General features: G+C 42.3%; 1 protein-coding gene across 1 annotated transcript; it reads right to left on the reverse strand.

Moving 5' to 3' along the window:
• Nucleotides 1-206: 206 nt before the first annotated feature.
• On the reverse strand, nucleotides 207-50,212 carry SMAP2 (small ArfGAP2). The gene is made up of 10 exons (XM_061412369.1): nucleotides 49,648-50,212; nucleotides 18,232-18,365; nucleotides 16,954-17,039; nucleotides 15,656-15,734; nucleotides 12,147-12,230; nucleotides 10,950-11,031; nucleotides 9,878-9,987; nucleotides 8,939-9,104; nucleotides 8,217-8,533; nucleotides 207-4,129 (listed from the first exon to the last, which is right to left on the reverse strand). Exons 1-10 carry the CDS (start codon nucleotides 49,748-49,750, stop codon nucleotides 4,004-4,006), a joined length of 1,287 nt encoding a protein of 428 aa, XP_061268353.1. The 5' UTR covers nucleotides 49,751-50,212; the 3' UTR covers nucleotides 207-4,003.
• Between the last annotated feature and the right edge of the window lie 9,505 nt (nucleotides 50,213-59,717).

Below are 59,717 nucleotides of genomic sequence, written 5' to 3' on the forward strand. Positions count from 1 at the left end.
CTGATAACACCAAATGCTGGCAAGGATGTAGAGCAATAGGAACTCACTCATCTCTGGTAGGAATGCAAATGGTTCAGCCACCTTGGAAGACACTTGACACTTTCTTACAAAACTAAATACACACTTATCATATGATTCAATAACCATGTTCCTTGGTAATTACTCAAAGGAATTAGAAATTATGTCTACACAGAAACCTGCACACAGATGTTTATAGCAACTTTATTTATAATTGCCGAAACTTGGAAGCAATCAAGATGTCCTTCAGTAAATGAATAGATTAAAATAAATTATGGTACATTCAGACACTGAAATATCCAGCACTAAAAAGAAAGGAGATATTAAGCCATGAAAAGACAAAAGTGCATATTACTAAGTGAAAGCAGTCAATCTGAAAAAGGCCACAAACTGTATGACTCTAGGTATATGACATTCTGGAAAAGCCCAAACTATGGAGACAGTGGGGAAAAAAAAAATCAGTGGCTTCCAGGAGTTACAGGGGAGCAAGGGATAGAGAGGCAGAGCACAGAGGGTTTTCAAGATGTGAAACTATTCTGTATGATACTATAATGACTACATGTCATTGTACCTTTGCTAAAACCCATAGATTACACAACACCAAAATGAACCTTAATGTAAATTATGGATTTTGGATGATCATGATCTATTGCTATGGTTCATTGTAACAAATGTACTCCTCTGGTGCAGAGTGTCAAAAGTGGAAGAGGCTAGGTGAGGGACAGAGATAACTCTATACCTTCTGATCAATTTCATTGTGAACCTAAAACTGCTTTAAAAATATATATATATTTTTTAAAGTCTTTACCATGGAAATTTCCAGAGCCATTTCTACTTGGATATTTACATTCTAGAAGTACAAGCGCTGATGTGACATGCGCTTTCCCAAGCTCATTGTAGCGTTTCTGTGCTGCATCTGTTAGCATCTCATGTGCCTCATGAGATACTCTTCTGAGCGGCTTCCTTTATCCCACCCCCTAGTAACTTGGCCCTTGTTCAGCTCTTGCCCTTCTCTGGTCCCCTAGATCTGATCTTGTTTCTCAAACACGTTGTCAGCAAGGCAAGGGTGAGCTGCCTGAATCTCACATCTGACCGTGTCACTCCACTGTTTACCACAGTTCAGGCTAAACTCACTCCTGGGCTGTAGGAAGCCCCCTGTGATCTGGTCCAACCCCAGCTAGGTCCCTCCTCTCACCACACCTTGACTAGTAACAGACCTTAGAAACACAGAACTGCCTGTGCCTCTTGGAGTGTTCTGTGCTCTTGCAGGTCTCTCTCTCTGATCACATGGTACAATCTGCCTGGGCTGTTCTCCCCACCTCCATACCACTCGCTGGTTAACTCCTAACTTGCCCCCAGGACTCAGCTCAAGTGCTCTGTCTTTAGGAAGGTTTCCCCAACCTTCCTAGCTCCCATAAAGCATGTCTAAGAGATTCGAAGTCTGTTGCCCCATGATTCTGTGAGCGTCTTAAGAGCAGGGACTATGATTCATTTTTTTCTCTTCAAAATGTTTTTCCTTATCTCTTCAAATTCTAAAAGCTGATGGACCTTAAGGCTCAGTCCTCTCCTCTTCATGCTTTCTCCTTAGATGACTTCACCTTGTCTCGTGGCTTTACACACCCTGATGATTCTCAAACCAATACCTCCACCAAACCATTTTCAATGCAGACGTCCACCTTTGCTCTCTTTTTACAGATCTCCACACAACTGGCTCCTTATTCAGGTCTCAGTTGAAATGTAACCTCCTTCTGACTGCTCCACCCAAATGGTCCCACACCCACCCTCTCCCCTAATCTTGCCTTACCTTGTATTAATACCACCTGAAATCAAATCATTCATTTACTTGTTTATTGTCCATCTCCCCTACCACACTATCCTATGAGAGTTTTGATTCACTGTTTTATTCCAGAGCCTAAGATAGTGCTGGGCACATTGAAAGCTTTCTTTAAACACTTGTTGAATGAATTGACATAGGCCTGGCATGTAGTATTTGCTAATATTTGAGGGCAAATACCCTGTGTGCTGAATGTACCACAGGAATTGCTTCATTTTACACAAGCCCCATTTTACACTGATACACAGGGGTTTAGTATCAGCTTTACACTGATACACAGGGCTTTAGTAGCCAGGTCACAGAGCAAGAAGGGATATGAACACTGGCAGCTTGGCTCAGAGCTTTCGGAGCCATTGTGCTATCCTCTCACACCCTGAAGTATTCAAAAGGTGTACTCGAAGGACGGGAAGGGGGAGGGGTCTCAGTTTTTCTATTGTGGGGGGTACTTCTGGTTCCGATGAGTTCCGATGGTCCGGGACTCCAGCCGGTACGGACATCCAGAGTCCACTCCCTCACAACTCTAGATGCTACTGGAAAAAGGCCACCTTTCTGACTGCCTGAGTCTTGACCTGCCCCTTGGGTATGCTCCCTATGCTGTTGTTGTTTTTTTTTTTAATTAAAATACAGTTGATTTACAATGTTGTGCCAATCTCTACTGTACAGAAAAGTGACTCAGTTATACACACACACACACATATATATATTTACATTTTTTTCTAAATATTCTTTTCCATCCTGGTTTATCCCAGGAGACTGGCTCTAGTTTCCTATGCTATAGTAGGACCTTGTTTATCCGTTCTAAATGTAATCATGTTTTACAATACAGAAAGTGAGGGAATTGCCCCTGGAAAGCAGAAAACCGGGGCGGAACTCACCCTCCTCCACGAGTGACACACGGCGAGAGCAAGTGAGCGCTGCTTCCCTGCAATGTTTATTAAGGAATTTACACATACACAGGAGAAAGGCAACCAGGAGCTGTGGTTCCCACAGATGAAATCTTGTAAGCAACGTCTTCTTGTTTTAATTTTCAAGTGGGGTGAACGATGACTGAGAGGAAGGCTGCCCAGGCGCCCTGCCTCATACACCTGGACAGATAGGGGCGCAGGGCAGCCTGGACACACCAATACAAAACAGCAACTGGCAGGTTGGAGAGGGGAAAGGAGGAAGGGAGCTACCGATGAGATTGTAAATTTTTTAACTAAAGAAAAACTGGCAACAGTTTTAGGCTGTTGATAAATTAACTCCTCTCTGTTGTAAACCTAAAACTAAAAAACAAAAACAAAAATACCCAGCGCAGACGGGGAAAGAGTCGGAGGTGGAATCCACACACACACACACACAAGCAGTACACACGTTAACTCTGCATTCCCACTGGAGGGGCTGGTCCTCCAGCCACAAAGCCAGATCCTACCAGATGAAGTCAGGGAACAGGGTGTGTGTCTTTGTGTGGGACCTTTGAAGAGTCTTTGGTGCTAAGAAAGGCTGACCGAAGCAGCAACTCCTGAAGTCTCAGATCCAGGAAACAATTCAGCGTGAAGTAGAGTCATATTTTGCTCATCCTCGCCCCAGGGCTGGGGGCAAACTGCTCTAAGACTCCAGGAGCATTTAATTCGATTTCAGTACTTCCTTAATTTCCATAAATCGGGGGAGCATGATGCCTCCTTTCTCATCCCCAAAATTTAAACCTATGGAAATACTGGGTTGGCCAAAAGGTTCTTTTGGTCAACCCAATAATTTATCAACACATACAGAAGGATCTCTAAACTCTCCCCTCTTTGCCTAAAACACAACCCCTACAGACCTTTCTGAGTGTGACAGGAAGTTTCACCTTGTGGGAAAGGTGCTCAAAGGTGTGCACATCTACCCTGCAGTCTAAGTGCCTTCTGGCAACAGTTCCTTAGGTGCGGCTGCCAGGAGATAACCCGGCTGAGGCTGGGGAGGGAATCAGGACAGCTGGGGGACAGGTATGACAGAAAGCCACAGAGAGGTCTGCAGGTTTGGGATGTGGTTGGGCTAGGCAGGATGCCAAGTCCTAAGTGACCCGGATTGAGCGACTTCTAAACCAGAGAGAAGTAGGAGAGGGGGATGGGGAAAGAGGAAACACAAGGAGAGGTTGGCGGGGAGAGTGGTAGTCATCCAGGTGCGCTGTTCCTATTTCCACATCTGAGGGCTGAGCGTCTGATTTGCTGCCTGTCCGTTCCCGCCGTTCATGGACTGTCCATAGCTCAGCATGCCGTTGGTGCCACAGAAGTTCATCCCGGCCATCTGCTGGGTCATCTGAAAAGGAGAGAGGACGCTTTCAGACAGGCTGTGGGCACGGGGCCAATTAGAGCAAAGGGCGGGAAGAAGTCCTTCCGCCTGTGGGGAGAGGAGAGTGAGACAAAGGGGAGCTCTGTCGTGAACAGAACTGCCCTGAACGATCATTCTGGGGACACCAGACCACAGCGATGGAGGCCTCTGCAGAAGGGAGATGCTGTCTGAGACTAATGCTCAGGGAGGGGAAGGGGAATCCTGGAGTGAGCTGACATAAAAGCGGCACAGGAGGTTATTCTATTTCCTTTCCACTCTGATTCTGAAAAGAAGGAGCCTATTGTGAACTGGCTGGAGCCAACCCTGAGAGTATAAAGAGAAGCCCCCAGCCAGCCAGCACTCCTGTCTTTTCTCCAGCAAAGTCATTATCCAGAGTGTCAGGGAAAGTGCTGTGCATGCTCGAGTAGAAAGAAGACAAAGAAAAGGAAACTGGACTTTTCAGAAAGAACAAAGGCAGGCAAAAAAAAAAAAAAAGACCAACATGTCTTCACTGTATGAGAAAGAAAGTTGCTGGGAGAAAAGGGTTGGTGGCATCAGGCCTGGGTGGGGTTGAAGCCCCTTTAGGAATCTGATTAAAAGACTGGCTCCTGGCAGTGAACAGACGAAACTATTTATCAAAGAAAAATGCCTTAAATTCCCCAAGTGTGGTACATTTTCTGTATAAGATCTTTTCCTTTAAGAGAAAGGCTAACTTTTTTTTCTTCCACCAACTTTTAAAGAAAATTTCAAGTTTACAGAAAGGTTGAAAGATTAGGATAATGAGACCCATACATCTTTCCTTAAATTCAACAACTGGTAACATTTTTGCTTTATCGTTGATATATACATATGTATCAGCTTTAAAAAATTTTTGATAGACACTGAAAGTTGCAGATACTGTGACGTTTCACCTCTTAATAAGTCAGGAGGCATCTCATAAGAAGCTTCCCAGGTGGTGCTAGTGGTAAAAAACCGGCCTGTCAATGCAGGAGACGAAGATCCCCTGGACAAGGAAATGGCAACCCACTCCAGTATCCTTGCCTAGGAAATCCCATGGACAGAGGAGCCTGGCGGGCTACAGTCCATGGGGTCGCACAAAGTCGGACTCTTAGGTCTCATATGAAAGAAGACTTTCCTAGTATCACAATACAATGATTATGTTCAAGATACTTCACATTAATACTATATTCTAATATACACTTCATTTTTCACCTCTTTAGCCTCCTTTAACCTAGAGGAGTTTCCCCGCCATTTTTTCCTAACACCATTTGAAGAGTCCAGGCCAGTTATTTTAGAGAAAATCCTTTAATTTAGATTTATCTCATGTTTTCTTATGATTGAATCCAAGTTAAATATTTTTGGCAAAAATTCTAATATATATATTTTTTGATGTGGACTACTTTTAAAGTCTATTGAATTTGTTACAATACTGCTTCTGTTTTATGTTTTGGTTTTTTGGCTGTGAGGCATGTGGAATCTTAGCTTCCCCGACTAGAGATCAAACCCACACCCCTTGCATTGGAAAGTGAAATTTTAACCACTGGACCACCAGGGAAGACCCCCAAAATTCTATGTAAGTGATATTATATCCTTCTTAGTATAAGATACCAAGAAATGCATAATACTAATGTGCCCCACTGTTGATAATTTTCGTTTGATCACTTATCTAAGATTGTATCCATCATATGTTCTTTCATTGTAATTAATAAGTAATCTGAAGAGTATTTCTTTGCAAATATGTGAATACCCTGTTCTTTCTATAATTATTAGTTGTCATTCTTCTGCAAAGAAGGCTTTCTCTCCCTCTATCCCACACCCATTAAAAAAAAAAAAATGGACTCATGGATTTTTTTTCTTACCATACAAAGCCTAAAAGTTTACTGGGATATGATCGAGGTGACCATTCTGAGTCAGTTCTTCCAGATACACACAGTAGTTTCTTTCAACATGTTATTCAAGTCCTTTGTTTCTAGGAAACGTTCTTATGTTAAGTTTTAAACATATTAATCCTGCTCTACTATTTTATATTTCTTCTTTGTGTGGGTGCTCAGTCTCTTCAGTCGTGTCCGACTGTGACTCTCTGGACTGTAGTCCTCCACGCTCCTCTGTCCATGGGATTCTCCAGGCAAGAACACTGGAGTGGGCTGCCGTGCCCTCCTCCAGGGGACCTTCCCAGGCGTAAGAGAACCTGCATGGCAGGCAGGCTCTTTAGCATTAGTGCCACCTTTGGGGGTCGCCATACAAGCATATTTATGTTAGATCTTCTTTGCCTAAGTTCTTCCTTTCCTTCTTTCTTTTTAGTGCTCTCTATATTTAGTTTCCTTTCTCTGAGCTATTTCATGCCTTTCCTCTATGCCAAATATATTTCCAGTTGAATCTATTCTCCTCTGACTAACTTGTAATTCAGTCTATTTTTAAGATAATTGTGTTGTTTCTCAATTTGTTTCCTGAGTTTAGGAAACTTTCATTTCACAACTTTCAGTTATTTGTCCGTTTTGCTTCTAAGTTTTTCACTTTTTGATTCAAGCTGTTTTGTCTTGCCTGCAAGTGTTTCTTAGAGGACATTTAATTCAGGATTGTGTAACAGTTTTCTTCCACTTCGTGACTGGTTTTGGAGAAAGAATTTTCATTCCTCAAAATGTTTAGATTTCATTTTTTTAGTTTCTTCTCATAATAGTTTTACATAAATGTCACTTGATACTTCATTTTGTGTGTGTATGCGTGTTCAATCGTGTCTGGCTCTTTGTGACCCCATGAACTGCAGCCCCTCAGACTTCCCTGTCCATAGAATTTTCCAGGCAAGAATACTGGAGTAGGTTGCCATTTCCTCCTCCAGGGGATCTTCTCCACCCAGGGATAAACCCCTCATCTCTTGCATCTCCTGCACTGGCAGGCGGATTCTTTGTAGTACCTTATTTTCCTGAATCAGCAATAACACACACAGGTGAAAGGATCTGGGGAGACTTACTGAATTTTTTAGTTCAAGAGCGCCCTCTTCCGTTAGTAAAGTGAAATGACTATTTGGTGGAGAGGAGGATAGTAGATCTGGTTTTGTCGTTCTCAATTTTTACTTCTTCACCACAAGGTCTCCAAAGAGCACCCCCTCATTCTAAGTCATCCTCATCTCTCCTAGAAACAATGCTTTGCCAAAGCTACCCATATGGTCCTATCTATTTCGAGTCCTTTGCTTTTGATTCTCCAAGTAACCAGAGTTATACTGCACCAGGTCTCAGAACACTTAATCAGGGCAGGGCTTTCTCTTTCTTGGGAGTGTTTTATCTATGCTGTCACCTCTAGCCCCCTACTCCTTCTCCTCTTTTCACACGGTCTCTCTGTGGTGCTGGCTCTGCTTGATTTCGGTGTTTTTAAAAACTTATTTATTTTTGGCTGTGCTGGGTCTTCGGTGCTGTGGGGGCTTTGCTCTAGTTGTGAGCAGGTGCTACTCTCTGGCTGCAGCGTGCAGGCTTCCCACTGCTGTGGCTTCTCTTGCTGCAGAGCACAGACTCTAGAGTGCACAGGCCTCGGTACTTGTGGCACTTGGGCTCAGTAGTTGCGGTTCCTGGGCTTCAGAGCTCAGGCTCAACAGTTGTGGCACATGGGCTCAGCTGCTCCTCGGGATGTGGGATCTTCCTGGACCAGGGATTGAACCTGTGTCTCTTGCCTTGGCAGGCGAATTCTTGACCATTGAGCCACCAGGGAAGCCCTGGATTTCAGTGTTATAACCGTGTAATTTGAGGTTTGTGGTGCTCTATTAGATCCAATAGTCATTGCTTATGGGTGCTTTTATTGGCATCTCTTGTTTATCTGGACAGGTTATTTTGTTTTGATGAATGTGTGGAGAGTTTTAGAATCAGGCAATTTACCCTTATTCTACAGGAACCCAAAATACCTCAGAAAGTCTGAGGTTAGACAGACCTTCTGTTAAAATAAATAAATAAATGAAGCAAACCCAAGAATGTCTCTGGCGAGATCTCATTTACATTATAAGGATTCAAAGGATAAGGGGCAAACACTAAGTGAGACAGCCTTGAGGGAGGCTCAGAACTCTTGTCCTGAGTGAAATGGAGCAGCTTACCTGAGTTAGGTTCCACTGCAGCTGCTGAGCTGGCTGAACCCCATACATAGTCTGGGGCATAGCTGCCATGCCTGCCATGTAGCTGGCCTGCTGGGTGGTCATCATTCCGTTTGGCACACCCATCATGGAGGCCTGCATGCCTCCCATATAGCCTGCAGGCATGGCCATTGGGGCAACCATCCCAGAAGCTCCTGGCTGAGCTACCATGCCTACAGGTGGGGGCATCATGCTCCCCATTAGGCTGTTAGGAGGTGTAACCCCAGGGAAGCTGGGGTAGGCAGTGGGGTACGCCATCTGAGCAGGAGCCATGAACATTGCTGCCAAGAGAACAGACATACAGATTTGTGAAGGAGGAATGCACACGAGGTCAATACAAATGCTCACTGGCTGCTCCTGCCAGCTAGAATTCTGCAGACAGGTTCTCTACAAGACTTGCTCTGGCTTCCAGTGGGCTGCAGAGCCAGGCACTCCCCCTTTAGGGTCCAGATCCAGACCCCGAGTCAGGCTTCACAGGGGCCAGACCCCACAGAAGCATGGCTCTGAGTTACATTAATATCTATCTCCTGATACTCAGTGGTTTCACAAGAAATGTCATGCTTAGGCTTGTTTGGAATATGATGTCAGGGCTCCCAGAGCAACTGCCCCTGGCACAACAAATAATTCCTGCATGGAAGGCCTCCCGTTTCCACCTGGCACACAGCCATGACCCCTGTGAACTCTACCTTGGGTGGGCATCTGAGGCGTCTGGGATCCATACAGCGACAGGATGGAGTCTTTAGACAGCTGCTTCTTGCTTGTTTCTTCTGATTTGCTCCCTGGCTCTGGAAACAGGTTCAGGTTTTCCGGAACTGAGCCAGCACTCCCTGGGGTTGGCATGGAACCTACAACCTTAGGACAAACGGCAGGGAGGAATTGGAATGGTCCTCCTGGGGTTCTCTGTAAGGACCTCCCTCATCTCTCTACTGTTTCTACTATTTGCCATGAGAGAACGTGGCTCGAGTTAGTAGCCTCCTGACACTTTTGCCATACAAACATCAGGAAACACCTGATAGTTACACTCTGGTACAATTCTTGGCTCTTTAGCAAAAAAATGTGATTTGGTGAAGAACTAACAAATTAAAATGACCTACAAATGATGCAGCCAGAGAGAACTAAGATCCCAGTACCACTGTTTACTGGTTGTGTAATGAGAGGCTAGTCATGTGACTTTTCTGAACTCTTTCCTCATCTAGAAGACCCATTTTGCAGGATTGTGGTGAATATTTTAAATCCTAAGGGAAATACACAAAATGATACACAAAATCACCTAGCACTGCGCCTGGTGTACACAGCAGGGATTCCACAAATGGGAGTCACCGACGGTCTCAAGCCTTTCCTGTTTACAAACTCTCTGGCAATAACTCAGGCTGAGGAGCTGACTTATAGGATTAGCCTTTACAATCTGACAATCTTCAACAGAAGTTCACATAAAGGGCCTACTCTTTTTGAGCAAGAGACAAAATGGAATGAATAGGCTGTAACAGAGATGACAGGGTTAAGGGAAGAATCAAGAAAACCAAAGTCAAATTTCACCAAGAACGCATGACTTGACTCCAGGATTAAGTTATCAAAAGCACCCTTTACAGAATGCTCTTTCCTCCTGAGTCACCCACAAGACTCACCTTTCTGGAAACCGAAGAAGAGGGAGACGAAACGGAGGCCAGAAGATCTAAATCCTTCTCTAGGGTATTACTGGTCTTACCATTTGCAATGGAGCAGGATACAGGAGCATCTGGAAAGAGAGGCCAAAGTTAAAATGTAGCCCTGCTTATTAAGCCCATTCCTTTCTTCTCTTCCAGACACAAAACAGAGAAGGCCCACATGCTCCAATCACAGACCCTGAAATCTAGGCTCTGGAACCATACAGCTTGGATGAGGCATCTCACAAGATTCCCGAGAACACACTGGAAAAGCCTGTAGCTCAGCAGAGGACAGGAGGAACTTGGGCTTGAAGGCTACATTAGCACCATTGCAAGGGAGCTGGCTGGCTCCCTTCTGGCTATTTGAGGGGCAAAGCTGTGTAGGATTTATTCTCAGAGAGAAATGAAAAGGACAGACATGAGAAGCTGAAGTAGCCAATACTCAGTCCACTCAGCAGGAATGGACTGAGACAAAGTACAGCCATCAGTACTATGAAAAGTAAGAATAGGCTCTGTTTCTGAAAGGGGCAGAACCACTAGCTCAGGGTTTCAAAAGTCTGGAGGAAAATGACCACAAGGTAAGGGGCCGTCTCAGAAACAGGATGCACCTGGAGAACGAGCGGGCTGGGGCAGGGCTCACAGGTGCTGGTCTAGTGAAGCTTGCAAACACTTACTGAATGCTCAGTGTGTGGGGCAAGGAGCTAAGAGCTTATTTATCTCATTTAGTCCTTCCCACAACATCTCTGATGTAGACTCATCATCCTCACTACAGGAGGAAAGTAATGTTGAGAGGCTGAGCAAGCCCCCCAAGAAGTGAGTGGCAGAGCTGGGACTCTGGACTTGACCACTTCTCTATTACTGTACTGTCTCCCTAAAGAATATCAGCACTTTTTAGAACAACTGCTCAGATGAAAAACACCAGCAAGAACAGGCGGGAACAACCTTAGTGATGAAGCCACCAACCGAACAACCCCATCTCTACCTATCTCCCCAGGATCACAGAGAATTCATCAACATTGGTGAGATTAGAGGAGTGGAAAAGTCTGGCTCTTACCAAGGCCCAAGAGATCCACCACAGGAGCTTTGGATTTCGGGGAGGTTTTCCGAGGTAGCTGTGGATCTTCTTTTTTCTGTGGCTAGGGTTAAAATACGTTACAGAAAGAAATAAGCAGGTGTTTTTGAAGCCTCTGTTCCCCTCTCCAACCGTAAAGCCACAGGAATTCTTGTGGCATGGATGTTGTTATTCAAAGAGAGTTACCAAAGGGACAGAACTTAGGAACTGTTGTGTGAAAAAAAACCAAATCAGAAGGCATAGTGCAGAAATCAAACCTAAAGTGAAAAACAAAGCTGTCATCTGCACTTGTCTGGCTTTCTAAAGAGACAGATCTTTCCGAAACCAAGACAACCACAGACCAGGGTATTCAACAGAAGCAGTGGTTTTTGGTCCCAGGAAAAGCAAAGAATAAAGGCAGGTGTCTGATGGTACAAAAGGTAATGGCCAACACTTCTCCCAGTGATTAGAAAACCTTTAATACCAAAAGGGACTGTGTTCTGCAGACAATACGATTCAGAATGATGCTAAAAGACTCTCGAAGGAAAACAGTAAAGTCTTCTTTCCCAAGATTCCAAACATGTTAAGGGTTGTGACCCAGGGATCGAACCCATGTCTCTTACACCTCCTACAATGGCACGAAGGTTCTTTACCACTAGCGCCACCCGGGAAGCCCCATCTTAGAGTATCTACTACCACGGCCATCAGGTGTCCAGTGGGAAAAGAAAGGTGTCTACTTTGAGAATACAAGAAGGGATGGTTTAAAATGAATTACTGTGGCCTGGCTTCTGGACTGTTCTTAACAGCAACAGGAAAACAAGGTACAGAAGGCCTAAGGAGAGAAGGACTAACGTAGCATCTGCTCAGAAGGTGTCACAGAGCCTTGGCCTTCTGCCATGAAACGTGCCTCTTGCTCAGACGGGACAGGTGCCATTCCCAAGCTCCCATCTGGACCTCAGAGGCGGTGTGACAGAGCAGATCAGGCAGCAGCAAGGCGATGGGAAAGCAGCAGAAATGGCAGTGGGTGGTCTAATCTGAATGTGGCCCCCTTTAGTCCCAGGTGCAATGGTGCAGTGTGCTCGCAACTAGCCCGCCCCCTCCCCACCCCTCCCCTCCCGTCTCCTCTCTTCCACTGCCCTCCCCTCCACACGTCAACAAACCCTAAGCCATCCACACAGCACACATACTGCCCCCACTTACCATTTTCACTTTCTCAAAAACAACAGGTTCCATTTTTTTCTCTGGAGCTGGTTCGCTCCCTCTTTTCCACTTATCTTTTTCTTTCTATGATGATTTTAAAAAAAAACAAGACAAAGAACAGACCCCATGGTGACTAACAGTTCAACAAATTATAATTCTAAATGTCTCAAAAGGACACACAAATCCCTACTGAATCTGATGCAGGAGCCTGACGGACTGTGGGAGGGTCTTGTGTGGGGCATGAGTGCTGGCTTCTTCCACCCTGGCCTCAAGGCTGTAGAGAGGCATCTTTCAAATTTCTTAAATATCTCCCTCCTTGTTCTGTCTAATCCACGTATGCCTGTTAGCGTGCAGACCGGGTTATCTATAGAGGTTAAAACGTTTCCCCAGTTCGCTGTCCCTTTTGGACCCAAGTTTAACTCGCTCATCTTGGTACGGTAGTGAAAAATGTTCATCTTACTTGACACGCAGCCTTCAATCAAAGGTTCTCTCCCTTACAAATACGAGCCAAGTGTCAAGTGTTTCCTTATATATAAAACGTGAGTAAGAAGAGCTGTGAACTAACCCCACAGGGCTAGCACCTGGATCAAAAGAATAACAGAACATAAATGTAATTTGCTATATATTAAAGGATACTGTAAAAATACAATGAATAAAGTTTGAAGTCCCCCATCTGCCTCTTCTAGCCAGGGGGTTTCGTTGTTTAGTCAGTCAGTCGTGTCTGACTCTGTGACCCCACAGACTGCAGCATGCCAGGCTACCCTGTCCTTCACTATCTCCCACAGTTTGCTCAAACTCATGCCGATTGAGTCAATGATGCCATCCAACCATCTCATCCTCTGTCATCCCCTTCTCCTGCCCTCACTAATCTTATTTGTAAAATGCAGGACAACTGGAGCTGAAGCTCCCAATACTTTGGCCACCTGACACGAACAGCCGACTCCCTGGAAAAGATCCTGATGCTGGGAAAGACTGAAGCCAAAAGGAGAAGTGGGTGGCAGAGGATGAGATGGCTGGATGGCATCACCAATTCAATGGACATGAACCTGGGTGAACTCCGGGAGACGGTGAAGGACAGGGAGGCCTGGCGTGCTGCAGTCCATGGGGTCACAAAGAGTTAGACACCACTTAGCAACTGAACAACAAATACACGTGAAAAATGGTCGGCCCTGATAATGATCAAAAAGTGAAATTTAAAATGCACTTTTGGGCGGAATTCCCTGGCAGTCCAGTGGTTAGGACTCTGAACATTCAATGCTGAGAGTACAGGTTTGCCCTCTGGTTGGAGAAATAAGATTTCAAGCCATGAGGCATGGCCAAAAAAAAAAAAAAACATTTTGGGGAGGAGAAAAAAATCTTAATAGTACTATCTAATATTGGTAGGGATGGAGTAAAACTACTCATCCAATGCTGAGAAGACAGTATACAACAGTACAACTTCTAAAAAATATATTGGCAAAAGTACAAAGAGACAAATACTGAAACCCTTTGACTAAGACAATATTGTATCTTGTTAAGAAAAATAATCCAAAACATGGAGAAAGTTACATATGCCAAGCAGTTCATTCCAGAATAACATATCTTAAGAAGAACTTAGCCTTTATGCCGCAGAGGGGAATAGTAACATAAACTGTGATCCAGCTACTCACTGAACAAGAGGCAATGATTACAAGTTGTGAAAAGCAACAAGCTAACAGGTGACAAGTAAGAACATGATGTGCTAAGTTAAAGGAAAGCAGGAGACGTTCTATCCAACTATGTCACGATTATGCCTCCAAAACGTAACTACACAGGGAAGAATGGGGGAAACACATGGATGACAGTCATTATGAAGGGAAGAGCAGGCATGGATTTTCCACTTTAACTTTCATATTATCTGTAAAGGATATTATAATCATGAAGAACACATGCAGCTATGCTTGTTGCATACATAGTGTAATACTTTAATACAGAACACTTTATTTCTCGAAATTAAAAACATCTTAACTGTCCATTTAAAAAGAATACTCTTCAACAAAGCCAGTTTCTTTTAGATTTGATATTAAATGCCTTCACTTAGCAAATATTAATTCTTGGCATATACATCTTCACGAAGACATTTTTTAAAAGTCTAAATACATCAAATAAAAAGTTTTGAAATAGCTCTTTGGCACACAGGAAACATTTCCTTTCTAAGTGAAAGCATTTAGTGAGTAAAACAGGCTGCTTTCATGGGTATGGTACAGCAGCAACATAATTATGAATGAATACCATCTATTTCCATACAGCAACTCTTTCCTCTTCTCCTACCTTCTGAATTACCTCAGATAACCTTTTGTTTGACCTTGTCTGATTTCATATGTTCTTGTACAATGAACAGAGCTAAGCAGACAGACTACAGTTTTCTACAAAGGAAAGGAAAGGTCTGTTTCTTTTGGTTTCAAACTCTTCTTGATGATGCCGTCCAAACCGTAAATGTACGCTGGGTTAAGTCTTTCTTGGAAGAGTTATGACACATCCCTTTTCTGGATGAGTGTGATGTAAGAGTCCTTCATACAAAGCTGAGAAGGAATTATCATTACCTAACTGCATGTATTGCCCTGCACTTACTTGCCCACATTGAAATCAACTACTGGTTAGTGCCCCTTTTCACACAAGATCAAAAAATCAGTCTTGAGCTAATTCCAATTAGTTTGACTTTATCTGCAAGGGCTTAGAGCCCTGTGTACATGTAATGATTTCACTGGCTAGTACATCTTCCAACAAAATAAATAACAGACAGAGGACAGATGACAGGTAGATAGGTCTTTTGCTAAAACTGGAGAATCCCATATTCTCCATACTTCCTTAGCTAGAGAAACAGTCGATTATTTCAAAAATTTATTAGTCTTGTCAAAGGCTTTTTGAAGGTTTAAGTTAGTCATATTTATAGGTTCCCCGCTAGCTGTCATTAGTCAGGCGTATTTTCTTCTTCCAGAAACCATGTTGTATTTCCTCTTGTACACTGTATTTTAGATTATAGCCACATGCCTAGGATGCAAAGTGTATTTGGAAACTGGGCATCTCCTAAAACTCCTCTCAAGAACAAGCGTTCCATTGGCAGTCAGTTCACTGACACAATGGAAATATATGCTGGTCAAATTTAAGGAAACTCTGGTGATATAATTACACCAATTTAGGTGACTTCATTTACAGAAAAAGAGATGCACACACGTATGTATGCACACACATACTATTCTGTTTGATCTAGTATGCCCAACATATCCATATAAAGAAGTAATTTGGAACTGGGAATCACTGACATCTAAACTCAGATCACGGTAAAGAATTAACTGATGGCTGGTCCATCCCCGAGGCAAAGGTTTGCTCCATGACATCTCATGGTCTTCATTCAATAGCTGGCTTTATTCTACTTTTTTTGTTTTTATGTTCTTAAGAGTATTTTGGCAGCTGTTCTTCAAATTCTCCTCAGGCCTGATTAATAAGCAAATTATTTATTATGAACAAAACTTGAAAGATTTACAACCAACCCTAAAGGCATTGATGTCCAGACTTCGGTCCATGTATTTCTTCTTCTCATATTTATCTCGAATAAATCCCTCGACCGCACTGCAAGAAGCTTATTAAGGATAAAGCAAACAAATCTTTCTCACAGAATGACTATAAAAGGTCAATTTGTATCCCATGAGCATTGTCTCTTCTGGCCTATCCCTAACCAAAACCTTAAAAGGCCTTCTTCATGGCTACTGCAGGGAATCACCATTTCCAACAATCTTCCTTCAGAGTAATGAGAGCAGAAACGGGGTCACTCCCCATTTTGACATCAGTGGAGCCTGTGGCTGTTCTACTGATTGAGTACAGGTAAAGCAGTCAGTTATCTATTTTAAAGTCCTTAAGTCATATGTGAAACAAATTGCCAGTCCAGGTTCGATGCATGATACAGGATGCTCGGGGCTGGTGCATTGGGATGACCCAGAGGGATGGTATGGGAAGGGAGGTGGTGGGGGGGTTCAGGATGGGGAACACATGTACACCCGTGGTGGATTCATGTTGATGTATGGCAAAACCAATACAATATTGTAAAGTAATTAGCCTCCAATTAAAATAAATAAATTCATATTTTAAAAAAATTAAGTCCTTAAGTCAACAGGACTGAAACAGACATCTGAGTGCCCCTTAAAAAAAATATACAGGACTCCTGTGCCCCACTGCCAGATTCTGATCTGGGGTCCTCTGCAGGGCTCCAAATCTACATTTAGTAGGTTCTCCCTATACCCACCAAAATCAAACTCTAACAAGATGGTCTACAAGCCATATTTTGAGAAGCACTGCCTTCAGGGAGTTTGGTTTTATGAGCTGGGTGCTATCTCCATTTGAGGGGCTGGGGGAAGAAAGTTATGGATTAACTGGTCAACAAGTTAATTCTTTCAGGTAGAGCACAAAAAGGCATTAAAAATTAGTGGCAGTTTTGCTGAATCAACATAGCACAATAAACTATTCTTTTTATCAAACAATAGTTTCAGAGATCAGAAGACTATTGGAGATGTTACTCTATGGAAGAATTCACAGTGAACCACAGCAGTCTTAATTTCTGAATGAGTCGCCCCTGTGTGACACCACCATTGTGACATTGGAGAGTATACGTGGGCTTTCTATATGTCTTGGTTGCAGGGGAGAGGAAAAGCCAGACTTCAACTCATCCATATATAAAGATGGCCCAGTCAGATCGTGGGTCCTGAGTCTTCTGTAACTCTCCCAAGACACTACCACCACCACCACCACCACCAATAAAACCATCCAGCCTTCGAAGTTGCTCCAAAAAAGATACTGGTCTATTTGAGGTCGCCGAAAGGTCTCAGGCAGGTAGGCTTCATAAAGTCGGTTTGCCTTTCCATTCCCCATCTCTTGCATGCACTGCAGTCAAAGAGATGTGGAAACAAGGAATGTCACATTAGGAAAGAACCGAAAAACTTCTTATCCAACTGCATCATTTTACAATGGAACAACCAACCTAGGGAGTGGCAGAACCAAGATTTAAACCTGAGTATTCTGATTTACAATCCATGATTCTCTCGGCTCTGCTCCCAACCATTTCCTTCCACAGCTGTCTTTCCTGCCACTCTATCTCCTTTTATTGAAAGATTTGTCTAACAAGATATATTTGATTCAATAGTAATTTAAGATCCCATTTGAAAGTCCAAGACATAGAGCTGCCAATCCAAATGTCTACTTGGCAGGCAATAATCAGTGCCTAATCAGGCAGGCAGTAATTAGGAATAACTACAATTCTGAGTTTATAGTAGTAATTAACCTATCCACTGTATTACCAACAACCATGTTTCTCATTAGGCTTTTGAAAGACTCCTTAACATTTGTGAGAGATAAATTCCAAGATTTTTAAACAGCTTCAAATATAACTGAAAAATATAACTAATCTTTTAGTCCTTCAGTGAATCTATAAAGATAACCTAAAGTAACTTCTAAAGCCATTTTCTATCAAGAATAACCTCTTACTTACACCATCAACTTTAGCAACTGGTTTTCTTTGGAGCCAGGAGATTTCCCCAAAGCAAAATATGTATGTATTTGTAAATTACTTTAAGAAGTTTCAATGCAGGAAGAGAACAGAAAACAGGGAAGCCACATCAAGCTGCAGCTCTCCGGCCAGGCTGGACTCACTAACTTAAGTGTCTCACACTCAGCCCACCAACCTAACGGCAAGCAGGATTCATATATGCATTTCTGCAATAAAAAACATTAAAAGTATATGTGTTGGACTTTTTTAAGTGAGTATCTAAAATTACAAACATTAGATCTGAAAATGCCAAGGGCCTTAGAAAACAATACAAAGATTCTCCTTCATGTCTTCATGGATCCAGGGGGGGTCCTAGTCCACAGAGTATTTGTGTTTTGAAGGAGGTAAAATATAAGTGGAATAACTTGTGTCTTAAATATAAAGATAAAAATTTTTTAATGTGGCGTTAGTGTTGAATACCTAAACTTCCCTCCACCTTCACCTTTGTGCCCAGTTTGACTGAAATTCATCTGGAACTACTTTCACATGAAGTATGGGAGCGGTTGACTCACTCTTGGGTTGTGTAAGTACCTGGATCTGTTCTTGAGTCCACTGGTCAAGGTTAACCGATTTTACCCTGGATATGTGCACCCCGAGATTCCTGTGGATTCCAGCACATCGAATGCAGATGAACACACCAATGTTCCAGGAGGCCCATCGTGGCCCTGTGGAGGTCAGGAGCAGGGCAATAAAGTAAAAATTAAAACAACATTCACGACCCAAACCAGAATTATTTAAGTTATCAGATAACATTTCAGCTAGAACATAAATGAGAGAATTGTTACCACGATCACCTTTGAGATTTTTAAAAATTTTGTTTTTAGTCTTTGGGCTGCGCTGTGAGGCTTGCAGGATTTTAGTTCCCTGAACAGGGACTGCACCCCAGGCCTAGCAGGGAAAACTCTGAGTCCTAATCACTGGACTGCCAGGGAATTCCACAATCACCTTTTTTTGGTCATTGTTTTGTTCATTTTTCCAAAAATGAGCTTTTTAAAAAAAAACTTTAAAGATTTAAGTGTACAATATGGTGGTCTTTAGTATATTCACACAGTTATGCATCATGGCCACTATCTAATTCCAGAATATCTTCCTCCTCCCCAAGAATTCTCAAACCCAGTAGCAGGCACTCCTCATTTCCTCCAAACATCCCCTGACCCCAGCCCCTGACAACCACAAATCTACATTTTCTTTCTATAGATTTGCCAATTCTGGACATTTCATAGAAATAGAATTATATAACATGTGAGCATGTGTATGGAACAATAGCTTTTTTAGAGTTTCATGAAGGTTGAACTACAAATATTATAATATTGTTACTTATGTTTTTAAAAATCCCAGGAGAACAGTGGCAGGTCATGTCACATTCTATTTAATGTATTTCATGAACAGCCCTCCCTCAAGAAACTTTTTAATGGTGGTGAGACCTGGATTCAGTTTTCCTACTAGGAAAAAAGATACAGACATGCCATGCCAGCTCGCAGCTAAGCCTGAAATTTAAAACTCTGTTTATCCTCCCCTCCCCACCAGGACTATAAAATATGCATCCAGATTCACTTAAAAGGATCCCTTCCCCTAGGGCTAATGTCTCTACTTTACCCAACTACAGCATTATCTATATTCAAAATTGCCATATAATAAAGATGCTTATAGCAAAAAAAAAAAAAAAAATCTCAGACATGTATTTTAATATAAGTCTGTTACATAATCTCCCATCCCCTGCCAACTTTGCTCACCCTAATAATCACTTTGGAAAAATTTCAAACTCCTCTTCATAATTTTTATACAGGGTAAAAGCGACTTACTTTTATATGACATCTGCCAAAGATTTACTGAAAAATCACTAATATTTCTTTTGCCACTACTCCAGTAGGCAGAAATTCACCAAATAAAAGAAGCATGATGTCAAGAGCTAGAGGTTGTGAAAAAGAAGTGAAAAGACACTAACTGGTTTTCTACAGAGATAAACAGGGCCTGCATTTGGAACAAAAAAGGACATAGGGTTTTGGTTCTGCTGGACACAGACAATAGTGTGTTTAGTCTGAGGGTTTTGACGGAAGTTTGTTTTTTTTTTAATTTATTTTTTTACTGACGGATAATTGCTTTACAGAATTTTGTTGTTTTCTGTCAAACCTCAACATGAATTAGCCATAGGTCTACATATATTCCCTCCCTTTTGAACCTCCCTACCATCTCCCTACCATCCCACCCCTCTAAATTGATACAGAGCCCCTGTTTGAGTTTCCTAAGCCATACAGCAAATTCCCGTTGGCTATCTATTTTACATATGGGGATGTAAGTTTCCATGTTACTCTCTGCATACATTTCAGCCTCTCCTCCCCTCTCCCCATGTCCATAAGTCTATTCTCTATGTGCTTCTCCACTGCTGCCCTGTAAATAAATTCTTCAGTACCATTTTTCTAGATTCCTTGACATAAGTTTTAATGAAGGAATGCTAGAGTTATATGGAAGAAAATTATTCTTAGAGATTTGAATCTGCAGCTATTATATATAAGAAGGTCATTTCTAGATAAAGATATCACTCAGATACTACGGTTAAAAACTGCAAATACAGAAGGCTCAAGTTCTCCTTATAACCACCAGATGGCGTTCTCTGCCTGAAATTTTATCCCAACACCCTCTTACTGCTATAATCTTGATACACTCAGGTTTATCTTCTAAAAAGATTTTCCGTCTCTTCAAATCCCCAGATTTGCACAGTAGATCTGCCATGTAACTAACAAGCACACAAATGATCCAACACTTCTTTCAGTGGCAGTGAGCTACACAAATACAAAATGGAAAACCTAAATAGACGGAAATGAGATTCCTTAGGGTGCTGTGGGTCTATTTCGGGTTACAATTTTTATAAAGGAACTCAAGATAAATCGAAATTATACAGGATTAAAAGTGGGACCAAAAGTTACTATTTCATGTCTCTTTACCATTTTCCCTCTGCTCTAGATTCTAGAACTCATAAGATAGTTAAATTGTACTTGTTTGCTAACAAAATCAGAAGCCAAAAACACGAATTAAAAGTTAGCTGTGGAGTGTTACACTATTTGCTTCCTGACCTTAAATTTGGAGAAGGTGATTCCCAAACATCAAAGCCACTGTCACAACTGGGGAATTTCTCCAGATCCCATTCCAAAGTATAAAGTCTCTGAGGAATACAGGACTAAATCCTGATATTCTGAAGCTGCTAACAAGGCCTCAGTATAGAAATACAGGCAATAATATTTTCATGAAAAGTCAAAGGAAAGCCTCCTCTGCCCCACTCCCACATCCCTCCTACGACCTTTTCCCAGTGAAATACGGGCCATTCCATCTCAGACACTCAGCTTCCTTTAGTTTTACGCTGCTGGATTTATTAAGCTGTAACTTTATGCTCCATACAGGATTCCGAAATTAGAGAAAAGGAAAACACAGGAGAGACAGTTACTTATATGGCTGAAAATGTGGGGAAATGGTGTTGTTATTGCAAGCATAATCTTTGCAGCCAGGAAAAAACTGAAGTTTGAAGGTCAGCTTCAATAACAATTAGCTGCGTGACCTTCAGAGAGACACTGAAACCTCCTAGGCCTCGGTTTCCTCATCTTCAAAATGTGTACAGTAATATTCACCTTACAGTGCTGAGACTATGGAGGGATAATAAAAGAGAGCTACGCGTAAGAACATGGTATAGAGTGAGATTTCTGGAACCCACTTCCCGTTCATCTACTTCCGTCGATAGCGGCATGTTAACACATTCATATGTATATACCAACACTATGCAAGACCACAGAATGCTCTTGTTAGACAGGAATGCGAGTTCCAGTCCTAAAGCGTCAGAACCAGAATCAACTGACTGAACAGCAGAGAGAAGAAATTTACCCTCGATATAATTTCAAAGTCTTCTAGAAAACATGAAATTTTAGGCAGTTTTCTAAATCTCCCCCCAAATACTCCTTGAAATGTATTCCCTAAACCCCTACCTGCTCCCCTCTTCTGTTATACATTCCCACTCTGCCTTTGGGTCCACACATGCCTCCACTACACACACAGAGGGAGACAGAAGCTGACAACTACGAGGTCCGCATTACACAGCACCCTGCATTGCTGCTGCAAGGCCAGCCTACTGGAACATGGCCTTATAGGCAGATAATCCAATTGTTCCATACACACTGGTCATGGCAACCAAGGAGAAAATATACAAAAGATGCCATTTTGAAGTTGAAAATAGAGACTCTGAGAGGCAATATTCCAAACTGTTTTGAAAGCAAAGAGGAAAGATAGTGACATAAACTGGGTAGTGATTAGCAAAACATAAGAACAAAGTCATAGGTAAGTGAACATATTCAACAGGGGCCTATGAGCAGGCTCAGGAAGCATTAAGCAACATTAAAATTAACAAGTAATCACTCTGCAATAAGGGATCAATAAAAATAAAGAAAGTATTTGGATCTGGCTAATCTGTCAAGAAATCGGCTCTAATAAGTACCAGCCCAGTATCAGGGAAATCTGGGCTTACCCTAACTATTTTCACACCTTCTAACAAGTATCTCGAGTGTTTATTTCTCCATTTGTAAAATGGAAAGCATATAAGTAAATCCAATTTACATTCAACTACTGGATGGCTTCTACATAACTGAGTTAACTACTGATAGTTGGCTGCAAATTTTTCTTGCTGCTAAAATTTCCCTCATCACAAGAGCTGCTGGGCCTAGAAGTGTTGTCTGGGCTTGAGAAATCAGCAGAGAGAACAGAACTAGACTTACAGATAGCTTGAAGTCACTATTATAATAATTATAACTCATGAATCTCTAACTTGTAGAGTTCCAAAAAATAAATGTTGAGGTGAAAAAAAAAAAAATTGCAAAATAGATGGTTACCCATAATCAGACCTGCCAGCATCTTGGAGCTGTTGAAAAGCTCTTCAACAGGAAGGGTCCAGGAAGGGAGAGAAACTCTCTTCCATCTTCCATCCAAGCCCTGTTGAATCTACCTTGGAAACTTTCCCAGAAACTATGCATTTCTACCTAGACCTTCTCCTATCTCACCCATAAGCATTCATTCTCTCTTTTTTAATGGGCATAAGATTTTTTCCTTGTTGGAGCTTTTAAAAAGTTTTTACTGAAAAATAATTGATTTACAATGTTGTGTTAGGAATTCATTCTTTTAATATTATTTATTGAGTAGATGGTAAAGAATCCGCCTGCAATGCGGGAAACCTGGCTTTGATTCTTGGGTTGAGAAGATCCCCTGGAGAAGGGAATTGCTACTCACTCCAGTATTCTTGCCTGGAGAATTCCATGGGCAGAAGAGCCTGGCAGGCTACAGTCCATGGGGTTACAAAGAGTTGGACATGACTAAGCGACTTTCATTTTTCACTGAGTACCTTTTATGTGCCAAATACTCTGCCTGCTAGGTACCAGGAATACAAAGGCAGAGACAGTGAAGATGAGATTCCCTAATTCAAAGAGCTCAAGGACTAACAACTAATTGGTCTCCAGGCTCCCACTAGAATAATCTCTCTAAACATAAAACTATACAAATCAGGCCCCAAATATAAACTTTTCACATAGTCGTAAACATAGAGGTGAAAATGTAAATTGGTGCAAGTTTTCTGAATAGTATATTCCAAACTGAACTCTCAATCTCTTGCCACAAAACCTTCTGTCTCCATTCTTCTCCATCTTGATCCATTCACCTCCATCTCACCTCCATTCAATCAAATGCAGCAGTCAAAAATTCATACCTCATTTATACCTCTCTCCTTCAACCACCATCTCTATAGCATCACCAAGACCAAATCTCTATCAAATCGGTGTGTCTCCTCTCCATGTGCAACACTATTTCTCTAATTCAAACCCACCAGATCTCTTGGATTAGTTGTGTTAGTTTCAGTTCAGTTCAGTTTAGTCACTCAGTCATGTCTGACCCTTTGCGACCCCATGAACCGCAGCACACCAGGCCTCCCTGTCCATCACCAACTCCCAGAGTCCACCCAAACCCATGTCTATTGAGTCGGTGATGCCATCCAACCATCTCATCCTCTGTAGTCCCCTTCTCCTCCTGCCCTCAATCTTTCCCAGCATTAGGGTCTTTTCAAATGAGTCAGCTCTTCCCATCAGGTGGCCAAAGTATTGGAGTTTCAGCTTTAACATCAGTCCTTCCAATGAACACCCAGGACTGATCTCCTTTAGGATGGACTGGTTGGATCTCCTTGCAGTCCAAGGGACTCTCAAGAGTCTTCTCCAACACCACAGTTCAGGTATAGAGTAAAATGAATCTGTTATATATATACATATATGTACTATTTTTTAGATTCTTTTCCCATATGCCAGATTGAGCTCTTAAAGAAGCAAATGTGACCCTGTCACTCAGTTGCTTAAAACCTTTCTAGGGTTTGGATTAAAGTACAAAATCCTTAACATGTCTCCAAGGACTTACATGATCTGGCCCAGCTTTTCAGCTCCAGTCACACCAGCCTTCTTTCATTTCCTCAAAACACCAACATGTTCCTTACTTAGGGCTTTTGGCCTTTGTACAAGTCACTCCCACTGCCTAAAAAGCTCTTTCCCAAAGCACCATCCATTCCTCATAGCCTGGTCAACGCCCATATATCATTAAGGTCTCAGCTGAAAAGTTTCCTCCTCAAAAGAGCTTTTCCTCAGTCCCTCAAGTTAAAGCAGATTATATTCTCATTTCCATCTTCTCTTCTGGCTTTTACATTTCATTATGGAGAATTTCAAACAAGCTGAGTGTAATTAACCAGCAGCTTCAGCAATTATCAACCCCTGGCCAATCTTATTTTAGCTATACTTCCACATACTCAAGTCCCAACCCTGGAATATTTTGAAGCAAACCCCAAATATCATACCATTCTATCTATCTATACTTTGGTATATATCTCTAGAAATAAGGACTTTTTAAAGGTTAGAAACTTTCACTTACCCTTATTTTTTTCTAAGTCGTACCATACTTTATGATATATTTATTTGTGTGATTGCTAAACATGTCTTTTCCACTAAATTATAAGCGCCACAAGAGCAGACAGATCTGTGCTGTTCACCGTCACGTTCCCAGCACACAGCACAGTTGCTATAGCACATGGCAGGGAGGCAAAATTTGTTTAAAAATTAATCAGAAGTAAGCAAATCCTTTGAACCCTCCTTCCCTCCTTTTCCCCCCTTGTAAGAATTCATCAGGGAAACAACAGGTCAAATACAGAAAGAAATACATTAAGAATGTTCTCAAAAGATTTGTGTTCTAACAAAAAATATCAACAGGTTACATAAAAGAACTATAATATCACTATAAAATTAGGGGGGAAATTTGTAGTTCTTTATTTAATACAGGACATGTACAAGTTATATTAATTATATAAAATCCGATTTTCTTTTTCCTTTAGCCACGGACTTTATTGTTTGAATATTTGCAGCTATTATTCTATACACAAATTTTAATTTCTTACCAAACTCTATATTTCATATTGCTAGGTCACTTCACTTTCCATTTTATGCCATATTTCCATTAAGAACTATTTCCTCAAATCACAATCTGCCTGACTGTGTGTTGCTGTTCAGTTGCTAAGTTGTGTCTGACTTTTCGTGATGCCATGGACTATAGCCTGCCAGGCTACTCTGTCCATGAGATTTCCCAGGCAAGAACAGAACATTGGAGTGATACAATCTGATTTTAAACAGTATACACAGAACAAATCAAACCATTTTTAAGGATGTGAATAAATGCATATGTATGTACAGAAGAAAATGCCTACACGAATGCATGTAGAATACTAGAAGCTACTTAATGCTTCTGGGTAGTGGGATTGTGAAATGTTTGTTTTCCTATTGTTTTATATATTCTCTGACTTATTTGCAAGGAACTTGTATTACTTGTGCAATGAGAAAAAACAGTAGAGGTATTTTAAAAACAAAATAACACAGCCATCCATGACTCCTTGGTGGCTGCAGGGTACGTTGAAACACCTTGCATGGCAGTAAAGCCCTTTACCAGCCTGTGCTTCACGCAGGATGCGCAAGTCATCATTCTGAAATATGTCATGACTCATGCATGCCTCTCTTTGACTACACCTTGTTCCTACCTGGAATGGCTTTCTCCCCTATTCCCCGCTGGACAAACTCCAAAGTCTAGTCCAATGGCACCTCTTTCTGTGAAGCCATCAAAGGAATAAATCTTGACCTTCGTCATGGCTGCATGCTTTGCTCTTCCCAAACTGAATATCTTATTACAGTTAGTTGCTTACAAGACTCTCTTGCCCTAAATAGACTATCAGCTCTGGAAGGCGACGACCTCATCTCTTCATCATTTACCCCAAACATCCAGCACAGTGGTTGCAGGCAGTACATGCAAAACGTACTTCCTCTGGTAAATGAAGTCACCAATTAGCAAGATAGAAAGCATACCATTTTTTCCTGTTTTGCAAAATAAAGGGAGAAGTTTTCAAACACCTGCAAGGCCAAGATATTACACAGGAAAGGGATTAGGTTACTTTGATGGGGCTCCAAAGGCAGCACCAGTACCAATGAGTAGAAGTTGATTTGGGCACACTCTGGGGAAGAATTTCCTAACTCATAATTAAGGTTGTGTGAAAGCAAATGCAGCGTATCTGGAAATAGTGGGATACCACTAAGAGTAAGTGTTCAAGAAGAGGCTGGATGATCAACTCTCGGGGAGGTAGAGAAATGATTCCTGCGCAGTGGGTAGGGTAAACCGTGAACTACAAATGTCCTCCTGCTACTATAGTTCTACTGGCTGATCCTTTCCTGTTGGAAATTCAGTGGTTCTGAAAGTGTAACGTGAGCTAACATACAAAGATGTCTTGATGAATCTAAAAACATGAGATCAAATTCAGTTCAGAAACCTATGACTGACACTGAAATGTGAGACACATAAGGAAGAAGCTCCATCAACATGTTCTGGTCTGAAAAATACAGCTCAATTTCTCTTGGACTTGGCCTGTCATTAACTGCAACATGAAATTAGAGTCAAAGCAAAGCAGAGGCCAATTTGTCTTAAGAACAATTCCAATCCCAAAGAAAGGCAATGCCAAAGAATGCTCAAAATACCCCACAATTGCACTCATTTCTACGCTAGTGAAGTAATGCTTAAAATTCTCCAAGCCAGGCTTCAGCAATATGTGAACCATGAACTTCCAGATGTTCAAGCTGGTTTTAAAAAAGGCAGAGGAACCAGAGATCAAATTGCCAACATCCACTGGATCATGGAAGAAGCAAGAAAGTTCCAGAAAAACATCTATTTCTGCTTTATTGACTATGCCAAAGCCTTTGACTGTGTGGATCACAATAAACTGTGGAAAATTCTGAAAGAGATGGGAATACCAGACCACCTGACCTGCCTCTTGAGAAACCTATATGCAGGTCAGGAAGCAACAGTTAGAACTGGACATGGAACAACAGACTGATTCCAAATAGGAAAAGGAGTACGTCAAGGCTGTATACTGTCACCCTGTTTATTTAACTTCTATGCAGAGTACATCATGAGAAACGCTGGGCTGGAAGAAACACAAGCTGGAATCAAGACTGCCGGGAGAAATATCAATCACCTCAGATATGTAGATGATACCACCCTTATGGCAGAAAGTGAAGAACTAAAGAGCCTCTTGATGAAAGTGAAAGAAGAGAATGAAAAGGTTGGTTTAAAGCTCAACATTCAGAAAACGAAGATCATGGCATCTGGTCCCATCACTTCATGGGAAATAGATGGGGAAACAGTGGAAACAGTGGCTGACTTTATTTTTCTGGGCTCTAAAATCACTGCAGATGGTGACTGCAGCCATGAAATTAAAAGACGCTTACTCCTTGGAAGGAAAGTTATGACCAACCTAGACAGCATATTGAAAAGCAGAGACATTACTTTGTCAACACAGGTCCGTCTAGTCATGGTTTTTCCATTGGTCATGTATGGATGTGAGAATTGGACTATAAAGAAAGCTGAGCGCTGAAGAATCGATGCTTTTGAACTGTGGTGTTGGAGAAGACTCTTGAGAGTCCCTTGGACTGCAAGGAGATCCAACCAGTCAATTCTAAAGGAGATCAGCCCTAGGTGTTCACTGGAAGGACTGATGTTGAAGCTGAAACTCCAATACTTTGGCCACCTGATGGGAAGAGCTGACTCATTTGAAAAGACCCTGATGCTGGGAAAGATTGAGGGCAGGAGGAGAAGGGGATGACACAGGATGAGATGGTTGGATGGCATCACCGACTCGATGGACATGGGTTTGGGTGGACTCCGGGAGTTGGTGATGGACAGGTAGGCCTGGTGTACTGTGGTTCATGGGGTTGCAAAGAGTCGGACACGACTGAGCGACTGAACTGAACTGAATGCTAGTTATCTCAGTTCCATTCATTATATCCCTTCAACCCCTGATTTACTACAAAAAAAGAATACACATAAACACCAGTGGCATCTTGGAGAAATTACATAGGGCTACTAGGAGGTATGTTTACCAGCCTATTTCCATCTACCCCAAAGAGAATTCACCTAGTTCCTTATTCCAAAATAACAATAAACAGTTACTTTGAACTTCTATAAACACAAACATTTTAAGGAACCATGAGGCCAAAACAAGAGCTTACTCAATCAACCTCTGCTCTCAGATTGCTCTGCAAGAGAAGTCAGTCCCTTTCCACCTGGTCCATCTTGCAAAAATGTCGTTTCCTTCTGTCAAAAAGAGACACTGTCCACATTCACATTTTTGAAAAAAGAAGTTATGCTTTTTAAATGTTTGAGACAAAAAACAAATTGAAAGATTTCTGAGACTGATTAGAGAATAAAGGAAAATACTATACCAAGGAATTGAAAAATGGGAAAATCAGAGGTGGAAAGAACATTAGAAGTCATTGAGTCTAGGGACTTCCTTGGTGATCCAGTGGCTAAGACTCTGTGCTCCCAACTGGGGTGGGGGTGGGTGCGGGGTTTGATTTCTGGTTAGGGAACTAGATCTCACATGCCGCAAGTATGACCCAGAACAGCCAAATAAATAAATAAATAATTTATTTTTTAAAAAAGGGAAGGAAAAGTCACTGAGTCTAAACTTCTCATTAGTTACTGAGACCCTTCTATCTGGTTCCTCCCAGAATGGAAGGCCATTTTACTGCTGGATGGCACTGAATATTAGTGATGTCTTCTTTATACTGAGTCCCATTAAACTGCCTTCTTACCATTTTTAACCTCCTGGTGCTGCTTTTATACTCCTCCCAAATTTATATAAAATAATAAATGTAAGATAAAGATAGTGGTTTGGAGATTCTAGAGAGAGCAGCTATTCTACACTCAACCAAAATACAAGCCAGTTGAACCAACTTAATCCAGGAGGTCAACGATAGGACAGACAACGCAAACAAACTGCTATGCCATCCGTGGAAAGGAAGCAAAGCAACACTATCCTCCTACCAGGCAACCAGGAAAAGGTGGTGAGTGAAGCAGAGCACTGCTGGGCAATCACTGATGAAATAAGCAGTCAATCTACATCTCAACTCATTTCAGTAGTTAACTTAAAATGGTCTTTCTCTAAAGACATTAAAGCTTGCAACACTAGGAAGTCAACAGGGAAGCAGACTGGGGACTAGTGGGAAAAAAGAAGGAGACATTCTTCATCTTTCTCTTGTTGTTAAGCAGAGCTTGCTTAGAGACAAAACAACAGCCTTGACTTTGCTCTGGAGGCGGGGTGGTGATACAGAAAGTTAAATATAACTGAAAAAGAGCCTACAGAAAGGAATAAGTCTAAAACAATAAAACAGTCAAAGGGCCAGAGCTAAAACAAGGCACCTATCTACAGATGGGTGCAGCAACTTTCTCAGCTTCTTTACACACTGGCTATCTATCTTCTTTAAAGCCCAGGAAAACCAGTCCTTGATGAGAACTAGTCCAGTAACATGCTTGTACATGTCTCATGTTATTTAGCTAGCCACAAAGCTATGGCCTAAAAGGTAGTAACTGTATCTCTAAAATTCATTAAACTACTCTGAAAAGCTCAAAGGAAGGGAAGTTAACTTTCAGAAAATTTAGCTTATTTGCCTTATTTTATTATTAGACAGCAGGGATTTGCTGTGGCTTAGGCTCTAACTCTTCCTTTCTGGCTATCCCATCAGTGGATGGTAACGTACACTCAGGTGATATTTCTAGTACTAAAGAACTTCCAAACTCCCAAATCAACCAACCTGTACCATTATTACTCAACTCTACTTCCCAGAATACTTCAGAAGGGAAAGCACCAGATCCAAGTTTGAACTTGGTTGTTTGTTTGGCTTTGAAAAGGACATTCTGCAAAGGTACGTTCTAATGATGTCACCGCCCCATTCAAAGACATGTAATTTACAGCCCCACTGTTAACTGAACTCCAAACTTCTAAATGTGGCTTAACTTCTTCCATGATTTGGGCCTTTTGTAGAATCAACTTTTATTACTCCTTTTCTCTCTTCTATACACCAACAAAGACATCACTTCCCCTAAAACTGTGTGCAGCTGCCAGTTGCCAGATTCCAGCACACAGAAAAATTTGAGAGGGTAACTCCCACCACAGACACTTTTCTGATTTGAGGCAGACTGTGGGACTCCTTCCTGGACAAGGTAAGTCCCTGATTCTGCCCAGAAGGTCTTGCACCACCACAGAGGTCTCTTTCCAGCCAGTCCTGGAGCAGCAGCTGTGCAGTACTGCTAGTGGTGCTCTCTGAAAGCTTGAGACAAAGCCCAAGTCTCCTGGGCTTTCCCTGGGAGCTTATGGTATGTGATGCTATGGTTGTTTTCATAGGAGAGAGCTGAAACATTCTAAGGAGAGGGAAAGAGCTGGCCAAAACATCTTCTGCCGGGATGAAGACTCTCACATAAGCTGATGCTTCCCTCCACTGGAGCCCAGTCCTCTGCTATTACAAACAGAGTATGGCAAAACGTAATAAAAATCTAAACAGGTCCACCTCTTTACTTGAGGACACAGGAGATTTTCTCTAAAAAGAACTAAACGTGAGCCCCCTAAACTTTCATTACACGGAGTAATGGTGGCTTGCTTTCAAGGACATACATGGCCACTCAAAGATACATCAAAATCTCTCCAAACCCTAGTGACTGGTGCCAAAACACCCTAAAAGCATCTCAGAAGAATGCATAACTTCAGAGGGAAAGAATGGATGGTATGGTTGAATACACTCATTCTAGAAAAACCTAGGATTGCTTTCCCAACAAACTGCATGATGGAGGCAAAGAGTGTGGGAACAGAAGGGAAAAAATGCTTGAGAACTCAAATACATGGATGAAGTAGATTGTAAATGATAAAAAAGAGCCAGCTAAAAATCTGTGACAAATAGGACAAACTTCCCTGCTCTCTTTAGAGATTTTATGGATGACAGTAATTTGGAATTACATAAAAAGAATGGATCCTCTATTTAAAATGGATAACCAACAAGGACCTACTTACAGCACATGGAACTCTGCTCAATGTCATGTGGCAGCCTGAAAGGGAGGGAAGTTTGGGAGAGAATGGATTCACGTATATGAATGACTGAGTCCCTTCACTGTTCACCTGAAACTATCCCAACATTGTTAATTGGCTATACCCCAGGATAAAATAAAAAGTTTAAAAAAAAAAAGAAAAGAAATGGATCAGAAAATGGAGACCACCTAGACTATGAGTCAGAAGTCAATTCAAAGAAACTCATTATGCTGTTACTTAAATATTTCCTTAAAAAGGTTTGAAGGAGAAAAGCAAGGAACATTTTTGAAATTGTGTGAAGACAATCAAATGAAAAAGAGCTTACAAGTCAAATGAAGAAATTTCCAAACTGAACAAGCCTCTCTGCAATTTGAATATTCATAACTTGAAAGTGAAATTCAAAAGCTTCTGCTGAAACTTGAAATACTGACTGAACCACATCAAGAATATATAATGAAACTTTGCTCAAAGGTAATCAGGCAGGGAATTTACTGCTTAGAAATAAAGAAGAAACTGGACTTCCCTGGTGGTCCAGCGGTTAAGAATCAGCCTGCCAATGCCAGCAGGGGACACGGGTTCGATCCCTGGTCTGTGAAGATCCCACATGCCAGGGAGCCAACTAACCCTGTGTACCACAACTTCTGAGGCCAGTACTCTAGAGCCGAAATAAGAGAAGCCACCGCAGTGAGAAGCCCATGCACCACAACTAAAGAGTAGCCCCTGCTTGCTGCAGCTAGCCCACACGCAGCAACGAAGACCCAGCACAGCCAAAAATAAACAAACAAATTTTCAAAAAAATTTTTTAAAAACCACAAAAACTTAAAAAGAAGAAACTTCCTAAAGTGTACAAAAACATCAGCAGTGTACACCAGAAGTGCAACTCCTACAGAAAGCCGGCCAAAGACCTCGAGAGAGAATTGGAAAGAAACACTTCCTTCTATCAAAGATGGATCATGTCCCGTGAGAAAAAATCCTCAACAAAGTTGGCTGGCATCTCCATTGACTGAGAGAAAGCTCAATGAGCTAAGAAAAGAAGTGGAGACACAAATTGGCCAAAGCAGAATTTAAACCCTAGCTTCCCCCCAACCCCCACCCCCAACCCCGATCCAGGACTCCTCTGCCTTGCTAATCAGCAAGCAGAGGCCAGAGAGGTCAGGGCAGCCCTCTCTTTCATCAGGTTCCCAGGGAAGGAGGAGTTAAAGCCCAGGGCTGAGGGACCCAGGGTCACGTCTGGCTTTAATCCCACAGCAGCCACGTCCTCAATACTCAAAACCAAAGCAGGACATCTGTCTACGCTTCCTCTCTTCAAAAATCACCTTGTTTTCTCTCTTTTTACTTAATGGCTGTTATTCAATTGATGCTACATTTGCCCTTATTATAATTTCTAAGATAGGATTTAATATAATGCCTGTTGTTAGCTGCTAAGTCGTGTGTGGCTCTTTGTGACCCTATGGACTATACTCTGCCAGGCTCCTCTGTCCACAGGATTTCCCAGGCAAGAATACTGGAATGGGTTGCTATTTCCTTCTCCAAAGGATCATCTCCACCCAGGGATCAAATCAGCGTCCCCTGCACTGGCAAGCAGATTCTTAACGACTAAGCCACTTGGGAAGCCCAATATAATGCTTAAGAACATAGTAGTCCTACTTTATTAGACTCTCTAGAATTAGATAGTATAACTGTTGTACTTTGGCTACAATAAAAGACCCTCTATCACTTAATTCATTAATTGAAGCTTGATATGACAGGGTGGAGGCATTTGAAACAATACAAGAAGTACAATAAGCTGTTATTAAAGACCTATAAAAGTGACAATATTTATCCCCCCAAATTGATTGGTTTTTAAAAGAATGTAAAAACAAAACAACATCCCCAGCTAAAAACAATACTATTTTTATTGGTTTAGCCATAAATGCATAGATTAGGAGAACTCATTTTGCAACTTTTTTTTGTTTCTTGATTTTTAAATTTCTCTTTAACCTCTGTTATTTTGTTTAGCATATGTTTTGCTGTTTAAATGTTTTAAAATTTTATGCCAACAATAAAAGTTTTACTTTCTTAAAAAAACAAAAACAGTATGTTCATAGTTCATTTTAAATAAATGCTCCCACGAGAAGCCAGTAGGAAAGTTGTGGGTACACAGTGCTGGGCCTCCAAGTGGGAAGACCCTCTCTTTCTGGGAGAATCTTGAGATCCGACTGGAGGATCAGGTCTCTGACTATGCCTTAGGAAGAGGCCTGGATTTCTCTATCCGCCAAGAAATGAGTAAAAGAGCCTTAAGTGAGCAGCAGCAGCACAAGAAGGCTAGTTTGGCTTTATCCTCTGGGTCAAGCTCTCCAGAGAGAAAATTCCTGGTGGTAGGTCCTTAAATAGCACCTTTCCCATGGAGGTGGGCCTGATGTTGAGGGGAAAAAATCAAGCAAGGTAATTAAGAATCTACACTGGTTTATAAACTAAGGCAAGCAACTTAAGGATTATGAAGCTGAACATGGACTGGGAACAAGTTGAGGCAGGATCAGCAATTAAACTTTCAAACAGTGACTGCTTTTCAGTTTCATATATTTTGTGGTAAGTTCTCTTTTCGCTCCCTCTTTGTACTCAGAGTTCTGAATGGTGCTAACAGGGCTAAGAGCAAAGAATCAAAGGAAATGATCTGTGTCTATGTACGAACCAGAGCTTTAGAGCAGAGGCAGCAGTGTGTTGAGAGCATTAATAATCCAGGAGAAGTATACGACAACAGAAAGAGAAGCAGGACACGCTGGGGTCACCTGGACACCTTTCCATCTCTACCTGTGGATTCTCTTTCCTGGATTTACGTTTTGGAGGTTCTCAGTTTTGACAAGTAAGGAAAACTGGATTACTTACACTTTCTAGATGAACTTAATATAGCTCACAAACAACTCTACGTGAGCTGTTACTTGCAAAACATCATTTTGTGAAAACCTTGCTCCATCCACTTTCTCCAGCAAGTCTTTTTTCCTTCCTATTCTGACTCTCTCAGTACTCCTATGGCGCTCATCTACAGTTTTTCTGTTGCTGGGTTTTATGTTTTTATTTTGTCATCTCCTTTAGGTAACAACTGCCTAAGTCGGCATACTTTTTAAAAACCTAGTATGAGTATTTCTCCTATGTGGACCTGAGGTTTGAATTCCTTATTATTGAACCACACAAAGGTGATTTAAATATCCTACACAGAAAATTAGGAAGAAGGGTGTCCTTAATGTTCCTTGTATCCCAGTTAGCCGGGATATTTTGGCTCTAGCTAATTTCCTCTACACAAAGACCCTGCTTAAAGCATTTATGAATAAGCTAGAAGAGTGGTAGCTGAGGCGAGGCTTCTCTGAAAAGGGGAGGGAGGAGATAAAAAAGAGCTGCTTTCATTGGGGGCAGGAAGGAGATTATTTCATTAGGAGCTAAACAGTGAGACTATCTGAGTACAAACAATTGTTTGGCTTGAAGGCTCCGTGTGGCCAATTACTCCCACAGAGGCTCAGCTGGAATGGAACAGAGAGCCTGCCAGGACTGAGGGACAGAGACTGACACAGGCTCAAGTGTCATGGATCTGGGATCCCAGAACATCCCAGCAAGGATGCTCACAGAGCACACTCTACCCCAACCAGCAAACAGCATCATTCTGCACCCAACCTAGTCAAGAGTGTGGACTGAAAAGAGATGAGAAAAAGATGACACTGGGGACAAAGATAAAGTGCATGCTCAGCTGCTCAGTTGTGTCTGACTCTTCCGTGACCCCATGGACAGTAGCCCGCCAGGCTCCTCTGTCCAGGGGATTTCCTAGGCAAGAACACTGTAGTGGGTTGCCATTTCCTTCTCCAGGGGATCTTCGTGACACAAGGATTGAACCTGCATCTCCTGCTTAACAGGCAAATTCTTTATCACTGAGCCACCTGGAAAGCCCCAGGATTAACAAATACACACTACTATACGTAAGATAAACAACAAGAACCTACTGTATAGCACAAGGAACCTATTCAGTATCTTTAATGATCTATAATGGAAAAGAATCACACACACACACACACACACACACACACACATATATATACACAAGTATAACTGAATCACTTTGCTGTAGATCTAAAACTACACAATGTTGTAAACTATACCTCAAAAAAATGGTTAAAAAATTTAAAATATTTTAAAAGGATAAAACAAAACCAACATTTTGTAGCAAAAGTAATAAGGATAAAGCCCAGATCTTGTAAGAAAGCTAGGACATTTCAGTCACTAGCTCAATGGCTTTCATCAGGCTGGGGGGAGGAGGCATATAGAGATGGATCACTGAGCTGACAGCTGGGCAATTATTTCAAGGCCAGGTGGACCTGATATTTCAAAACTTGACATTATAATTAAACTAATTTCCTATCGCTCATGACCTCACTTCAGGAAACGGACGTTAACTTGATTCACCAGAAGTTATTGTCTTCACCCTCTGGGGACATTTAGTTCTTTAGGTTACTTCCGGCTAAAGCTTTAACTTCCTCTTTGCAACAACCAGTATCTATTCATATCCTGAAAAAAATACTGAAGATGCAAAGTGAGCCTGCCCATTTGGGGGAGGCATACCTTTAGAATAAGCTACCAAAGAGGGGCGATAGAGCTCTTGACCAATGAGACAGCTCTTAATCCTCCATTCCCACTCTTCTTCCTCTACAGCAGTACTTCTCAAATGAAGTAACTTCCCCCCAAGTGGCAATGTCAGTGTCTGGAGACATTTTTAGTTGTCACAACTGGCAGGAAGTGGGACTGGAATCTAACAGGTGAGGCCAGGGGTTCTGCCTAAGCTCCTACACAGGACAACCTCTCAACAACGTATCCAAACACGAATAGTGCTCAGGTTAGGAAGTCCTGCCCGAGAGAAGCCATCTTTATTTTAAGCCATTTAGTTTGGAGCATGTGAGATATAAGAATATACCAATCCTGTGGAAAAGCTGCCTCTCTTGTTCCATAACAAGGAGATAAACACTGAGATACAGAATTCCAAAGCTGGAAAGAACTTTAAGGATTATCTAGTCCAAGCACAGCTGGAGAATCTAAGACCCAGAGAGGTCAAGTCATTTACCCAAGTTCATGGAAGAAATCACCAGCTGGACTGGAATTAGAATCATCTTTCTCCACCTGAAATGTGTTATACACAGAAGACGCTCAATAATAGTCTCTGTATCGATGTCCTGATCTTCAAGTGCTCTTTTCTCTTACCACATACTTTTTACTCTCTGCTCCTGGAAAGCCCAATGCCTGAGCTTGTGTGTGAAGGTTCATCTCCCACCCCTTCTCACTCACAGTCCTCCTCCTCAGAGGAAGCCCAGAGGTGGAGGACAGTGAAGAACAAGCGGCCAGGCAGAACTCATTTTTCAGTTGTTTGAAGGGAAGCTCATGCTTTTCACACAGGCAGAGAGAGGCTTTACACAAAACCTTCCGAGTCAGCAGATGAGCTCGTACACGAGACCACAGACATGTGAACTTCTCCCTTCCACACCGGTGTGCAGCTTTCCCAGCAGATGGAAAACCAGTGCCAGTTTAATCGCATCACAACCGCATGCAAAAGCTAGAGAACTTCCATTCCTAAACAAACAGCAGAACAGAAATGAATCCAATATCAAAGTACAGCCAGTTAGTTCAGTGACGCACAGAATGTTAGTCATTGAAACAGCCCTGGCTTAAGGGAGCGGAGCAAAGGTGGAGATCTGCCCTTCCAGAGGAAGACATTCACTACAAGCTTTCACAAGCCAGGTGTTTCAGAATTGGGTATAATGAGGTACAGGTCAGAAGGGGGTGGGGCAAGATGCCAGCTGTGTGGATAGAAAGCTCCTGCAAAGGGAACTTTATGCAGGGGAACCCAGGGCAGGTCTCAAGGAAAAGCACAGCTTCAAAAGAGCCAAAGCAAGGTTCTTGGAATTAGACAAACCTGTTCCAGTGGGACAGAGAGAGCTTCTAAAAGCGCTGCAAGGTTCTGATGAATTTCTACAGCACCTGAGAACAGTGTCTAAATATTTACTCCCATCCCACAAAAAAGGCTAAAGGGCTACTGTTTCAGCTTTCTGTTTCACACCCGTGGCTACATCCCCCCACCCAGTGATGTGTCACACTAAAACCTCCTATGCGAAGGACAGGGTACTAGCTTTGTGACTGGCTCCAGCTTTCAACGTGGCACAGATGCCAGGAGCACACAGAAGAAACGGCACACAAAAGCAATGGTCACAAAGCCACCAGGAAATTCACCTGCTGGGCTTCCTGCAATGTCACAGAGCTTCAAATATCTGAGTTGAGAGGATAAAGGTGACTTTCAAAAAATAAAACAGGAGAAAGAGTATGACCTGAACATGCATGACTAGGAGAGTGTTCACGATGCCCACAGAACACACTCTACCCCATTCAGCAAACATCATTCTGCACCCAACCCAGTCGAGAGTGCGGACTGGAAAGAGGAGAAAAAGATGATACTGGGGACAAATGTAAAGTAATTCAACCTAAAACCAAAATTTTTGTGGGTAGGAAGATAAATTAGGAGTCTGGAATTAAGATATACACACTACTATAGATGAGATAGTAAACAAGGACCTGCTGTATAGCACAGGGAACTATATTTAATATCTTTTAATAACCTATAATGGAAAAGAATGAAAAAGAATGTGTATACACACACACGTGTGTGTGAGTGTCCTCAATCATTTTGCGGTAGATGTGAAACTAACACAATGTTGCAGATTATACTCCAAAAAAAATGGTTACAGAAGCACAGACGCTATGCAGCAGATGCTGAGCATCAGGTATCAGGGAAACATGGAACAAGGTGCCTGTCCTTATGGAACCCACAGTCTAAAGAAAGCCTTGTAAAACAAAAGCAAAAACCAGTGGCTGTTATCCCCTTTCCACCATAGTAGGGCTTCTAATCCTTCTTCCCAGGGGACTGAGTTTAAGTGAAGGAGGCCTGTATGAACAGCATAAGATGCTGATCAGTGGCCTGACAGAACAGTTCCACATATCAAGTACATAATGTGCAACGTGCACGTCAGATATAAAAATATATCTTGGCCCATCTTGCTATGATCATATCCTGTAAATCTGTTCCTTATGGTTAAGCCTGGATTCTCCCCAGCTCTCTGCTCCCGTCTCAAATGTCCACTACAATAAGACAGTTCAAAGCGACAGCCCCCACAGCAAGGCCGTCTCTACAGGGGCTCAACCGGAGAACCCCCTGACCACTCCTTAAAATTAGAAGGCACACATCACTACTCCACTCTGAACGCATAAATAACCCATCAGTCTAACAGCAACACCAAAATTCACATTGTCTCGTTATAAAAAATTTTATAACCCTGAAAATTTAAGACCCAAATGCCCAACAACTGGGCAAGAATTGAGTAATGATATATTCAAACAATGGAGTACAATAAAGGCATTTAAACATTTTTAATGTCAGGAAAAATGCTTATGATAAATATTAAGCAAAACAACAATGATATAAAACTATATTACAGTAGTATAAGCTTAAGTAAAAATGGGTGATAACGATTATATGAAATATCTTCTACATTACTATACTTTTTCATACTTTCCAATGATTTCCGTCACAAATATGAATAACTTTCATAATGAGAAAAAGATAGTTTTTCTTTTTTAGAGAAATAGCATTTAATGATGTTTAGCTAATAAGCACAACTGTCCTGGGAATCTGTTCCTATCGATCCTTAATTTGAGTCACTTGTGTCAGATGCCTATTCACAGACAAGGCTCAAAACCAAGTCAGAAGGCTCAAGGGAGCTGAGCTGGAATCTTCCTGATTCCAATGCTGTATTTAATGATGCTTCCTTTCTCTCACAGGAGAGCTAGGAATGTTCACACAACACTCACACTACCAGAAAGACCTCAAAATTCCCCTCAGTCTGAAACAGTTCCTCTAACTCATCTCCTGACATCTACCTTGGGAGAGACCAAGTTCCCAGTCCCTTACAGCTATTCTCACAATAAAAACGCTTTCGATACAGCAGAAGAGGCTGAGTCTTTTCATTCTTTCTTTTTCAAATCGGCTGTCACACTTCAAATGGTCTCCATTAAGTCCATTGTTTCCAGCTATTTTGAACACAAGCATCATGATAAGAATAGGGAGTTTCCTTCCTCTTTCTCATCAGAGGCCTTGGGTCAGTTATAACCCAAGTGGTAAAGTGTCAACATGAAAAGACACCAATGTCCCCTCCATCAACAGCACAGGATGGAAAATTCTGTAGGTGATTATTTTTTGAAGGCACTAGAACAAAAACCATCTAAATAATATTAGGACAATTTTTAACTCAAGACTTGAAACACTAGAGAACTCATTTCTAAATTTACACACACAAACACACACACACACAGAGGGGACTTCCATTAAGATAAGAAAAGAGGAAGAAGTTAAAATTCACTGTGTGTGCATTCAGGAAATAACACTGTAGGATTAACATGTAAACCCACATCTCAAGATGTAAGCTCTGTGACAGAGGCGCGGGGATATTTACGGACTTCCCACCACCAGCAACCGCCATGAAAGACAGGGTGGCTGTTTGCAATAAAGGGAAAGAAAAGGTGCTCATTTCCGCACATCTCTATGCGGGGACAGGCTTATCAGCTGCAGCTGAGACTAGGTCTCTCCTCCTCCTGTATTTCTCTATTATTTTCACTACATCATAAAATGGAAAAGGTTACACGTTTGTTCCTTGGGTGAGGAGAAAGGACATGAAGCCTGAGGGATCTGGTTCTCGTTGTTTCTGATTAAGACAGTTCTTTTTGTAAGTTTTGACTTGAAATTAAGTAAGGATAAACAAAGCATTTTCCAAGTGGACTTATGAAATCCAGTACTTTCTAAATAAACCATATCCAACAGCTATTTAAAAAGCAAACCAGAATACCCATAGGAAATATACAAATGGGGAAAAGAGGGCTATGGTCAACAAAAATGGTTAAAAAGCTACTTAACATTGGTTGAAAACGAGCAGCAACAACAAAATCCCAGCAACAGGCTGCAGAGGTGGGAACCCGGGACAAGTTCCAGCCACACAAGAGGGAGCATGGGGGTTTCAGGGGCGTGATGCACAAACTGAAGACGACCACCAGGGTGACCTTACGCTGATGGGTGGCCACAGCTGAAGGCAGATTTGGCTCATCTCTGGGGTTTTCCACTGGGAAGAAACCTGCAGTTCAGCCATCAATGGACCAGCATCCACACAGCCTGTGGGGGAAATACAGGATCCAGAAGAGTGGGGTAGGAAAGGAGAAAGTTTGGAAAATGGAAGAGTCAAATACAGTAGTGAAATATTGCAATTATTAAACACGAGGCTTCAAAACCACATAAGTGTACCTCTTAAGGTGAAAGGGGCTGGCTGGGAAGAACTGGTACTCTGGGAAGAGATATGCTTTTTACACTACCAAATTACACTTCAATCACATGCGTGAATTATAGTAGTACCTGCTATGAGGAAACTAATTTTTGGAAAAGAAGAGAAAAACAATGAAACCTATGCAATTTTTACCACTGGTAACTTTACTCAACGAGAGGTCCTTATCCATAGCTTCTGCAGGAAAAGAACCACCTAAAAGCAAACATACTCACACTCCACTGAAAAACCCTTGCTGGCCTAGTTCCACCAATTCCAATAATGTGGCAGGCGCCCAAAGGCAGGTGACCCGATTGACAAAAAAAGCACTTCTACAAAGCGCTCAACTCGTATCACATAACTCATTAAACAGCTCATCATCAAGAAAACTGGCAGCAATAACCTGAGAAGCCTTGCCTTTACAAGGAACAGCAGCAACCTTCTGAATAAGACAAAATATTTTTCAGGTCTAGTATAGAAGACAGCGAACTTCGGCAAACTTCGGGAGACGGTGAGGAACAGAGAGGCCTGGCAGACTTCAGTCCATGGGGTTGCAGAGACGGACGCGACGAGGGGACTGGGCAACAACAACAGAGAAGACTGTGTGTCCAGTGATCTCCTCTCTCACCCAGTGCTAACTGATCTGAGCTTGCTGAGGGAGGGGAACAGACAAACCAATCACAACTATTTAAAGAGATACCCAACACAAGGAAAATTGGCTCCAGCTTAACAATCAGAAAAGTCTAATCCGTACCACATTTTAAGGCTGCAATCCTCAAAACTCTTTGCATATCTTAAGTGATACCGACTCGAGTTTTTAGTTGTGGATGGGACAAACTCAGTGTATACACATCATGCCTAAGTCTTCCCAGAATTAGCAGGGTGGGAACTTATTTTCCAAGTAACCAAATGATAAACTGCTCCTGGTAGAAACAGAAAGTCAAATACAGATTCCACAGAAGTCATGCATCCTAATTAAAAAGGCAATGACTGAGTTGTAACATTACTTCCCAGGACTAATTATTGTTTTGGCAACAGTTAAGCTCCTTTAGAAGCACTGGCCTGAACACCCTTCTTATCCTTTGTCCAAAATAACTCAACTGTTTTCTTACAAGCAGAAAGAACTGCATCTTGGAGATTTAAGTGCCTTTGCCTGTCTCAACTTGGATCCTCCCCTTCCTCCACACTATCACGGGGAACTACATCTCCCAGGCTCCCCTGCCAACTAATTTCTTGGTAAGTTCCATCAATGGGAGGCACTGATAAGGATAAGAGGCAGGAGAAGGGGGGCAGCCAGGGTAACACTCTCTATCTTACTTGGTCCGAGTTCCAGCTTCCACCAGACAGCTTTTCTTTCCACTCTTCTTGGTCCCAGCAGATGGCTCAGGCTTCTGGCCTTTGCTGACTTCAGCACCTTCTAATTTCCTTAGGGCATAGGAGGTTCCAGGTGTTGCCAATCTCTGCGTTGTCTCACCAGCCCACTGACCTTCTTGGCCCTTTTATCACCTATGGAACCTATTCGATATTAAAGTCCCTCAGCTTGTATCTCCTGTAGTGTTTTCTGTTTCTCTGAAGGGTCCATGACTTTTAAATATATTTTAAAAACTTAGATTTCCTAAGAATTACACAAATATTCAGATAAGTTATAAAGGATTTCTTTTAATAAGAAACAAAGGATTTGTATCATTCAAGCAAATATTTACTGACAGCCTGACTGCCTGGCGTGCTGCGATTCATGGGGTTGCAAAGAGTCGGACACGACTGAGCAACTGAACTGAACTGACCATACTAGGTCCTGGGAATACTATATTGAACAAAACAGGCACAAAACTCCTGCCCTCATGCGGCTTACTTTCTAGTGAACTGTGGCAAATTACAATTTTAAGAAGTTAACTAGCAGAGGAATATTTCTTTAAAAATAGAGGAATTTGGTAAAAGTGAATTAACTTTAAGGGGTTCTGCTCTACAGAGACTTGGTTCCTACCTTTTCAGTGTGGTATGCTGAACTGTCACATTCCAGGGGCCAGTATAGAACTTCTTCAAAGTTAGTATCTACTTAAACTGGCAACTTGCTCAAACAAAAATATAACTGTGATAAGGATTTAGGCAGACACAATAATAAAAGTTAAGCGCTGTATGCTTAAATGAAAAACACATGAGTGTTTGATGCAGAGTCTTGCTGGGTATCTTTTTCAGAGGAGCTATTACTTGGAGGAATTGAGTTTGAGTCCATTTAATGTCACTTTATCTCCTCCCTATGGCGCAGGTAGCTTCCAGTATCACATACAAAGCCAGCCACAATGCACATAACGAGTCAAGTGTTGTGGTCTCCAACTGCATGACATTATTTCCAAGATGGAATTTTTAGGCTGAACAGAAACAATGACTCATGTGGTGAACAGTTACACAGACGACTCTGCCCAAGAAAGCTGCCACCTACATACCACGATCTCAGAGGAAACATGCAGAAAGAAGGTAGTTTTCTGATTTATTTAAAAGCAATAGATTTGCTGAAAGGTATACTGAGATGTGGCTGCAGCTGCCTGTTGTTTACACATCCGGCTTCCCAAGTGGCGCTCAGGGTAAAGAATCCGCCTGCCAAATACAGGAGACACAAGAGATAAAGGTTCAATCCCTGGGTTGCGAAGATTCCCTGGAGAAGCAAAAGGTAACCCACTCCAGTATTCTTGCCTGGAAAATTCCATGGGCAGAGAAGCCTGGAGGGCTACAGTCCATGGGGTCGCAAAGAGTCAGACACGACTGAACACACACACAAGCACTGAACAGCCAAGGGCTTGCGTGAAATATTCTTAGACTGCTTGAGTGTGAGAGCATGCTCAGCTTCAAAAATCCAACGTCACCAGCTCCAGAAACAGCATGACATCGACGGCTGGCATTTCACTAGACTTCACAAGATAAATGAAGGTACTCATGAAGGGAGATCTGGTGGGCACGATACTCTGACCTTCCTTACCACTCAGCAGTTAGAAAACATTTCATGTTTGCTATATTTACAACTCCATCTGAGTAGCGGGTGGACTTCCAATACTGTGGGTTTCTTACATAACAGAGAGTCTAATGCATATTCATAATTTCAATGCCACACAGCAAGTCAACTACAGAGCTAGTCTGACGTGTCTCTGCCTACCTTAGCCCTTGTCAATCCCCAACATGTAGTGAGACTATACCAAAGAATCTCACACACACATTACAGCACGTCTTGGAGGCTTTGCACGTTCTTCTTCCTCGGCTTGGAATGCAAGTCCCCTAAATTCACCTGACAAAATCATGCTTATCATTCAAGACATAGCCTACTTGTCTCTCTGAGCCATGACTTCCTAAGCAGACTCGCTTGCTTTCTTCAGCGCTTTCATTTCTCCCTGTACACAGTGCTACAATGATAATTACTACATTGCATCATTTATCTGTTTACACATCTGCTTGCTCATTAGACTATAAAATCCCTGAGACCAAAGGCCCTATCTTTTAATCTACATGTCTTGGTAGTGTCTGACACAAAGCAGGTGCTTAAGAGCATTTTCTGAATGAATACATACAGTGTGGGACTGCACTCTCAGAAGACAAGGCATTTTGTACTTTCTATCCCACTGCTACCAGATGATATTTAAAGGACAGAGAGAACTAATAGGAAAATGTCTCCCAGGGAACAGTTTGAATAAGTGGATGTTAAAGGACAACCTAGGGACTTCCCTGGTGGTCCAGTGGTTAAGAATCTGCCTTGCAGGACTTCCCTAGCGGTCCAGTGGCTAAGATTCTGCACTCCCAATGCAGGGGGCCTGGGTTCAATCCCTGGTCAGGGAACTGGATTCCACATACCACAGCTAAAGATCCCGAGTGTCTCAACTAAGACCTAGCACAGACAAATAAATCATTTAAAAAAAGAAAAAAGAATCTGCCTTGCAGTGCAGGGCATGTGGGTTCAATCCCTTGTCAGGGAACTAAGATCCCACATGCCGCATGGCACCTAAGCCTGTGAGCTACAGCCAAGATCTGGTGTGCCTCAACCAAGACCCTACGCAATCAAATAAATAAATAAAATAAAATAAATGACAACCTAACAGGGACTTTAATTACTTTCAGTAAAACTCTGTCAGCCTAACTACAATGGTCAGAGTTAAGGTGCATGAGCTGTAAAAGGACTGAGAGTTATTTGATCTTGGCTGGAAAAGGGTGTCTAACTAGAGATGGAAGGAAAATACCTTCTACTGTCCAGGTCTGTGGCAATTAAGATAAAAATCTCTTAAAAGGTGCCACAGATACAGCTAAAATAATTAAAAACTGATAGCAATGTTCATGTTCTAGGGAATGATATTCAACAAGCAATGATTTAGCTATTGACAGAAAACAAAAGTAAAGCAAAACTAGAGATGAATTTACCAGAGTTAGAATCAAATATAGGAAATGGTTTTGGCTTAAAAACTAGATGAGTTTTCTATTCAGTGAGTTATTCAGTGAGTCATTCTAACTGTGGCTTCCAGTAACTAGGGTATTTAAGGGAATAAAGTCTGAAAGTGGAATGAATGAATAAAATTAAGATGAAATAAATGAGTTCAGCAATAGTAATGATAAATAGTGCTTACATGTGTGTAACACTTTAGTTTACAAGGCATTTTTATTTTTCAAATGAGGAAAATTAAACTGAGAAACTTAGGTGGTGTGCTGAAGGTCCCAAAGCTAAAATAAGCAGAATGATAGAGTTTAACTGGATGTTCCAACATCAAAGGGCTTCCCTGATAGCTCAGTTGATAAAGAATCTGCCTGCAATGCAGGAGACCCCAGTTCGATTCCTGAGTCAGGAAGATCTCCTGGAGAAAGGACAGGCTACCCACTCCAGTATTCTTGGGTTTCCCTTGTGGCTCAGCTGGTAAAGAATCCACACGCAATGCGGGAGACCTAGGTTCAATCCCTGGGTTGGGAAGATTCCCCTGGAGAAGGGAAAGGCTACCCACTCCAGTATTCTGGCCTGGAGAATTCCATGGACTGTGTAGTCTATGCGGTCACAAAGAGTCAGACGTGACTTTCACTTTCCAACAAAAGTCTACAGCTCTGGGACTTCCTTGGTGGTCCAGTGACTTCCATTGGAAGTCCTTCCATTGGAAGAATCTGTCTTCCAATGCAGGGGATGTGGGTTTGATCCCTGGTTGGGGAACTAAGATCCCACATGCCTTGGGGCAACTAAGATCTGAAGAGGTCAAAAATAAATAAATAAATACATATTTTTAAAAGTCTACAGCTCTGATTCTTTGCACCTGAAAGGTGAGCTTACAGGTGCTATGGACGGGGGCTAGGACACTGCCTAAGATGACTTCAGCGAGAGCAGATGTTTCCAAATCAAGCATATCTTTCAACTTTAAACCCTGGGGACACTCCTTACTGTGCATGGAGAGGGACTCTCCATGCCCTTCATGTTATACACTTGATTGAAAAAGTGAAAGGTTGGGACTTCCCTGATGGTCCAGTGATTAAAAATCTGCCTGCTAATGCAGGGATGCAGGTTCAATCTCTGGTCAGGGAACAAAGATCCCGTATGCTGCAGGGCAACTAAACCTGTGTGCTCCAACTACTGGACGTGCTGCAACTACTCAGCCTAAGCACCACAATGAAAGATCCCGCGGGCTTCAACTAAGACCCAACGCGGCCAAAAAAAAATAAATACGTAAATATTAAAGAAGAAGAAAAAGAATGCAGGGTGCCATGGACTTTGGGTAACATGCTATTATTTGCATAAAAGCACTGAAAAGGAATATATTTAAATGAAGTTGTCTATGTATGTATCATCTCTTAAAAGTCACGTAATAAATTACCAACAGTGGTTACCTCCAGAAGCACTGGGAAAAGCTGGTTAAGGGATCAGGGACAGGAAAACAACTTTTCACTGAATACATTCCCTTTTGAACTTTTTGAATTTTGAACCACATAAAAGTGGTTTTTCAAATAGGAAATCTGAATTTAAGAACACGTACTAGGCATTGGAACAAAGGCAGTGGCCAGGTGATTTGAAGTGAAACATTTCCAAGATGGAGTGTAGAAGAACAGAGCAGTAAAAAGGTATTACAGACTTTCTGTCAGACTCCAGAACTCTATGTGGTATTTCACAGTTGAAAGCAAATACTCCTCAAGACCATCAAATTTCTTCCATTCTAATTCTTTGCTCATTAAACAGCTCTATTTTTTTCACGAACCTTGATACTGAGAAAGGAACATCCCAACATTGGACATAAGTATTCAGGTCATCAGAAAGGTAGATCCTTTCATGCTAAATAGGATAGTGTCCAGTTTAAACCACTCTCTGAAGAGGCTGATTAGGAGTTATTCCAGGCATACAGACAAAACATGGAACTGCAGAGCTACAGACTAAACCTCTAAACACGCAGCCTGGCCTCAGCAAGGTAGAGTTAACCATCAACATATCTGAAGTTTTCAGTATGTTTGTCCTCTCTTCTACCACAACTTCAAGTCAGCCCAAAATTTTACCCTAAAGGTCACAGTAAGTTAAAGGCTTTGGGTGATGAAACCATATCTTTCAGCTTAAAGCAAGTTGAAGCATTTGCTTTAAAGGCAGTATCAAAGTGGCCTCCATTCCCACTTAAATTATTTCAATGCCTTGGAGGTACAGGAAACTTGTGAGTCTTATGCTCAAGAGAGTTAAAAACAAAAACAAAAAAACCCAGAACCAACAAAACTTATACTACACAAAGAGAACACATTTATTCTCTATTCTGATACTCAAATTACGTATCTTATAACATCATTCTTAAATCAGTATACAATTTTTTTTAAAGAATTACTGCCAGAGGTATTTTGAAACATTACAAAAATACCTGTTCATAGGTCTGCAGTTCAGGGTTACATCATCTGACTTTATGTTAATGGATTAGTAAGCAATCACTCACCAGGTCCTACACAATTAAGCTCTCAATTTTGTAAGTAAGAAAGGACATGAGACCTACAGATAAATACCCAAGTACAAACCTCATTTTAGCCTGCAACTTTAAAATTCCTCCTCCCACTAAAAGTGTTTTTTACCAGAGCTAAGAGATAACTTAATCTACGGATTCAAGTGTCTCTTCCTTCCACGATCTGACATTTGTCCACATGACCATTACGACAACCACAGTCAGGAAAAAGGAGCGGAAGAATGAATGGGAGGAGTTCAAAGAGTACAAGGGCTAGCTAACACATAAACCGCAAAAACTGAGGCCACAAATATCTTACTGACTTGAACCGAACGATGACTGATTGACACATTGTCATCTCATTTTTAATAGAATGGCCAAGTCACTGAAGCCATCAGGCCAAAATGTAAAGCTAATTCATGAAAAGAAGTCATTTCAGGACCCAGGATTCTACTATCAAAATTAGTTAATAAAGTTTACAGGCCAGCAGTTACCATCTCTCATTAAGAATGAACTAACTAATGTTTTATTACCTGATCCCCAGTAATTCTGTCAATAAAGAGCAACAGAAAATTTGGAGGTGATGAATCAACCTCTCTTCCATGTGCTATGTTTTGTTGGAATATGAGTAAGTACAAGAGTGGTATGGGAAATGGGGGGTGGGGTGGTACCGATTATCAAAATGGTATCTGACTCCCCAAACGGAGCAGTGCTCACTCAGTGGGTTGTTCCACTGCGACTCAACATCTGTCAACTGAGGACACAAGGGAATTTGAGTCAAGCCAAAGAGATATACTCCCAAATTTTAAGCCAAATCTTCCCATAGAGCTAGCAGAAGATCTCATGAAAGTCAACTATAAGAAATTAACCTACTCAACATAACCTTATTCTACAATACTTTTTAAAATGAATTTTTGCCAATGCAAAAATTCAGGAAAGAAGTCGGGGGATCTACTTTCCTAATGGCACATGCCATTTACCCATTGGTAAAGGGCACTAAAATATACTACCAGGGGTCCAAATCAATGTCTCTCTCCCATCTCCTTATATAACCTTACTTCTCCAAAATAAAAGGTAATTAAGTGAAAGTATCAATTAAGCATGTAATTCCTTTCTCAATACTGATAAAGACAAATACATTTGGATCTTTGCTGTGTACTATATGCCCAACATGCTATATGGCAAACAATCCAGGTGAATTCACTGTGTTATGGACAAAAGTAAATTCGCAATAGCTCCCAAACCAAAAAAGGAATTTTCCCAACTCCAATTTATATTCCAAAGAATTCAGAAAGAAAATAAGGAAACAAAATATTTGTAACCTATCAATTTCGAGCGCAAATATTTCACTAATAAGCAAGCTTTGGTTGCATGCTAATTTGTAACTGTACCAAATCATGAATCTTTAAGGGCACAGAAAACAAAGACACTGCCATGATCATATTTCATCTTTAGAAGGATGATCGCCATGGAAGTAACAAATTCGATGAGCCCTTGTTTCCTTCTCTGCACTGATTAAACCGATCCTGCACTACAGCCACAATCTGCCAGTTCCTGCCACCACACACACATCAGGCCTCCAACACTCTCCACAAGCCAGGGCTAGGCTGTCTAGAAATCCGCACTGTGTCACTGCATAAGCCAGTTCCCCCCTCCACACATCCTGGAAGAGGAAAGCCACCTAAGCACTCTGTCAGATCTCAGCAAGGCTGTAAAATGACAGAAGGAACTGCTAACCAAATAGCAGGCAGCCACGCTCACCACCTTTAAAAACCATTTAAGCAGTTTTCCTCCCCGTCATCTCACTTCCCTCTCCTCCCCACCCCCTCCCCCCACCCCCCGCTGCAGTTCACCCCCAGCGTTGCAAGTGGAAGGCTGCGAGCCGCACTGACAGTGGGCGCAGAACTCATTCAGAGCCCTGAAATACAGACATTCTCACCTGCACACACCATGCCACTTCCCCCAACCCCGACCATCACCGCCCCCGCCCCCCAGCCTAGCCTCAACCATACAACTCGCCCTCGCAACCTCTCCCCACACCAATCCCGGCGCCCCAGAACACCTAGCAGCTTCCTCAAAGAGGGTAGCACGCGTTACCATTTAGACGGTAGGGGCCCCCTAAGCTCTATAGACCTCCCCCCTCCCCACACAGGTCGCCTTCCCCGTGTCGCCCGGAGACTGGACCCCTCGCCCGCAAGGAAGGATGCACTACCTTTAGACTGGCAGTCCGCACAAAACTTGTTATCCTCCTCCAGCAGCAGGTTGGCCAGGACTGCCTGGTACCGATCCACGTCCTTCACCGATTTGCCCGTCATGGCCAGGGTGCCGGTGGGGGCAGAGGGCGACGCGCCCTCTTAGCCCCCAGAAACCCCTGCCTCAGTCCGGAGGTGAGGACTCCCGGTCCCCGGCCCAGGGCACCTCCTGAGAACGAGGGAGCCCTCTCCCCTTGCGCAGTCCAGCGCCCCTTCTCCAGTCAGCCGCGCCTGCCCCCCAACTCTGCAGCCCCCCTCAGGGCGGCGCCCCCTGGCGGGCTTAGGGAAAGGCCCAGGTCCCAACGAGGCTGCCGGACCAGGCAGGACCCTCGGCCCAGGCAACAGGGACGCTCGGGCCTCCTGCTTTTGCCGGGCGCAGAGACGACCCCCGGGCCTGCCTGTCAGCGGGCTACGGCTCCCGCGCCTCGGTTTCCCTGGCAGCTGCCGCCTGCTCTGCCACCACCTCGGCCGCCTACTTCCGGCAGCTCTTCCTCTCCTCCTCCACCCAGCCCAGCCCGCGCATGCGCCCCGCCCCCACCGCTCCTGACTGGGCTCTTCCCTCCGCTCCGCTTCTCAAGAACCAATCCGGGCAGAAGTAAGGGGTGGGGCTTGGATGGGGCGGAGGAAGGATTGGGCACGCCCCCTGCATGTCCTTGGAAAAGAATGAATGGAGCAGGCGGAGAGCGGGTGGAGGGAGTGGAGGAAAGTGAAGGGAAACAACAAATAACTGAGCTCTTACACGTGCCAGGCACTGTGCTGAGCGCTTTCTATGAATGATCCCAACATAATCCCCCAAACCTCTCTATGAGTTAAAATTTTACCATCCTTATGTAACCTTTGGGTTGTGAATGCTCCAAAGCTTATTCTTTCCTTCAACAGCCAAATAGAAGGGTCCTACCTTCTAAACCTCTTAACAGAGGTCCATATAGCCAAAGCTATGGTTTTCCAGTAGTCATTATGGATATGAGAGTTGGACCATAAAAAAAGGCTGAAAGCCGAAGAATTGATGCTTTCCAACTGTGGTGCTGGATAAGACTCTTAAGTGTCCCTTGGACAGCAAGGAAATCAACCTAAAGGAAATCAACCCTGAGTATTCACTGGAAGGACTGATGTTGAAGCTGAAGCTCCAATACTTCGGTCACGTGATGCGAAGATCCGACTTATTGGAAAAGATCCTGATGCTAAGTAAGATTGAGGGCAGGAGGAGAAGGGGGTGACAGAGGATGAGATGGTTGAATGGCATCACCAACTCAATGGACATGTGTTCAGCAAACTCCTGGAGATGGTGAAAGGGAAGCTTGGCGTGCTGCAGCCCATGGGGTCACAAAGAGTCAGACACGATGTAGTGACTGGATAACAACAACCACCTCCTAATACAGAATAAGGGAACATCAATCACAACCTCCCCCTGGTTACCTCTCACTTGGTATGCCTGCTCCTGCTGAATTCTGGGTTTCTCTGTTCATTAGGTCTCCTCTTATGATTATTGACATCTTTGGACATTGTTTTGCCTAAACACTTTCTTGTTTAATTCCTCAGTTCTCCCAAAATAGTGCAGTTTTGTGCAGAAGACCTTTACTGAAAGTTATGTGGAGAGGTGAGGTGGAGAGGAGGGGCTATTACAGTAAAACACAAGAATCAGATCAAAACACAAGAATAGATAACTAATTAAAATGATTATTAAACATCATTGTCTAAAACCACCCTTACTACAGAGGGGATTAAGTACAGAATTTCTCAATGGCTGTGCTTTTCTTTAGGGACTTACCTGCCGTCTGGCAAATGTTTTCCTTCACTCATTCATTCTTTCAATCACCTAGTAAACTGTTACTGAGAAACTTCTAAGTATGAGGCACTGTCCCGGGGTGGGATGAGAGGGAACAATGTGATTCAGTTAATGGTTTTAAGCAGTCAATCTGGCTGCTACGGGAAGAGTGGATTTGGGAAGCTGGTAAGACCAGATGTTCAGAGTTATCTCTAGTCAAATTTTCCTCCATCTCTTTGCCTCCCTGATGGCTCAGCGGTAAAGAATCCACTTGCAATCCAGGAGACACAGTTTCAATCCCTGGGTTGAGGAGATTCCCTGGAGAAGGAAATGGCAACCCACTCCAATATTCTTGCCCAGGAAATCCCATGGACAGGGGAGCGTAGTGGGCTACAGTCCATGGGGTTGCAAGAGTCAGACACAACTTAGTTACTAAACTACCACACCATCTCATTACTTTCCCCCCAAAGCAAAACTTTCATCAGAAAAAAACTAAAATTTTCTATTACTGTATTAATCAAAACAATCTGATTCTCTGTCTAAACGTCTTTCCTTCTAAAGATTTGACTTTCATAAACACATAAGTTCATTAAGGTATTTTTCCTAAACAAATTCTCAGTTCTTTCTCTAGAAGGAATTCTGCCTTCCTCTGAAGCTAATATTCTCAACCGATATCCCATTTGTAATCATTTTTCTTACATTAACGTACTTAGATTTTCTTATTTTAACACTTCTTTTACTAATGAGCAAACTGAGACTTAGAATAATAAACTCCTTCATCTAGGGAGTAGTAGACCTGGGATTTTTAACCTAGATCTCTATGATCCCACAGCCTTAGTACTGTCAGAGTTTTTGCTTATGTTATCTATCATAACCCAGAGAAAGCCCCAACAGGATAAGTAATAATATTAACATAACAATTTTTCAAAAAAATGATGAAACAGAGTCTCAAAAGATGAAAGAAAGGCTCAGGCTTACCCAGTAAATTGTGATCACCGTGCCTTAGTTCAAATTCTCATCTTCATCCCGACACTATGCAAATAGACTTTTTGCTTTAGTCTAATTTTAGTTAATTTGATCCTTCACTCTACTCTTTGGAGTAGTTGTTGTTTAGTCACTACTGCTGCTGCTGCTAAGTTGCGTCAGTCGTGTCCGACTCTGCGCGACCCCATGACGGCAGCCCACAAGGCTCTGCCGTCCCTGGGATTCTCCAGGCAAGTTTTTCTTGGGCTGCAGTCCATAGAGTCACAAAGAGTTGTGACTCTATGGACTGCAGCCCAAGAAAAGAAAATCTCTCACTACTTCTACTTTCCCCCTTCCATTTGCCATGAAGTGATGGAACCAAATGCCATGATCTTAGTTTTTTGAATGTTGAGTTTTAAGCCAGCTTTTTCACTCTCCTCTTTTACCCTCAAGAGGCTCTTTAGTTCCTCTTCACTTTCTGCCATTAGAGTGGTATCATCTTTGTATCTGAGGTTGTTGATATTTCTCCCAGCAGTCTTGATTCCAACTTGTGATTCATCCAGTCTGGCATTTCGCTTGATGTACTCTGCATATAAGTTAAATAAGCAGGATGACGCTATGGAGAAAGCTTTCTAAATGGTAAATCTGGTTGACTGTCTCCTGCTTAAAAACCCTTTAGTGCCTCTCCATGACCTATGGCAATACTTCTCAAAATTTTCCATCTTGAGAGAGATTGTCTAGTCTAGTAGTTAAGCACACAGATTATGGGACCAGAATGACTGGGTTTGAATCCTGAGCTTTACCACTTACTATCTATATGACTTCTACCAGGTAACTTAACCTCTCTGTGCCTCAGTTATTTCATCTACAAAATGTGAACGATAGTGATATTAAACACCTCTTTCATAGGATTTTTGTGAAGCTTAACTGAGATAACGCCTGTAATATATTTAGAAGAGCTCTTGGCACACAGTGAGTGACAGACAATCAATGCTCTTCACCAAATATTGCTGGCCTTCTGCCTTCTGGGCGCAGGGTAGGATTTTATTTCCTGGCTCTCTTACCATTGGGTGTGGCCAATGAGTTTGAGCAGAAAGGTTATGTGTCCCTTCATGCCTTAAGCATTTAATCACTGCTTTGAGACTCCTCAGATTCTCTTTCCCTCTGACATGGAAACCATCAATGTTCAAGATGGCGTTTGTCTTAGTACCATAACAGAATACCATAGACTGGGAGGCTTATAAACATAAATGTATTTCTCATAGCTCTGGAGACTGGGAAGTAAAAGATCAAGGTGCTGAAAGTTTCTGTGAGATCCCACTTCCTGGTTCACAGCAGGGGATGTAACACTGAGTCCTCATAAGGCGGAAGGGGCAATAGAGCTCTCTGGGTTCTTTTTGTAAGGGCATTGATCTCATTCATGGGGCTTTCCAGGTGGCACTAGTGGTAAAGAACCTGTCTGCCAATGCAGGAGACGTAAGAGATGCTGGGTTGGGAAGATCCCCTGGAGGAGGGCATGGCAACCCACTCCAGTATTCTTTCCTGGAGAATCGCATGGACAAAGGAACCTAGAGGGCTACAGTCCATAGGTCGCAAAGAGTTGGACATGGCTGAAGTGACTTTGCATCCATGCACAATCTCATTCATGAGGACTCCACCCTCATGACCTGATCCCTTTTCAAAGGCTGAACTTCCTAATACAATCACATTAGGTGGCAGGATCTTAATATATGCATTTGGGGAATTATGGACTTAAACATTCAGTCCCTAACAGTGGTTGTTCTATTATCCTAAATTCCCCAGTAGCTAGAAGTGAGAGCTCTCTGCCAACCCATAAAGGATATGTAGCATGGGCAAGAAATTAGCCTTCTTTGTGTTAAGCCACTGAACTTTGTGTACCTTACCCCAATTGATACACCAAACATGTGCTATTGTTATTATTATTATTATTATTATTATTAGCACAGGAGGGAATTCCCTGGTGGTTCAGTGGTTAGGACTCTACTGGAGTGGGCATGGATTTGACCCCTGGTCAGGAAATTAAGATTCCAGGTGGTGCAGTCAAAAAAAAAAAAAAAAAAGCAGAGGAAAGTGAATGCATATTCCAGGGTCTCAGAATATGGCCAAAGCAAACTTCTTCTCTTCCCAAGTACACATATTTGTATTGAAGTCTTGAATTTTTCTTTGACAATTCCTGCAAAAATGTTCCCTCCATTCCATACGTGACTGTGTTATCTTGTCATTAAACTGTTTCACATTAGCTACCACCAGAGAGAAAAGTTTCTAATCTCTCTCAGTGGCTACTGAATACAATTTGATTGCATTATACCTATGGATTTCAGAAAACTGGGATAAATTGAAGAGACCTGACACCATATATACTCAACCTCCAGGTCATTTCTCTTCTTGGTCTTTATATCAGAACAGTTTGAAACCCCAACTCACATAAATAAAAGTACAAAATAGAAACTTGTTTTTAAACTGTTATATTAGAATAGTCACTGTGGTAAAATGCCCAGAATACTACCAAAGAAAAAAATGGTATGGTGAATATTTTGGGACTGTTGTTATTGGAAACTATCATTAGTGTATCTTCTTGCTAAGAGATCAAATCTCCTGAGTCATATAGTGAAATAAAGCAGCTTCTAATCCCCTGGTCAGACACTTTACCTATTCAAGGTAATACTCAATAAAATGACGTTAGTCAAGAAAACTGAGATAACCAACCAGGACCCACTGTATAGCACAGGGAAGTCTACTCAGTACTCTGTAATAACCTATATGGTAAAAGAATCTGAAGGAGGATAGAAATATGTATATGTAAAACTAAATCACTTTGCTATACACCTGAACTGACACAACATTATAAATCAATTATACTCCATTTTAAAATGGTGGTTTAGTCTCTAAGTCATGTCTGACACTTGCGGCCCCATGGACTGTAGTCTGCCAGGCTCCTCTGTCCATGGGATTCTCCAGGCAAGAATACTGGAGTCGGTTGCCATTTCCTTCAAACCCAGGTCTCTGCATTGCAGGCAGATTCTTTACCAACTGAGCTACAAGGGAAGCCCTCCAATATAAAATAAAAATTGAAAATAAAGCTGGCTAATTAGGTTTTCCATTTTATTACCAGCTCTTACTCTTTGTCACATGTAAATGAACTTTTTTAGTATCTCAAGTGAACTCATAATCTAGTCAATATCTCTCTTCAGTCAACTCTCAATTTTTTTCTCAGTATAGAGAACTTGTGATTATTTAAAAGCTTCCACTGCCTTGCAAACATACGTCTGCTCTGGAGGCCAACTCTCTGAGCTCTGAGGCTGAGCTATGTGCCCCTCTTCTGTTGCTCCAGTTCCCATTTGTCTATTTCCACAGCCTGAGACTCTAGGAAGAGCCTCAATTTTCTGTTGTTGACGGAATGCTCTGTGAGAAAGCCATGTCTCTGTCAGCAGCACTATTTCTTGCTGTTCACAGCAATTTTGGGGATTCCAGGTGATCAGTTGTAGTCCCCTCAAGGACAGAGAGATGGCTCCTCTCCAACTCCATCACACGCTGTCATCTGGGCCCAAATGTCTGGTGCGTAGTCCTACAAGGTCTTGCTTAAAGGCCGCTTAGCTGGTGTTTGAACCTCTCTCTCTCACCTAGGGGCTCAGGCCCATTGTCCAGAGACTCAAGGAGTCTGAGGGGCACAGACTTCAATGCCGCATCAACCCACCATTTTTCTCAAGACAACTTGAGCTTCTGACCTCTACTAAACATCTCGACCTCTCTCTTCTCTCTTGGTGATGGTGGTGGTTTAGTTGCTAAGTCGTGTCCAACACTTGTGACCCCATGGACTATAGGGCTCCTCTATCCATGGGATTTCCCTGGCAAGAATACTGGAAAGGGTTGCCATTTCCTTCTCCAGGGGATATTCCCAACCCAGGGATCAAACTCGCATCTCTTGCATCTCCTGTATTGGCAGGCGGATTCTTTACTGAGCCACAAGGGAAGCCTCTTCTCTTTCTTAGTTTCAAAATAAAACTTCCCATGACTATCATCAACCACGACTAATCTGGGAGAGGAGGCAGAGCCCTCTGTACCAGCAGTATCTGAATCCCTGCCTAATTCACCATCACAGCCTTCTTGCTATGTTGCTCACAGGTGCATAATGGTGACCAGACATCACATGTGAGCAGTTGGATTGTAGCTATGGAATGATGCCGGAGAGTGGGCACCGATATTCCTATTTCTTGCATTTTCAGGGCCTAGGAGGAATTGAGCAAGTATGCCTAACCTTGCCTGGCCTACTCTGGGGACCCTGTTGTATAATAACAGAAATTTAACCCTCATCAAATAGCAGGACACTGGGGGAAAGAGAGGATCCTAAGTTTCCAAAAAGGAAAAACAAGTCACATAAAAAGAATGCAAGAATCAGAACGGCACAGAGTTCTCAAGAACAGCTCTGGAGGCCTGGGGACAATGGAAATTGCCTCCAAAATCCCAAAGGAAAAAGAATTGCCAGCTCAGAATTCTATACTAGCAAAACTATTGCTCTAGAGGCAGCACCGAGTAGAGACTTTCAGATACACTAAATTTAAAACTTTTGCTTCCTATGCTGGCTATGCTCCATTGCCTCCTCCTGCCCCCATCCACTCTCACCCTTCACCCTGCGTTGTGCCCCAAGAGGCTCTGTGCCTGGTATCAGCTCCTCCGCACACTGACTTCTGGTTGGATTCAGCCAACTGGAGGCATGAGTGGAACATCAGAGGGCAGGAGCAAGTAGAAGCTGAGTCATTCAGGGAATTCCCTGGTGGGCCAGTGGTTCAGACCCCACATTGTCAACGCCGGGTGCATGGGTTAGATCCCTGGTCAGCAAACTAAGATCCCACATGACATTGCAACACGACCAGAAAATTGGAAAAAGAAGAAGATGATGAGTTATTTATTTTCTCTGCTCCCTCCCTGCTGACAGAACTACCACATTTCTAAGTGACAGCCAGAGTCCCTCTGAGATAGCCCTCTCCTGTGGCTGTGGGTCTCACCATGTTCTAGGAACACCCACTTCTCTTGCCCCTTCCAGCTTTAAGGGTAAGAGCTTCCAGTTGTTGCTAACCCCAGGGTACATCATGCCTCTTGATTTTTTCTTTTAACCCTGCCCACATTTTGTAAAATGATTCCTTCTTTAAATTCTCTTCAATTGCCCTCTTTGTGTTGGCCATATGCTTCCTGTTGGAACCCTAACTAATTCATCTCCCAGAATGCTTACTGACACATACTTTGTCCAGAATGACAGAGTAAATCAAGAAAAATGAAAACACCAAGTCCAAAAAAGAGAAAATTTAGGAGGATGAGGACAGAGGCTATTCCCAGGGTGATGGTGAAGGGAAATTCCAATGTGACAGTGATACAACAGAATGGCTACCCTAGATTGCAGCACTGAATGGCCAGGGCCAAGAAAAATGAAATTCATAGATTAGCTGAAGTGTTGGAACCAAGAGGAAATTCTCTCTGTCAGAGGATAAGGGTATGAATTTATTATAGATTCATAGAGAATTAAACAAATAAAAATGGAGCAATTATTGACTCCAGAGGGGAAAAATTAGCCAGAAAAGTGTAATCAATGAATACAAGACTCAACTGTCAATAATATTTAGTCATAATATGAGAAAGATTGAGTATTAATTGAACAAAATATTGTTATTTAACTACACTGGGAAAATGTTGGACAGGAAGTATGTGGCGTGGATTAGGGAAGGATATAAAGAAAGAAATCTAAGTGCTCATCTTCCACAGCAGGACATGAATAAACAAAGCCCAGACAGTATATAATGGTAGTATAAGCATGTCATTTAGGTAAACTTGTAAATTCCAGAAGAAACAAGAAGAATTGAAAATGGTTGCCTCAGAGGAATAGGGACAGGGTGGGTAGGCGTGGAGCAGGGCATTCTCCTTTGTCATTATAAGCTTCATGTAATCAGATTTTTAAAATTTTATACATGTTTTATTTTGATAAGAACATTTTTAGTTAACATAATATTTTTTAAAACCCACAGTCTTTCTACGATCAATACCCATGAACCCTGAGAGATGTTTCAAAACATTTCCTGTTGAAGCGGTTTTTACTCCATGCTAAATTAGCCTCAGATAAGCATCCGCCTGGATTTTTCTCTCCATCTGCCCTCCGCACAGAGTTCCGCTCTCTGTAAATTCAGAATGCTTTTGAATGTGAGTCACAAGAAATCCAAATAACCATGGCTTAAACAAATAGTGGTTTATTTTCTCACAGAACAAGAAATCCAGAGGCAGAGCAATTATTTACATTGATTCAGCTGCCTGACAAGGCCATCAGCACCCACACTCTATCATTCTGCTTTGCCCTCATCAGGCTATTGAATTTTCACCTTCATGTTCAGTGGTTCTCAAGGGTGGTCCCCAGCTCAGTAGCATCAGCATCACGTGAAAACTTAACTTACTAACAATGCAAATTCCCAGGCTCATTCCAGACCTAGAAATAGGTCTGGGAGAGGTTCCAGCAGTCTGTGTTTTAAGAAGTCCTCTGGGACTTCCCTGGTGGTCCAGTGGTTAAGAATCCGCCTGCCAATGCAAGGGACACAGGTTCAATCCCTGGTCCAGGAAGAGTCTACATGCCCCGGGGAAACTGAGCCTGTAAACCACAGCTACTAGACCTGTGCTATAGCACCTGTGAGCCACAACTACTCACGCCCATGGGCTCTAGAGCCTGTGCTCCACAACAAGAGGTCACTGCAGTGAGAAGCTGGTGCACCTCAGGTAAAGATTAGCCCCCGGCCACCACAACTAGAGAAAGCGCACGTGCAGCAACAGAGACCCAGCACAACCAAAAATTAATTAATTAATTTAAAATTAAAACAAAAGAAGCCCTCTGGGTGATTCTGGTGCACACTCAAGTTTGAGAACCACTGCTCATGTTCATCACCTCATGGTCACAAAACGGTTGTCACAGCTTCAAACATCACATTATCTTTGAAGATGGAAAGAGGAGAAAAGAATGCTTTAAGTTCCTTTTATCAGGAAAGCAAAAAATTTCCCAGAACTTTCCAGCATACTTTCCCTAAGACTCCTTAGCCAGAATCAGGCTACATGACTCAACCCCTAACTACAAAGATGACGTGGAAGGCATGTATAGCTTTCTAGGCCCTAGACTTGAAGGCAGTAGTAGAGAAGAGGGCTGGGAATGGCTGTGTTCGGTAAGCAGACAGCATCTGCCACAGGGTTTATGATGCTCAGGGCCATAGACAGCATCATTCCTGACCCCATCATGGAAAAGCAGCAGATCTTGTC

This window comes from Bos javanicus, chromosome 3, assembly GCF_032452875.1.
Source record: "Bos javanicus breed banteng chromosome 3, ARS-OSU_banteng_1.0, whole genome shotgun sequence".
NCBI lineage: Eukaryota > Metazoa > Chordata > Mammalia > Artiodactyla > Bovidae > Bos > Bos javanicus.

Excerpts from the sequence above, each read along its gene's own strand:
- SMAP2 (XM_061412369.1), bottom strand. The coding sequence starts at position 49,750 with ATGACGGGCAAATCGGTGAAGGACGTGGATCGGTACCAGGCAGTCCTG. Across the intron at positions 18,366-49,647 it reads TGCGGACTGCCAGTCTAAAG|GGCCACGATGGGCCTCCTGG; the intron begins GTAGTGCATCCT and ends TGACCTCCACAG. Across the intron at positions 9,988-10,949 it reads GGTGGATCTCTTGGGCCTTG|ATGCTCCTGTATCCTGCTCC; the intron begins GTAAGAGCCAGA and ends CTCTCTTTCCAG.